The sequence below is a fragment of the Amaranthus tricolor genome, chromosome 2 (assembly GCF_026212465.1).
Source record: "Amaranthus tricolor cultivar Red isolate AtriRed21 chromosome 2, ASM2621246v1, whole genome shotgun sequence".
NCBI classification, from domain to species: Eukaryota; Viridiplantae; Streptophyta; class Magnoliopsida; order Caryophyllales; family Amaranthaceae; genus Amaranthus; species Amaranthus tricolor.
Genome location: NC_080048.1, coordinates 27,027,139 through 27,098,984, shown reverse-complemented (window position 1 = coordinate 27,098,984; position 71,846 = coordinate 27,027,139). Strand labels below are relative to the sequence as shown.

The following is a 71,846-nucleotide window of genomic DNA, read 5'->3' as shown; positions in this document are numbered from 1 at the left end:
AATTTTTCCGCGGCCACAACAAACTCTGGCAATCCTGGTGTAGGATAATATACAGCCTCAAAACTCTGTTAAAATAATCTTGAAAAATCTAGGATTTTAATTAAATATAAAAATATCTAAATTAAAGAATTAAAAAATAAAAATATCTAAGATAATATAATGGAAGATCCTAGAAAAGTAATTAAAAAAAATAAAAATATCTAAGATATTTTAGTAAACTTGTAACCAAACTCAACACTATAAATACCCATTGATGTAATCAATTTTTTTGCAATGAAGAACAATATCCATTCTACATATTCACTTATCTTCCTCTCCAAATAAATCCATTCACGATTTTACCATCTAAATTTTCCTACATTTGGTATCAAGAGCTAATTAAAACCAAGACCTCCAAACAACCTAAACACATTAACCAACATACTCCACAATAAAATAAACCTCTAACCACAAAATAAAAAATGACCTTAACCACTAATTACCCCCAAGTTAGTTAGGTTCCCACATTTAAGGGAGAAAAATATGAACAATGGGCTATGCAAATGAGGTCAATATTTATCTCCCAAGATTTATGGGAATTAGTACAAGAAGGTTACGAACAACCACCCAAAGATAACACTAAAGAGTCATCTTGGGATGAAACAAAAATAAAACAATATAAACAAAATAGGATAAGGGATAACTATGCCCTATCCCTATTATATTGTGGAGTCGACGAGGCAATACTTACAACGATCATACTTACAAAAACAGCTACGGAGGCTTGGAGGATCCTGGAGACAAAACACAGAGGTTCCGAAGAGGTAATTCTTTTTAAACTCCAATCACTATGGAGAAAATTTGATAATTTATTAATGGCAGAAAATGAAACAATACATTCATTTTTTGACCAATTCACTAATATAGTTTATAAATAAGATCAAATGGTGGTAAAATAGAAGATGAAAATGTGATTCGAAAAATATTAAGGAGTCTATCACAAAAATATAACATTATTGCGACAACAATAGAAGAATTTAACTGAAAAATTTATCTTAATTAAGTATACCCGAACTAATAGGATCACTACTTGCACATGAAGATAGATTAAAAAGATTTAACGAAGAACCACTAGAACAAACTTTTCAAGCTAAATTAAAATATTCTAATGGTGAAAATAAAAATAGTCATTGTAAAAATTATGATAAAGGACAAACATCAACTAATTGTAGCAAGGGGAGAGGAAATTTTAAAAATCAAAGGAGTCGATTAAATAATCAAACTGACCTTTATTGTAAATTATGTAAGAAAACTAACTACAATACTAATGATTGTCGGTACAAATATAAGAGGTGTAAAAAACACACTCACCTAGGAAAAGATTGTTGGTATCGACAAAAATAAGAAGCAAACTATTTCGAAAACAATAATTCCGGAGAGCAAATATTTTACACTGGATTAAATGCACAAGAAAAAGTAAGTGACATATGGTATATTGATAGTGGTTGTTCAAATCACATGACTGACAATAAAAATTATTTTGTCACTCTTGACGAAAATGTTAAAACCCACATCACACTTGGCGACGGTAAAAAAGAAGATGTCGCCGGAAAAGGAACAATCGCCGTTAAAACAAAAAATGGCTCATCAAAATTAATTCATGAAGTTTTTTATGTTCCCGGACTTGCACAAAATTTATTAAGCGTAGGCCAATTAATTAAAAAAGGATATATGGTTAAATTTGAGAATAACAAATGTCAAATCTATGATAAAATTAAAGGTCAGATAATAACAACTGTTGAAATGACTCCTAACAGAATATTCCCATTAAAATCGCCATTTGAAGAAAAATTGGCTTTAAGCTCAATAAATGATGAATCCACCTTATCGCATTTGTGATTCGGACATCTAAATTTTAACAGCCTAAAACTATTAAAACAAAAAGAAATGGTAATTGGACTACCATCAATAAAAAATGAAAGAAAAATTTGCGAAGGCTGTATATATGGCAAGATGCAGAGATTGCCATTTCCTACACCTTGGAGGGCACCAGTTGTCTGCATGGAGACAATCAGAACAGTCCTGGCATTAGCAGCACAACATCAGCTACCAGTCTTTCAGCTCGATGTCAAATCAACATTTCTAAATGGAGAACTCGAAGAAGAAGTGTACGTCGAGCAACCGCAGGGATATGTCATCAAAGGCCAAGAAGACAAAGTATACCGCCTTCGAAAAGCTCTGTACGGACTCAAATAAGCACCCCGAGCGTGGAACAGCAACATCGACAATTATCTTCTCCAGCATGGTTTCATCAAGAGTCCGAGTGAACCTTCACTATATATCAAGACACAAGGTAACAACATTCTCATTTTATGCCTGTACATGGATGATCTAATCTATACAGGCACACACCCAACAATGATCGAAGAATTTAAAAAGGCTATGATGAAGGAGTACGAGATGACAGACCTTGATACAATGAAATACTTCCTTGGCATACAAATCAAACAAAGCCCAAAAAGAATATTTCTATCACAAGAGAAATATGCAGAAGACCTTCTCAAGAAATTCAGCATGGGTGAATGTAAACCGCTGGCTACACCAATGGCAATCAATGAGAAATTATCAAAGTACGATGGCAAACCAAAAGTCGACGGAGCAATGTATCGAAGCTTGGTCGGCTCTCTTATCTATCTCACACATGCAAGACCAGATATAGTCAACGCTGTCAGCATCATATCCAGGTTCATGAGTGAACCGAGCAAGGATCATCTAACAACAGCAAATAGGATTCTCAGATACATTAAGGGAACAAAAAGCTATGGAATCATGAATGAAACTGAAAAAGATTTTAAGCTCACAGGATACACCGTTAGCGACTGGGCTGGAAGCGTGGATGATAGAAAAAGTACAAGCGGGTACGTATTTCAACTTGGAAACAAGGTGGTCTCATGGTCATCAAAAAAACAGGCGACAATAGCTTTATCATCAGCAGAAGCAGAGTACATTGCAGCAACAAGTGCAGCACGTGAAGCAGTCTGGCTCAGAAGGATATTAATCAATCTACAACATAAACAAGAGACACCAACTACAATGTTCCGCGACAACATGTCAACAATAGCAATGACGAAGAATCCAGTGTTTCATAGCAGATCAAAACACATCGAGATACGACATCACTACATTCGTGAGTTAGTAGATAAGAAAGAGATCGAACTACAATTCTACAAGACGGGGGAGCAGCTCGCAGACATTTTCGCAAAACCCATATCAACTAATAGATTTATTGAGTTTAGAAGACAACTTAGAGTTCAAGATTTTTCAGATTAGGGAGAATGTTAAAATAATCTAGAAAAATCTAGGATTTTAATTAAATATAAAAATATCTAAACTAAAGAATTAAAAAATAAAAATATCTAAGATAATATAATGGAAGATTCTAGAAAAGTAATTAAAAAAATAAAAATATCTAAGATATTTTAGTGAACTTGTAACCAAAATCAACACTATAAATACCCATTGATGTAATCAATTTTTTTTCTACGAAGAACAATATCCATTCTACATATTCACTCATCTTTCCTTCCAAATAAATCCATTCATTATTTTACCATCTAAATTTTCCTACAAACTCTCCTTATTCGCTTCTTTCTCAATCGCAATTTCTACTTCATTAGCCGAATTCCTCCCTGCTTTAGTACTCCAATTTACATCCCTACGAATTCCAATAAAATGCTCATTGGTTGATTCTTTCAGCTTCAAAACAATAGTATCTCCTGCTTTTAACTTCTTTATTCTAACAAATTCAGGCCAATTAGTAGTAAACATCATGCTCTAACGCACTCCCGGAACTAGCATGAATTCCCAATTTTCACCATGAATATCAGTCATCCGGATCTTTTGACCAAAATCTATCCGTGGAAAAATGCGATTCGCACAATCATTGATAATAGTATAAAAATTAAGTGCCGTATATGGAGGTTTAAAAACATTGCTAAACGAAAGAACATTCTCGATACTCTTCTGATCGATTTTAATTAGGTTTGAACCAGAATTACTCATTTTACTATTATTCCAAGGTTCAAGAAGAAACTTAGCATAGGCTTGATCAGTATCAGGATCAGCGAGTAGCCAACACGACAAAGCACAGAACGAATTGAAGAAGATGAACAGTAACGATTGAAGAAGCATGTTCAATATGTCCTTGCGGAAAGTAGTAAACCAAATAATCCACTTTTGGTATCTCGATCAAAATTCCTGCACAAGCTTGCCATATTTCTGGATCTATTACACGTTGATTTATCGACGACGCCATTAAAAGATATTACTCGAGATCCTGATTTGAGCCGTGGAGACGATGGTTCTATGTAGGGAAAGAAAGAGAAAACAAAAAATAAAGCGGGAAAAAGATTTATATGGCTTGTCATGGTGAACTTTTGAGAAAATTTAATTTAATAAAATTATCAATTTATGTGGCCTTGTGATTAAAATACGCAAATCATATAGAAAAAAAAGCTGCGACTAACATTTTCGACTCTAGAAAACATGTAAATACAAATAAAGACAAAATAGGATAAGACAATGTATGAAGTAAAATGTCTTTAATAAAATGATTTTTTTAAAATTAAGTACACATTCAAGAATTCAAATTTTATAAATGAAAAGAATACTTCTAGTATCTCACACAAATTATATTTGTTTCCCTCAGGAAGAAAGTAAGGAGGATGCAATCAAGAAATCTCAGGCTGATACCTGCCCTTAGTAGGAGTCGAACCCTAAACTTCTGTTCAACATGCAGATACATTGAGCGATAAACGGTTTTGGTAGAATTCAAATTTTATAAGGTTAAAAATTTAAAAATTAATTTGCTTATTATTTTAGTATATATAATGCAATAATGAAGAGAGACATATATTACTATGTATACTTTTGACGCATTATATTTCTTACATTTTTCTCAAAATTTATATTAACAATACTAAATCAAACAATCAAAATGTATTGCGTTTTTGTAGTGGGCTATGTTTACTGAATATTAGCACTTCGGTAATCATGATTGTTTCGGTAATGAAACGAGGAAGTGGGAAATACTTGAAATACCATTAGTAGAAGCGTTATCAAGAGCGGTGATTCGTGGAAGGAAGCGACTTGAATTCCTGCAAAACAACACGTTAGCCTTGTCCGGGGGGTGATCTCCTGGAAAACCCCTCCGACACTCAAGTTAGAACGTTGATATAAGATTATTGAGTAGATGATTATAAACTGAATGCAAGAAGATGTTGGGGTTGATATTACTGGTATTTCGGTAGGCTAATGAAGTGGAGTATGAGTAAGGATACTTAAGAGGATTATTTTTAGATGCTCCTTCCCTTCTGATGGTGGCCTCTATTTATGGTGGTAAAGAAGGAGGTTATTTCTGAGAAGAAGTGGATTTTCATGGGAGTAATGGGCAGTTACCAGCCTTGGAAGAAGGATAACCAAGCAATGAGGGAGAGTGGGAAGTTGGGTCAAACAGGAGGTTATTTTGCTGGAGGGAGGTTAGGGTATTTGGAGGTAACTAGCCTATGGGCCTCTTAAGGAAGATGGGGAATTTAGAAAAAGGCCCATTAACCGAAAGTCAAAGTCAACACAAAAGGTTAAAGGGTATTTAGGTAATATGTCGTTACTAATTTAAATAAATAAATAAGTTAGTTAGATGATACCATGACATTTAGCCCCACGCACGAAGGATGATATGAGAAAGGCAACCCTGATGACTCGAAGTATCTTTCTTTGTGCGGAAACAAAAAGCGTCATTTGGCAGATCTTTTGGCGGATCCCGAAAATTGGGTTCGTAAGCTTTAAATCGACTGTTCACATGCCGAATTCCGAGTTGTAATGAAAAAGTTATGGCCTTTTCAAAATAACCGTAAGAGATGCTTTGAGAAAAATGAATAACGTCAGTCAAGCCGCGGCTTCAAGCATGCCGCGGAAAATCCCTGTCCGCCTATATTATTTAGCAGCGGGAATATAGACTCGGAGGCTGGATCCTGGTTCATGCTTTATTGATGCCGCAGAAGTCCCAATACTTAGAATATTCTGGAACAAGATAGCCCCCAAGGGGGGTCCGACTTGTCGACCATACGGGTCTTCAGGGACTTAAACATTTTTAAACGAGATCGCCATCAAAGCGGGTCCGACTTATAGACCTCACGGACAAGATATCGATTTTGTTGATCTGTCTTCCTTCATGGCGTGTTATAAGCCGTGGAATCAGGGGAAGGTATCATACCGCAACATGAATGAGTTGACTCGCCAGACAACTAAGTCAAGTGTGTTGAAGACGCGGCATAAATTTATACTTAGATTTATTATTCTTCACTGAGGGACTTAGGGGAGTCCGACTTATCAATGTTGCGGAAAGACGAAAGTACTTGGAACCATTTTTCTCCTGACATGCCCCTTGTTCTTCTAGGACGCGGAATGATCACATAGGTCCGTGTCTTCGATTATACGGAAAATGGGAAAATTTTCCCACACTTAGAATTTCTACACCAAAACTGGGGTCATCAGGGAGTCCGACTTATCGACCATACGGACATCCCACATACTTGGAATAATTTTTATTTGTCCTGGGGTGTAATTCAGGGTCCGACTTATCGACCCTACGGCTTCAATAGAAAATTTAATAACTTAGAGAATTTATTGACATTTTCTCCCATCTTGGGGGTCCGACTTATCGACTCCCCAGTCACAATCAAGGTCTGGTACTTAAAATTTTTTTCAATATTTCCCCTTCATTGAGGGTCCGACTAGTCGACTTCACGGACATAGATAAGAACACTTAGACAAATCTTCGACGTTTGCCCCCTCATTGGGGGTCCGACTTATCGACCCCCCGGTTTAAGTTTGGGATTCCACTTTTCGTTCAAGGGATGTTTAGGTTCGATGTCTGAGCCTTTATTGCTGCAATAAATAGGGTTGTTGGAACAATTCCCTCTCACCTAACTCTCATTAATTCCCTCAATTCTTCAAATTGCTAGAAAGAGAAAGTAGAGAGAGACGCTCTGACAACCTTCAACCCTTCCTCAAATTTCTGACAAACTTCTCGAAGATCTTCAAGGATTCTGACAAAACTTCATCAAATTTCTGACAAATCTTCAAAATCTCTTCAAGGTATTCAAATCTTTTTCCCAATTCTTGAATTTCTTCAAATTGTTCTTCAAACTGTTCTTCAGATTGTTCTTCGTGTTCTTGAATGTTTAAAGTTGAATTAGTTTTATGAAATTAGTCATTTTCCTTTACAATTTTCGCCTACTATTTTATGACAATCATAAATATGGATGTCGCGGCTACTCATGAGACAATAGCTAACTTCGACATTAACTCGGCTAACCCGACGGAAATTCCTTTGGTAGCTTGTAGACGCTTTAATAAAGAGGGGTTGCTAATGAATGATTCGGACAATAGTAGTTCGGTGAGAATCACCCCTCATTATGAACCAATAAAGGCCGGGGATGAGTCATCTGTGTCCCCTGTATACCCTCCGGAGATAATGAAAACTGCTCCTTGGGAAATGAGCGTTGCTTTCTTCTCCAATTACTTGCCGCGAATAAATCCTGACCTAGAATTGTATGTAGATATGGAAAACATCGAAGGATCAACTGAGTCCTCTGGAAGGGAGAGCGCAGCGCCGGTTCCTCCTCCATTTTACATTCCAAGCGGCGGTCCCCTTAACTACTTCATAGATTTACAAACAAAGAGAGACTTAGACAAGCGTCGGGAAGCCATCTCTCAAAAATGGGGTTTGAAAGATGACATCAATATTATTACCCCGGGGAATTATGACGCCGTTAGGTTTCCTCCCCCACACTGTATAGCTGTATATTTTCCTTCTTTTGAGCTAGGACTTAGGTTTCCCCTTCATCCCTTTTTTAGGGAAGTATTATATTTTTTGAACGTCTCAGTGCCTGAGTTATACCCTAACAAATGGGGTTGTATGGTGGCATTTTTGATCCCGTGCAAAGTTTTGGCCGTGCCACCAATACTTACCGCATTTAGGTATATATTTAGAGCCCGCCTATGTAATTCTCAATCATACGGCTGTGGCTGGAAAACCTTTACACATCGTCGTGGGCTGAAGATAGTCCACGACCTCCCTGACAACCAAAAGGGATATAGGACCAAGTTCGTCTATTTATACAACTCAGGAGGTTGGAATATTAAGACCTCCTTCGACATCAAACCCAACCTTTTGGGTTTTAACAACGGGATCCCGCAATGTTCTTTTAGTGATGCGGTGATCATAGAGTATGCGAAGATGGACGTTCAATTGGGGAGGAAACCCATGAACGTCCAACTCAACTGGATACCAGGTCGTCCTGAGTTGGAGAATGAGAACCTCCTCTCAGCATTCGGCATCAGCTTGGCTATCGATCGGAGTAAGAGTCATCGAATTTCTTCCTTCCCTTTTCTATGGTATGTTTACTTGTTTCTAGCTCATGATTTTGCAGGGATAGCCAAAGAAAACTTACGAGCAAAAAATCCGGAACTCATGAAGAAGTTCAGTGTCATGCGATTTGCTCAAGGGGCCATCCAATGGCCCGTGGAAAAACCTCTACCTCTTCCTCCAAAGGTATAAATTCATACATATTTTCCGAACTATGAGGGATTTCTTCGATTTTTTCTAACTTTTTCTCTTGTAGGACTCGGCAACGGTGGAGAAGGGGTTAGATGAAGTGCCCTGCGAAGAGGAGGCTCTCAGTCTCCTCGAGGAGAGGAAGAGAGTCCATATTCCCGATGACTCTCAGAGGGTAATTCCCTCTAAGAAGAAGGAATCGAGGAAGAAGAAGAGTGGGAAGGAGAGAAAAAGAAAAAGAGACTCTCCTTCCCACGGGGAGAGCGCGGCAAAGAGGGCCTCCCCGGATACCATACACACCGCCGTACCTCTACAAGCGAGGTCGGCGGAAGGGGAGACGTCGATTCCCCCAACCGAGGCTCCCATCTCCATTAAAGGCAAGGAGAAGGTCGGGGAATCGTCCGCGGCCCCAGAGCCGCGAATAGAGGAGGTGTATCGCCGCAGGGGGGTCTTACCCTTCCAGCACGATACCCTCTTCAATGAATTGGGTCATAAGGGCATGATCACCCGCTTTAACAGGGCGACATGCCATCTGATCAGCAGGAAGGACGTCGATCATCTGGAGTCCCTGCCTCCTATCGATAGAGTTCGCCAACTCTAGGCCTCGGCGGCTGAGGTACGATGTTACATTTTTCATATTCTGTTGAGTAAGACGGCCAGATAATCTATTGACTTGATTTGTTCTTGGGCAGACATACTTGAGGTTATCGTTCGAGTTAAGTCTCAGCCATCAGAGCGCCGCGGATAGGGAAACCCTGGTGGCCCTCACTTCTCACTGCAACAAACAGGAGGAGGAGCTGAAGAAGCTGAGGGAGGATCTTGAGGAGCTTCCGGTCTTAAGAGAAAAGCTGGCTAAGTGTGTCGAACTAAAAGAGCGCTTAGTCAGCACAGAACAATGGCGAGAGAAGGCCAGGAAGCAGCTGGAGGGGACCGTGGGTAATTTAGACGCGGCTTCAAACATGTCGGCCACCCTTAGCCACGAAATCGGGCACCTGATGGATATTCATGCTAGGCTGGTTCGACAAAATCAGTCACTTCTGCGTCAGGTGTCTAATGATTTGGATAAATTCCAATCCCTTTTATCTGCGGCGAGAATATACAAGCTTTGCTTGGGTAGGAAGTCGCGGATAGCAAGGGATTGGTTGACCTCGGATGAGCCAGAGGCGTCGAGTTTCTTGGGGGCGCTAACCGCGGAGACGGTGGGCACCGGTACCATGATAAGTGACGAAAAATTCCGTCTGGCTGTCGCGGAGTTAGGTGTCAACTTTGATTCTCTCCTTTAGAAGGCAAATCAAAAGGGGACAAAGCTTTGGCTAACCTAGCTCCGATTTTGGAGCGGGAGTCAGCGGTGCTGGTGGACCCCTATTGGGACGTGGAAGAGGCAAGAGAGTGGACCTTGCGGCTGAAAAGGAGGCATTATGCCTTGATTTGGACAAACTCTCTCTCTCTCTCTCCTCCCTCAACCTCGGACGTCCCCGAGAACTTGACGCTCTCTAAGCTGGAGAGTTTGTGTCTAGATTTGTCCAACCTGCTGATTGATGAGGGCAAAAACCTCCAAGGCTTATCCAGGGAGTTATCCGAGATCGGAGTGGAGCCATTCGATATTGAAGAATTTATAAGCTTCACTCCGAGCCTTGGCGTGGGAGCGGCCGGGTCCCCTCAACCATCGCCTCAAGATCCGGAGGGAGATGTAGACGCTTTCTTGGATGATATCTGATTTTGTAATATAAACTTGACATTTGTAATCAATCTTTTATAATTTTGAATAGAATCATATTTTTGTGCCGAATTATTCGTGTGATTAATGATTATTCCTGATCTCAATGTATTGCGCTGTGTTTGGAGTATTTCCAGTTCTATTTCATAGGCCGCGACTCCTTTCGACCAACAAGCTGGGATTAATTTGGTCACCTTTTACTTGGAACAATTACGATCTTGGGACCCCATTCTATGGGTCCGGCTTATCGATGTCACGGCCGGGTGACTTTGAAGATTTACTTAGACTAATTCTGAACTTAGGACCCCATTCTAAGGGTCCGACTTATCGACGTCACGAACAGGAGACACCAAGCAAAATTTTTACTTAGAATAATTTTGATTTTGGGACCCTATTCTATGGGTCCGACTTATTGAGGTTACTAATACTTATCTGAATACCAGAGAACATTGTTTTTAACTTTAATTAATTCTGTTTTTTGGACCCTCGTTTAGGGGTCCGACTTATCGATGTTACTTGAATGCCAGAGATTTTTACTTGGAATAACTTTTGATATGACCCTTATTTTTGGGTCTGACTTGTGGATGTCACTGATTCGTGGTGACTTAGAATAAATTTGAATATGGGACCCCATTCTAGGGGTCCGCCTTATAGATATTACTGAATTTAATGAAATTTCCAATATTACTAGAGGGAGTAGAATATAACTGAATACTTGTTGGGGCCGGATAATTCTGAAAAAATGAAATCTCTGATATATTGAAAATTATAATGACAACGCGACTATGCCGCGGGATAAAGCTACTGATTCTGGTGAAATTAACGATCATTGACTAGCCTCTTGCGAATCTCATTAAATGAAGTACTTCTTTAAGTGGTCTCCATTCCATGGGCGGGGTAGCTTCTTTCCTTTCATGTCTTCTAGTTCGAATGTTCCGGGTTTGATGACGCGGATGATTTTGAATGGGTCATCCCAGTTGGCCCCAAGTTTCTCTTTGTCTACGATCTTTCCCGTGGCCTCAACTTTTCGTAGGACGAAGTCACCAACTTGAATGTGTTTAGTTTTGACGAGTCAGTTGAAGCTGCGAATCATCTTCTGTTTTTGGGACATAGATCTTAACAATGCGTTCCCCCGTGTTTCTGGAAGCAGATCCAAGTTCTCCTTTTTTCCTTGTTCATTCTCGTCGTGTGAGTAGTAGGTAACCCTTGTAGAGGGTATGCCTATTTCTACTGGAAGCACGGCTTCGGACCCGTATACCAAGGAGAATGGAGTATGTCCTGTTGCTTCTTTGACGGTTGTTCGGCTTGCCCATAGGATGCCGGGTAGTTCTTCGTCCCAAGTACCTTTAACCCCCTCTATTTTCTTTTTGATACCGTTCAGATCTCCTTGTTTGCTGATTCAACTTGCCCATTTGTTTGTGGCCGAGATACGGAACTGAATCGGATTTGAATGCCAAATCTGTCACAGTATTGTATCGTGTTCTTACTGACAAATTGTCTCCCATTGTCGGTAATGATCACACGAGGAATGCCGTATCTCGTGATGATATTTCGCCATATGAATTGACAGACTTGTTTGTCCGTGATGGAGCCGAGGGGCTCTGCTTCCACATACTTGGTGAAATAATCAATTGCCACTATAATGAATTTGCGTTGCCCCTTTGCGGGAGGGAAGGGGCCAAGGAGATCCATACCCCATTTATCGAACGGTAAGACGGCTTGCATGACGGACAGGTAGTTAGAGGGTTTCCTTCCTATCTTTGAGTGGTATTGGCATTCGGGACATCGTTTGACCAAGGTTTCCGTATCTTTCCTGAGAGAGGGCCAATAATATTCGCTTCTGAGGACTTTGCTAATGACAGTTCCTACTCCTTGATGTATACCGCATCCGCCTTCATGTATTTCGCGAAGGATGTAGTTTCCTTTTTCAGCAGAAACACATTTTAAAAGGGGATGGGTATATAATTTTTTATAGAGCATGTCTTCGTGGAGCTCGAACCATCTGGCCTTCTTTTGAAGCATTTTGGCCTGATTCTCGTCATGGGGGAGCGTCTGATTTTGCAAAAATTTGATGTATGGCTCCATCCACATTTCTGATCTATCAATGGTGTTAACCATGAGGTTGATACTGGGGTTTGGAAGAACTTCCCAGATAATATCGCGAGCCGCGGGTGTTTCAGCTGAGCTGACGAGTTTTGCCAGGGAATCGGCTTGTGCGTTTTGAGATCTTGGGATGTGGACCAATGTGAATTTGTCGAATTTCTTGACAAATTCTCTTACTTGTTGCAAGTACATCTTCATGCCGTCATCTTTGGCCTCGAATTCTCCATTTACTTGTCCGACTATTAGCTGGGAGTCAGAAAAAGTGGATAATACTTTCGCCCCTGCTTCATGGCAGATTTTGAGCCCCATGAGTAATGCTTCGTATTCTGCCTCATTGTTAGAGGCCGCGAACTCGAATCTGACCGCTCTTTCCATACGGACCCCGGCAGAAGACATGATCAGCAGCCCAGCTCCGCTTGCTGATTATGTATAGGATCCATCCACATACAACTTCCATTCTTGATTAGGTTCAGGATGTTGGGGGATAGTGCTTTCGGCGATGAAGTCAGCCAAGGCTTGTGCTTTGATCGCTGTTCGTGGTTCGTATTCGATGCCGAAATCTGCAAGTTGATTAGCCTAATCAGTGACGCGGCTTGATTTGTTTTTTCCTTCCAGAATCTTTTTCACAGGTTGGCTGGATCTGACGATGATCTGGTGGGATTGGAAGTATGGTTTCAGTTTCCTGCTCGCCATCACGATTGCGAATAAGACCTTTTCTACTTCGCTGTAGTTTCCCTCAAATCCTCGAAAGGCGTGACTCACATAGTATACGGGGAATTGCTTCTTTTCTCTCTCGGCGATCAGTACTCCTGACAGGGAGTATTCGGAGACCGAGACGTATAAGACCAGCTTTTCCCCGTTGAATGGCGAAACCAGTTTCCGCAAAGATGACAAGTGCTCTTTCAACTGCTGGAAGGATTCCTCGGCTTCTCTTGTCCACTCGAACTTGCTTTGCTTGAGGGTTTTGAAGAAGGGCGAATATCTGTCCGCGGACTTTGATAGATCCTTCCCAAGGCAGTTATGCATCCCGTTAGCTTTTGAACTTCTTTTACGGACCCAGGGGACTTCATGTCCTGGATTGCCTGTATCTTGTAAGGGTTGGCTTCTATTCCTCTTTCGTCAACAAGGAAACCAAGGTATTTCCCACCGGTGACTCCGAACACGCACTTTTCGGGGTTGAGTCTCATTTGATGTTTTCGGAGGGTGTTGAATGTCTCGCGTAAGTCCGCGGCATGTTGGGACGCCTGCTTACTTTTTGTGATCATATCATCCACGTATACCTCCAAGTTTTGGCCTATCTGAGATTGGAAGACCTTATTGACCATTCTCTGGTAAGTAGCTCCAGCATTCTTTAGCCCGAAGGGCATAACCTTGTAGCAGTATACTCCGGCATTCGTAATGAAGGCCGTATGTGTAACACCCCGATATTTTCCGATATATTAAATGATTTGCTAGTAATATTATTATTATTATTCTTTTTAGAAGAATATATTTTCTTTTTATTATTTATTTTGTTAGTGGGTTAGATCATGAGATTTCAACTTTTAAGGCAATTAAAACCATTTTAAGCCCAAACCTTTTCCTAATCTATCTTTAATTTCAAAAAAAAAAAATTAAAAGAGGATTTGAATCAATTTGGCCGGCCATATGGGGAAGTTGGGGGATTTGTAACCTCTTGAAGAATATTGAAAGATTAAGAATAATTGCCTTCCATAATTATTGCCTTAATTTCCTTAATTCCTTTATTTCCTTAATCTCCTAATTAACTTACATCTTTTCATTTCAAACCATTTGCAAGTAAGAAAACACTCCCAAAACACTCTATTCCTCACGCCTAAATCACCTTGGTTCATCAATTTTGGTGTTTTGTTCTTGTGCAATTGTGAGTAATTCTTAATCTAGTTTTTATTTTTAAGTTTTAATTTAAATTTCTATGATTTATATGTGTGTTATTTCATAGTTTATGATTTGTTCATGATTTAAAAATTCATGTGTGAAAGTATGATGTATTTTTCTATCTAGATTAATGTATGATTTTTAGGGTTTTAGATATGTTTACATATGTGTGAGAATTTGTTTGATGGATGATTGAAATATATATATATATATATATATATATATATATATATATATATATATATATATATATATATATAGATATATATATATATATATATATATATATATATATATATATATATATATATATATATATATATATATATATATATATATATATATATATATATATATATATAATGGATGCTCATAGAAAAAATGTATGTGGTGTTAGAAATTTATTTATTTTTGATTAATACAAGGAATTTATAATGTTGGTAGAAAAAAAAAAGAAATATACATGTAAATATGTGATGTATATGTGTGCATACAATTGTGTAAAAAGAATTATATTGAGGAAAAAAAAATTAGTTTATTAAAATTTATTTTTTTTTGATAATCATGAAAATTATGTAAAATTTGTTGTTTAGATTTAATAGGAAATAAAGCATTGAAATTTATATTTTTGTGATAAAAAAAATGGAATGACAAAATCCCGTAGGTTTTGAAAATGGTGAAAAAAATGTGTTTTTGGAACATTTTTGGTACCCGGGGGTTTTGACGCCTTCCGGACGCAACGGTGAAGTCGAATTTTCAGTTTGATAGTTTTAAGTTGAGTTTCTGGACAGATTGTATAGGCTGTCCTGTTTTGTGTATTTACCATGTTATAGTATGTGATGGATGTTCATGTTGTGTGTAGTATTCTAGGTATGGATGTAATTGTATGTGTATGTTATGGATGATTTGAGGAAATGTGTATGTGTGCTTATTTCCCGAATACGATTGAACCTTGTAGGAAGTCGATTCGTGACCGGGAATTGATTAAGACGCTTGTGAGTTGGTTATCTTGCTTAAGGTATGTACACGCAGCGTGGTTCGCATTAGTCCGATGTATCATATAGTAATGGTATACAAAAGTAAATCATGGATATATAGTACGAATAATGTTATCCTTCGAGTAAATAATTTTTATACATTGTTTTGATAAGCAGAGGTAGTATGACCTCACTAACCTTAAAGTGGACGTAGTATGACTTCAATTGGTGGAAATGAATTACTCGCGGTATATGGGGGCATTATGAGCCACCGCGGGGGTATGCATACTTAACCATAGGCACCGAAGTAAGGCGAGTGTCTATGGTAGAGACTTGCTGAGGGGTTAGCTCCCCCTAATGTATTGTCTCACTTATGGAGATTGGAGTGTACCGGCAGTATGGCTGAATAGTACAGCAGTATGGCTGACTAATCTTTACATGAAAATAATTATTCTTAATTAGCATGATCGAAGCGTACGGTTCTGTGAATTGTCAGCTATTAAATTAAAACTTACTCTTGTGTTATTATTTATTTGGTATGCGACGATTGCTGACGTGTACTTTTGGTCTTAACGACCCTGCGATGATGTTGTTTCCTATCTGGGCAATGACTAGCAGTAAGTTAAGTTGCAGGTCTGGGGAGTGAGGATTGACCCTTGAAGAAATAAATTATTAGGATAGAGAAGTCTTGATAAGAACTTCAAATTTAAGTTTAAAGAACATTTGGTCTTATGAGGCGAACATTGTTCTCAAGTTGTAATAAGTAGATTTAACTTTTCGTTTTTGTCCACTGCTAAGAATTTCTTATATCTAGTAGTTCATAATAACACAAATAGAACTCGATCCGCACGTTTTCCTTAACTTCAAACCCGTTTTAAACTGTTTTCTAACATCCCGGTTTGACTCGGATTATAGTTGTCTCGTTTTTAAAAGGTCATCTTCTCTTTTCGTACGACCCGAGTTATTCCGAGATGTTACAGTATGTGGCTGGTCTTCTGTGGCCAAGGGAATCTGATGGTAGCCGGCATTAGCATCCATGAAACTCAGTAGAGCGTGGTGTTGATTCAATTAGGAACGGGAACAGCAACAAGAGGGGGGGTGAATTGTTGTTGTTGCAAGTTTAAGCGATTGTGCCCTGTTTTTGCGGAATTATTCAAAATAAATAAAGCTTAAACTAAGAGCAAAATAATAAGAGAGACACACGATTTTACGTGGAAACCTTTTGGGCCTAAACAAAAGGAAAAACCACGACCACTTGGGATTTCTAACAACTTCACTATGTTTAAGGCAATTAGTTACAATTACAATAAACACCTTACTTCACTCGAAGCGAAACAACTAGGCCAACTCTTCACTCTCTAATTGCTTTACTCAAAGCAACAAACTTAGCTTTACAATAAGCTAATCCTCTCTAGCTTCACTAAAAGCTATCTAACTTCCCCCTTAGACTCACTCGAGTCTAATTACATAAACTCTCAAAATCCCTTACAAAAATGATAGAAATTCTCTAAAATAAATCAAAGAGTTGCACAAGTAAATATTATGAATTAATTGGCAATTTAAAAACACAAAATATTCCTTGTAGAATTTCAAAATCAAACGCAAAAATTATTTTTCTCTCAAAGCATGCGTTTTTTTTTTTTTTTTTTTGAAAAACCGAGCTAGTTAGCTTATTTATAATAAAATAAATTTCTAAAAATAGAAAAATATTCCAACCCATTATCCTTAGTCATGGATCAATGAATGATGCTGAATGAATCACAAAACGGTTAATACTTCAGCCTTTGAATAAATCAAACAAACGGTTAAGGCAATCAGTAACCGCTATACCCTGATAACCACTGTTCCTTAATAACCGCTGTTCCCTAAAGTAGCAGTTTCTTCAGTAGTAATTCCTGTTCCCCAAATTAATGGCTGGAACTTCATGCTATATTTAGAAAACGGTTTTGGTAAAACGGTTATCTTTTGACTAATTCTAAAAACGGTTATCTTTTGACTAATTCTTAGAAAATGGTTATTTTTACTATTTTTAGGAAAAGATTATTTTTATTATATTTCAGAAAATCCAAAAATAATTAAGACCTAACTGCTGTTCCTACTTTTTAGTAGATCCAAGTTTATCTCCTAAAAATAAGGAATTAATCTTGAAACCCACACGTGAGGAATTTTAGAAATTCTTTTTGCCAATTAACTTTAATAAACTAATGCAACCAATTAATTTAAATACATTAACTAAAAAAAAAAATAAAAGATAGAATTTATTAGCTAACGTAAATTGACTTCAGTTTGGGAACACTGCGCTGTCTCCAAATTCCAACTTGCTAGAACATCAAACCTGGGAACAGTAGACTTCCTGTCTCCATTTTACATCCCACGTGATATACTCTTCTAACATCTCTTGAAACCTTTTGACATGTATATTCCCATGAACTAAGCCATAGGTACTATCAACAATCACAATTAATCGGATATCGACCTGCACAAAATCTCTAAACACATATTTGCTAAAGTGTAGTCATCATCAAAACTCAAGAGGTCCAACACGTGGCCTGCTGTGGAATCTACCAAACGATCTATCTTAGGAAGAGGATAATCGTCCTTTGGGCAGGCTTTGTTCAGATCCGTGAAGTCAACGCACATCCTCCACTTGTCGTTTGATTTTTTCACGAGGACGACGTTTGAGAGCCAATCGGAGTATTTGCATTCTTTGATGAATCCAGCTCTCAGCAATTTCTCCACTTTTTCTTGGGCGGCCTCTATCCACTCCCTTCCTTGATGTCGCAGCTTTTGCTTCACGGGTTTGTAGCCTGGTTTTATATCTAGTTTATGGCACATGATGTTTATAGGGATGCTAGGCATTTCTTCCGTGGAAAAAGCAAAGACGTCGCGGAACTCAGTAAGGGTGGCCATGATATCTTGCCTAACCGGGCCAGGGAGGTTTTTCCCTATTTTGAGGCATTTTCCTTTGAATATGTCCACCTCCTCATATCGTTCTACAGGGCGAGGCCTTTCGTGCGGGTTGAGATTCTCCAGATACACGCTCATGACAGTAGAGGACTCTTCTTCCCTTTCCCTTTTGGAGGGGGTGATGGAAGCTCCTCGTTTTAAGGTGTTGATGAGGCATTGGCGTGCCGTCACCTGATCCCCTTTGAGGATACCCACTTGTCCATCATCCCGCTCGAATTGTAGCAAGAGTTGATGAGGGAAGATCGCGGCTTTGATTTTGTTGATGAGCAGAAGCCCCATGATAGCGTTGTAGGGAAAGGTGAGATCCACCACCGTGAATCGTATGGGCATGGTTTTGCGTTCATTTCTTTCCCCCACCCGCACGGGGAGAATGATCGTGCCTAGTGGAATGACTTGACTTCCCCCAAACTCAATCAGCGGTTTGTCAAGGGGTTGTAAGTGCTCCCGGTATCTACGAGTACCCTCTTGACTTTCATTTGCCTAATTTTGAGGGTGACCACCAGAGGGTCAGTATGGGATTGTTGCAGCGTTTGGGAGGTCGTGGCATCAAACCTCATGATTGGTCCACTTGATGAGGCTTTCGGGGGCCCTTTTAGCAGAGTGTGGACACTATTTCTGGCAGCGCGGATGGTGGGATATTCTTCAGTGTATCCTCCGAAAATCATGTTGATAGTTCCTTGAGTGTTGGAACTTTTGCGCCTGGCCTCATCCCTTTTGGGGGATCTGCGTCTTTGATTCCATGGCCTCCTTTCTGCTTCTCTTCCAGCATCGTAGTCTTTCCGGTTGATGAACCTGGACAATTTTCCCTCATTGGCCAATTGATGTAGGATACGTTTGAGTTCGCGGCATTGGGCCAAAGTGTGGCAGTGCTCTTTGTGGTAATCACACCACAGATTATAGTTGTGTCTATCAGAGGGGGTGGCAGTAGGATGTGGAGTTGGCAATTGATCCCTGATGGCGAAGAATATGTCCTTCCTGTTCCGATTGAACAGCGGATCGTTGCCGCCATCTAATAAATTCCGCGTCCTGGGCTCCCCTTCAGCGACATATACGTGTCTGGGTCTTGGAGGTCCCATACCTGACGGAGGTTCTGGACGGCGCGACAAGAAATTTTTTTCCCTCCTTGATGACTGTTCCTCTCTGCTCCTAGAGGAATGATTGGCCGTGAGATCCTTCTTATCTGACCTCCGTTTCTTGGGATCATGTGCCTGACATATTTCGGAGGCCATAACATAACTTTGGCATTGCTTTATGGCCTCCGCGTATGTCTTCACTTGGCTCTCGACAAACTGGAACTTCAGCCTCTGAGCTTTCATTCCGTTGATCAGGGCGTTTAATGCAACCGATTCTTCCAAATCAGTTACTTCTAGTACCGCCTCATGAAACTTTTTTAAATAGGATGATATGGACTCTCCTTCCAATTGCGTGATGCTGAGCAGATGGAAGTTTGATTTTTCCTGTCTTCTTGATGCTACAAAATGACCCAGTAACTTGCCTTCCAATTGGGCAAAGTTGTGGATACTTCCTCCTGGAAGGGAGGTATACCACGTCAGAGCTACTCCCGTAAGAGTAGTTGGGAAGAACTTGCACCACAATAACGGGTCAGTGGTATACAGCAGCATCAGGTTCTTGTAGGCCATCAGGTGTTCCTCTGGGCAGGATGTCCCATCGAAGGCCGCCATGTTTGGGATCTTTATTTTCCCGGTGTTGGGAATATTCAGTATCTCCGGAGCCAGTGGAGAGATTATTGGCATGAGATTTTCAGGAAGGCTACTTTTGCCGGCCTCATTCCAAGGCATAGTAATGTGGCGGCTAGATCCCGCGACTTGTGCCTTCTTTCTTTCTTCCTTCCTTTTATCCACCAGCGATTGGACGCTTTCAGACGCCCTTTGTTTCTTGCTTTCTAGGAAGGTACGGGCGTCTTGAGAGGCGGTTTTAGATTCGTCATCTTGTGGATCCGTCTTGTGGAGGCTTGTGAGGATCCTGGATCTCTCTCGCCTCCTCTTATTGCGTCTACTAGAGTGGGAAGTCCTTGAGTTCCCATTTTGAGATTCATGAGACTTTGATATCTCTTGATGGGGTTCGATTCGTTCCTGCAAGTTTTTTATTTGGTCCGCCATGTCTTCTAACACTCGTTGTTGAGTAGGAGTATTATTTATGACGGCGCGGAGTTGTTCAGAGAAAGCGGCAGTGAGGTTTCGTGCTAGCATGTCCAGATCACGACAAGTCACGGCTTGATTATTAGCGTGACCTGCGGAAGTGTCTGTATCTGTGCTGTGCACGGTGGCGGTTTGAGTCGGATTTTTCTTAGGAGCCATGACTTCTTATTCTCTCCCCACAGACGGCGCCAAACTATTTCGGTAATGAAACGAGGAAGTGGGAAATACTTGAAATACCGTTAGTAGAAGAGTTATCAAGAGCGGTGATTCGTGGAAGGAAGCGACTTGAATTCTTGCAAAACAACACGTTAGCCTTGTCCGGGGTTGATCTCCCGGAAAACCCCTCCGACGCTCAAGTTAGAACGTTGATATAAGATTATTGAGTAGATGATTATAAACTGAATGCAAGAAGATGTCGGGGTTGATATTACTGGAAGTTCGGTAGGCTAATGAAGTGGAGTATGAGTAAGGATACTTAAGAGGATTATTTTTAGATGCTCCTTTCCTTCTGATGGTGGCCTCTATTTATGGTGGTAAAGAAGGAGGTTATTTCTAAGAAGAAGTGGATTGTCATGGGAGTAATGGGCAGTTACCAGCCTTGAAAGAAGGATAACCAAGCAATGAGGGAGTGTGGGAGGTTGGGTCAAACAGGAGGTTATTTTGCTGGAGGGAGGTTAGGGTATTTGGAGGTAACTAGCCTATGGGCCTCTTAAGGAAGATGGGGAATTCAGAAAAAGACCCATTGACCGAAAGTCAAAGTCAACACAAAAGGTCAAAGGGTATTTAGGTAATATATCGTTACTAATTTAAATAAATAAATAAGTTAGGTAGGTGATACCATGACAATGATTGTTTATTTTTGTGGTAGAATATTTACTTTTATTGATGTATCTTCACATATAAAGCAATGTAATGGGGCAAATTATAGATGATTTTCATTACACGGGAAAGTAGAGAGTATATGTCGTAAGAGTATGTTGCAAGAGTACTCACGTTTGTCGTAATTTTAGTTGAAATGCTACTTAATAAAAAAATTTAGTATTGAAGAAAGTGGTGTTTTTAAGTAGAAAATTCTAAACAATAACAGTTATTTGCAGATAACCAAAAAAACAAAATATATACTATTAAAATAAACAAAATAAGAAAAAAGATAAAATAAATTCTCAAAACCCCTCCTACAAAATTAAGACACATAAGTGTGATTTACTACTTTCATAAATAATCGTTATTTACCTATACATCTTTCGTTTTAAGTAGTTTTCAAAAAAAAAAATTGGCGTATTAAGTAGTATTTAGTACTTTGATAGTTGTTTACAAAACGTTGATAATTCAGTACTATGGTATTAGTAGAAAACAAAATTGCATTTATAAAAATAAATATGGAAGATTCAAAAATTAAACAAATAAACCATAATTTGACTAACAAGTAACAACAAACAAATTTTTTTTTCAGTCAAATCTACGAGAGAGAAAAGTAATTCATTGCTGCCTTTTTTAGGTTTGTGGTAACTTTCATTTTCACTTGGAATTCATTGTATTACTTTTTAATTTAAATGCTCATTTTCATTTCCTTTACTGGTTATATTAGAAAAAAATTCTATGTAATATGTTATTTTTCAAAAATATTTAAATTAATATTTTACAATAGACTGATATTTTGATTTAGAATTTAATCACTGTCATTTCTATTCAATTTTTCTGATTGATCTTCAATTTATTTTTGTCATATTACTATTGAAGTTTAATTAATAAATTAAATCAAATAATCATAAACTTAATAAACAAAAAGTTATGTATTTAAAATTATTCAAAATAACAAATTGTATTCTCACAACTAACTGTAAGTATGACTATGACGATGATAAAGGTGTGCAAAACAGACCCAATGACCCAATATTTACCTGACTTTATAATCGAACTCGATTTGACCTGACTTAAAAATAAATTTATGGTTATATAAAAATCAATGTGGACACAAAATCTGATTTTTAACCGATCCGAAACACCTGATTCGAAATGGACCTGATGACTCGAATGAACATCTCTAATGACGATTCTGAATATGACTAGGACTATTTTTTGTCAAACAGTAATATTATAGGTTGCAAGTTAGACAGCAAATGGCCAAGTGCAGACTATTAATATTTACTATTTTGTCCTCTTTGATTTGCATTAAAGAAAAATTGGTTTATATTTAAGAAAGTGATAATAAATAAAGAAAGAGAATAAATTGTGTTGATGAAATTAAAAGAGAGTTAAAATATTGGGATGAAATCAAAAGAAAGTGGTAGGTCATTATCCAAAAATAAAAATAATGCAAATTAAGTGGGACGAACTAAAATTAAAAATGATGCAATTTCAATGAAAAGGATTTGCACTCTCAAAATTTTTTCATTTTTTAACTCTAAATCTAAATTGTAGCAAGATACTCTTTAAGTTTTTCATTTGTTGGCTCCAAATTTACATTTTAATTAAGGTAATTGTAGGAATAGTTTCAAATTTAATTAATTTGAAATTTTATATTGAATAGATTTGATACGTTGGAAATCTTAGTGAGATATGATTAATATAAAATTTAGTGCATTGTAGAGTAAATTTTAATTGGATTGAAATTCCTCAATTAATTTTTGTAGTTTATCTAATAACAAATTATGATCAAAATGTGAAAGAAAAGTTTTTTTGGTTTGTTCTAACGAATATTCCAAATCAAAATCCAAACCTAACCTATAAAAGCAACAAAATATCATGAGTTACTCTAATGAGAGATCGTCTCTCGATGAGACAACCTCAAAACAAGCAACATACATGCTAGTATTAGTAAGCAATAAAATTAATAAAATATCATTTGTAGCAATAAATTAGGACAGAGAGTACAAGTCTTTGAAAGAGATGATATGGTTCCTTCCAAGTTCCGACTCATTAGTTTAGTTAATTTCACTGCATAATTTTGACTTGCTGTTCTACAGTCAGTACAATTTCAACTTGGTGTTCTGCAATTAGCAAAACTGGACATTCAAAGAATAAGATTCTGGAATGAATAGGTTTCTTCTATATGGTAGTTGAAACGGTAAAGTCTCGGCCAGGCAAATTACAAGAACAATACACTGCTTGCCAATTGTAATCGACAAAAAAATGCCTAACGATTGGCACTGCATTTTTACCTCAAAATGCATCTGATCTTTCCATGAAGATTTTATGATCTCTTCGCGTGGCAATAGAGAGTACAGTCCTTGAGCAACAAAAAAGTCTTATTATTCTTCTACTTTGGAACTTGACTCTAAATTGTTATGATCTTCTTTATTGTTCTGCATCTCCAACAGTTTTTGTTCTTCCTCTTGGCTTTCATGTGGCTCTGTGGCTTTCACGGGCTTTGGTTTGCTTGAAGACTGCTGATACATAACACCACCCGACATACAGATAAGAAGACCAACTGTTCCGACAAGAGTTGAATGTTTATCCCAGATTATAAGGTTGATAACAACGGTTAATAACTTGTTAACTATTCCAAGAACTGTAAAGCCTGTGGCGGAGATAGCTTGTCGGCAAGAGAAGCCAAAGAAAGAGATCGAAAGTCCAAACAAGCATGACAAAGCCACGGGCAGGATGACGCCAAATGAATACCAATCAGACTCCTCAGCTATCTCATGTTTTATTTTCTTCAGCTCGCCCATTATAAACAGCTCTAGTGGAAAGAGTAGAAGAGCTTCAAGATTGTTGTACAAGACTAAGCCCCATGTGTTCAAACCAATGGTCATAACCACATGTTTTATGTAAACAAAATCAATAGACATGCTAACTAGGTAAGCTAAAGCCCAGCTGTAAGCCATCACTGTGAACTGATAATCGATGATCACATATAGGACACTCCCACCAAAGATAGTGGCAAGTGAGGCCCAAGTTTTGACCGATGGCCATGGCTGATGCAGAAAGAAGGTCTCTCCAATGGCAACAAAGATGGGGACTACCGAGCAGAAAACAATGAATGTGTCTACATTCGCATGGAGGAGGAGCTCACTATTGGTGAAAAGAGAGAGATAGAAGATAATTGCAGCAGGAAGGAACCGCCACATGGTCATAAGGTCAAGGCGGTCATGTTCTACCCACTTTAGCCAGCCACAAACTAAAACGCCTGCAGCACTGGTGAAATACTGCAGTGCAGTTAGTGCACCAGGATACGGGAATGAAATGTGTGCCAATATCGTTATGATGCTAAGAACAAACAACAACGAACAAAACAAAGTTTGACAATGTAACTAAAAAGGACACAAAGATTTAAGGAGGTTCACCCAATGATGGCTACGTCCTCCGTGGTGTGTAGTTTCTGTTTATATTATATCAAAAGAATACAAACAGCACTTCTTAATGAAGAATTATAATTGAGAAAGAGATAACAAACAAAAGGCTATGTGTTTGGCTTAGGGGTTGTGTTTTATTGTGTTTGATGTGTGAGTATGAGAGCTCTATTTATAGTACTAGGTACATGAATATGAATAGCTCACTTGAATACATAGTTAATGTTGAGTAATGAATACTATGAAATAACTCTAAGGATTTGAAAGGTCGAATACAAGCATCCCATGCATATCAGAGACTGCGCTCGACCGGATCAGAGAGTTCGCTCGGTCGAGCGAGCATCAGCTACATTCTGGAGCATTCTGTCTGACCGCTCGACCTACCAAAATGACTCGCTCGGTCGAGCGACCATACTGCTTCCTCTGTCAGAATTTTGATCGAGCATACAATAAATCAAACCCTTTCATTTTCTTCATTATTCTTCATTAACACCTATAATTCTTCATGAATACTCTCCACATAATTACACCCACTTAGTTTCCATCAACCAAGAGTCACACACATGAATTCATCCTTTAATGTGCACTCAAGTCACACATGCTTATTCATAACAGGGAATTTCATTACAGCCCATTTGTTGATGATTGAGAGCAAAGATGCCGACAGGCAATAGCCAGCAGCTACTCCATATACTGATGCCTGTTGCATCAAGAAACCATACCATGTCACTCGTACTTCAGTTCCAGAGGAACCAGTTGCATCTACATTTTTATTCACTTCAGTGGACTTTGGATTCTCGAGGTCGCCGGACATCTGAAAAGAAGTACGTAAAGTTCAAAATGGTTCATTATAAGAATCAACCAACATTCTGCACAACATATCCCATATTCATGATAGTTCCCCATCAAATAGTAACAGTTTGTTCATGGCACTCAAGTGATCAGCAACATTTGATAACCTCTAAAGTGTCAGATGTATACAATCAAGCCTTGTGACAGAAATGAGGTCATTTCCGATTGACAAAAGTAGTCAACAAATTCCTTTAAAGGATTAAAGCAAAGATGTGATGGAAAACAGAGTTTACAATTTTCATTTACTATAATCCAATCAAAGACCAAGTCAAACCCTGTAAATAGCCCCCGAAAACGATTCATAAGAGAATTAAAGTAGGCAATTATATTCAAGGGAATTCGGGGATATTTGATTGAATAAAGAGCTTGAGGATTCTTGGATAAAAGGGAAGTAAGTCATGCAATAAAAGATATGAACTTCAATAGGAATTTAGTACTACTCTTGACGCAAGAGCTAAGCTTGATTATCTAAACACATAGTAAGAATAAATCATAATCTATATGAAGGACCAAAGGAAGGTCACGCAGAATCTCATTTTTCTTGTTAATCATCAAACATGTGTCATTACAACAACCTAAGGAAGTTTCTCATATAAGGAGGCATCATCACATAAGAAGTAGAACGTAAATCAATACAACATGAAGGGTAAAATTTATTACAACTAAAATATTTATTCTAAATCCACCAATGATTTTGAAGGCATCATTCAATATTTTAAATGCGACATAAAGTAGAAAAAAATTTTCAAATAAGTCAATTCACGCCCAAAGATAAACACCAACAAAAAACAAAGTAGATATCCTACAATAGACTATGTGGTAAAATCCAACCATCATAAGTCATAACAAATTGGATGAAAGATGCCAATTCACTAGAAACAATTGAGTCTTATGCTACCAAGTGACACCAAAAATTCAAAAATTATCTCCCAAATCAAACACCAAAACTATAAATGCCAAAAGTGGAAAAAACATAGAAGCAACAAAAAACATCACACAAGTGATAAAAAATTCATCAGCTCCAATCTTACACTTAATTTTCCTATTGAATAGAACAAACAAGACCAAAAAGGACAAGAAATGAGTGCTAACACTTAAGATATACATCATTAGCTTCATGAGTCAACTTTCTACAGCAAGCATAATCAACATCCTAAGAAAAGCCAAATATAGACATGCATTTGTATCTCTTTGGTCGCACTTATCCAAATATAACTATACACCCAATTGTAGGAGTACCTAACTGACAGAACAGAAAACTGAAATGTAAGAGTACTAACAGATATAGTATAAGGCACAGGAATTATAAAAGAAACTTATGTTTTTCACTACAACATAATACATCTAATTACCAAAATAAATAAACTAACAAAGCCAGAAATTAGGCTACTAACACAACCTATCAAATGCCATAACTAGGAATTAGGATCATTAACTGACCAATATGCACTACTCTGAAAAATAACATAACTGTCTTAGACTAAATCAAACACACTGACTAAATCAGAATTAATGACTAATTGTCAACAATCAGGACCGAAAACCAGTACAAACATCAACTGATTCACAGGAAGTGCAAATGATATCGGAAGGTTGGTAGTGTGCAAGAAAGATAGCTCTCAGAGATGTCAAGACTCTTCTGATCGTTTGACTGCTGAAGAGCTCAAAACAGTGAAGTTGTGTTTCAAGAAATCATCCATTAGCTCATGAAATATTTTGAAGTAAAGGGAAGGTGAAGTAGTGATCTCGGTAGCTTCTCGCTAAGTGGGTACCTTTTCCAAAATCACTCTCCCATGCAAAACTATATTCACCTTCCATGACCACCCATACCTCCTATTAATTATACAATCCAATATAATTAAAAAAAGTTGCAAAAACTAATTGTTTTTTAACATATTGAGAATTTGATCGAGTTTAATCAAGTGAATTCCAACTTCCAAGTCTACAAGCAAAATCATTAGCATAGATTTAAAAAGAAAAAAAAAAATCAAAGATCGGTTAGTTTTATAATTTTCAAGTAAAAGAGTTCAATATTTGATACACCATTATATATTAGGGTCCACAAAAGCATATGTAAGGTTATCTCAATAGAATAAAAAAGGATAATGCTAAAGTTTTTGCCGAGAAAGTTATTGAAGAATTAGAATAGGAGATGACTTCGGATGCAAAGGATACTTGGATAAAGACGAGAAATTCTATCATTCTAACAGCTAAAGAGATTTTAGGAGAATCACGTTGTGGTTCCAGGGTAAAGAAGGATATAACGTGGTGAAATGAGGAGGTCAAGAAAGTTATCAAAGAAAAAAAATGTTATCTTACATTAGGAAGATGAAGGAATGAGAAAAACTTAGCTACGTATACGGAAATCAATACCAAGACAAAAGTAGCTATCCGATAGAAAAAAATGCTATCTTGCATTATGAAAATGAAGGATTTTAAGAGGTATTTAACATATTAGATAATATATATATATATATATATATATATATATATATATATATATATATATATATATATATATATATATATAGAGAGAGAGAGAGAGAGAGAGAGAGAGAGAGAGAGAGGCAAGTAAAAACTAATGACATAGGTATAGTGAAGTGTATAAAGGATAAGGATAAGAAAACTTTAGTTCAGGATGAGAACATCAATAATCGATGGAGGAAGTATTTTGATGAGTTATATAATGGAGAACAATGAAATTTTGTAGGAGACACAACAATCACTCTCTTATATAAAAAAGAAATTTATGCGAAAAATACAAAAAATAAAGGTGGAAGGGGACTTGAAGAAAATAAAGTTAAGGAAAGCAGTTGGGCCAGATGGTATACCTATTGGTATGGAGATGCCTAAGGACAACTTGAGTGACTTTCCTAACTAATCTATTCAACAAGATTTAGAGGACAAATAAAATACTTTACAAGAACATAGAAGATATCCAAGATTGCTCAAACTACTGAGGAATAAAACTCATGAGTCATACTATAAAGTTATGAGAAAGAGTGATAGAGATACGTATGAAGAGATGTACCTCCATAAAGAACCAATTTGAATTTATGCCAAAATGAAATCAATTCATCTTATGAGAAAAATAATGGAGTACTATGGGACTAGACAAAGATACTTACGTACGGTTTTTATTGAATTGGAAAAAGCATACGACAAGGTACCAAGAGAAGTACTTTTAGTGGGCGATGACAAAGAAGGGCATTCCCAAGAAATACATCAATATAGTGCAAGATATGTATCAAAAAGTAAACACATGTTAGAACATGTGGAGGGGCAACGGAGGATTTTCCAATCACAATTAGCCTTCATCAAGGCTCAATACTAAGCCCCTTTCTTTGCATAGCAGTTCTATATGAGTCGATTAGTACAAGAACGTTTGCCTGGGTGAATGTTGTTTGCGGATGACATTGTTTTGGTTGATGAGAACAGGGAGGAAATAAATGCAAAGTTAGAACGATGGAGATAAGAGCTGGAGTCACGAGGTTTCAAATTAAGTCAGAGTAAGACAAAGTACATGGAGTGTAACTTTAGCACAGATGGGACAACAAGAGGCACTATAAAGCTAGAAGAGAAAGAAATCACTTCAAGTGGATGCTTTAAATACCATTGGCTTATATTTTAGAGTAATGGTAAGTGGGGATTTCCAACAAGATGTAACCCATAGAATTAAGTGTGGATGACAAAATTGGAGCGGGGATATTATGTGTTCGAGGTGTTCCCTTAAAGTTAAAGGGCAAGTTTTATCGAACTACCATTAGATCGGCGCTACTATATGGATCAAAAGGTTGGGCTAGTAGAAACAGGGAAGTTGTGGAAATGCAAATACTTATATGGATGAGTGGACATACCTTATAGAATTCAAAACGAAGATATACGTAAGGGTTTTTGAGTTGCAATTGAGAAAAAGATGAAAGAGAATCATAAAAAAATGGTTTGGGCATGTGCAAAAACGATGTATTAGCAAACCAAAAAGAAAGATAGAAAGTTGAAGCTCTGCTCGAGAGACTCAAAAAGACGGCAAGAAAGACCAAAGAAAACTTAAAGGACAGGAGTGGAAAGGATATGAGGAATCTAGACTTACAAATAGAGATGGTAGAAAATCAAAATGAATTAAGAAGAAAAATCCATGTGGACAACCATTGGAGCTGATAAATTGGTTCATATAGTCAACCTCTATCTTTTGGGATTAAGGCTTTAGCATTGTTGTTGACATTAGAAAGCATATGTGAGGCAAGGAAAGAGAATGCGAAGCGGGTAAGTTCTCAACTTCATCACCAACACACTACCAACAACTAATCATACAAGTTTTGACATCATTCACCTATTATCCACACTGACCAGATTGAGATGTGTTAGCTACATTTTATCTTTATTTTTACCATTATAAGTGGCTTGTTTAGCGTGAGGAAACTACATGTTATTGCATTGGTTTATTGGATTTTACGCTTGTTTTGTTGCTTTGGTGTTTTTTTTCATCTCAAGATCTAATCATCAATACCGAGCACAAACTAGCCCCTTTGGTTGCATACATTGCTCACCTAAACACCAAGGGCTCAAAGAAGTGAAACGTCATGAACCAAGCCAGAAGAACAAGCCAAAAAGAAGCCTCCACTTGACCAGAATAGGCTTGAGCCAAGGTAGCTCGAGCAGCACAGGAGCATTGCTCGAGTCAAAAGCTGAGTATTACATATCTGAAGTTCGCTCGACCGGTCGAACAAGTTGGCTCGGGTCGAGCGAAGTACATTCAAACTTTCAGAGCTTCTGATCATAAGTAGGATTCAATTTAGGAGTACAGGACATCCGCTTGAATGATCGAGCAAGATGGCTCGGGTCAAGTGGAGCCAAATTTCACATTCTGTCCAATTTTTGAAGTTTTAGATGTTGGAGCTGATGGTGGCTCGACTGGTCGAGCAGCATCCGCTCGGGTCGAGCGAAATGGGCGGCAATAGCTTTTGCGATCTTTTTAAGTATCATTCGAGGTCCAATTACATTTTATTGCTTCTAATTGCTGCTGCCAAGACTGCCAACCACCCTACCCTATCCATTAGGAGTGACACCCCCCCTTCTACAACTTAGGGGTAGTGGAGCAATCATGAAACCACCACCCCCACTTGTTTTTGAAGCCTATAAATAGAGAAGAGGAAGATGGAGCTATCATCTCAGTTTTCACCTTTCATTTTTGAGTAATTTCTATGTATTCTTCATAGCTTTGCTTTCATTTCAATTAAGAATTAGTGTTAGCATAATTTCCCTTTCAATTCAATTAAGTACTTTCACTTTCCAAATACAATCTTAACTTCATCCTTTATTGTAATATTTTGCAACTTGGAATTCTTTTACCATTGATGTACTATTATTGAGGCTTTTGGAAGGTATTACTTTGAATCATCGAATCATCTTGTGTATCCTTAGATTGAACTTAAAAGAGTGACTTCTATCCTTACTTATATTGTTTTCAATTCATATCACTTAGTTATCTTTGATTGTTTGCCTTTAGTTTCATATATTCATGCTTATAGTTCTTCAACTTATATTACACCCATCTCTTTAGGATACTTTAGTTTAATTTATTCATCTATATTTCTTGGCTTGTTTGCAATCTACAATTTCAATGAGTATGAGTGAGTAGTTTATTTTGGCTTAGGCTAGGCATCATCACCTTGTATGTAGTTTGAATTGCTTTCTTTACCTTTGGCTTGGTTGTATCGTTTATGATTTAAGATGGATTTTGCTATCATGTTGTAGTGTCATTGAATAGGGGGCGAGAGTCGATTTTTAACGATAACCTATGCTTAAAAGTTAAGACATCTCCATGAGAATAGGTAGATGCTTTGATTGGAAATTTTGAATGTGTGCTTCATGTCTTAAATTATGCTTAGCTCCATGAGAATAGGTAGTTGAGTATGCTTAGGAAACTTTTGTTGCTCGAGAGAGAACATTAGTACTTATGATACGTTCTTCCGCATAACAAAATATCCATGACCTTAGGTAAATGTTTAGTAAACACTACTTTGGTGAGAGAGCTTAGCCTATGCCTCTTTAAGATTATTGATCATTTTATCCTTGCTTTTAGTTTATTGTATCCTTATTTACTTTTATGTTTTATTTTCATTAAGTACTTTTAATTGCTTGTTTTGATTAAATCTATCTCCAAACATCATATTATACGTTTTCGAACACACTAATCGATAAAGAAACTTAACCCCCACTCCTTGTGGATTCGACCCGTACTTGCCAACGTACTACGCTACGCCGTGCACTTGCGGTATTACTATTGAAGGACGTAAAGTCCCGATCAGGATGGTTGCAATGCAGACCTCACAACATTAAAAGCATATGTCATCCTACATGCACATTGTTCTTCTCATCATAAATGGGGATGAAGAGGGTAGGAAAGATAATCCGCTTTCCCATCAAAGATCGAACAACAAACAATAAGCTCATTTGCTCTGGATAATACCACATCCTAATCAACATCTTAGTATAATTTAATCAAGATTCAAAACAATGTCACTTTCGCCAATAACGACCGAATTCACAAGTCACCAATAGTTTAATTGTCCTATGTATTCCAAATAGGCAACTACCACTATTCACAAGAACTTCTATACCCAACTCACAACCCAAAGTAACAATAATATGCACTACCAAGAAACTTACAAGCCACCAATACTATAAATAACCCACATATCTCAAATTCCACCAAATTCACAACTTATTAACAATCAATTACCAGCAATTCACCTAATTCAATGCTCATGTTTGATTCCAAATAACAATTGCAAATTAAATACCATAGTTAGCATAAACTTAAACACAAATTAAATATCAATAAAACAAAAATAAACACGTTTGCTACTGCTATATTAATTTTTTAAGTTTTGAAGGTTTTCTCAATTTATATGCAGGACTGCAGTGAAAACAATACTAAAAGGCTAAGAGCGAATACACTAGCTGTTAACCACTCCTAGTCTCAATAGCAAGATACACCAGCAAAACATGGATAATAAATTTCAGACAAGATATTGATGGATTAATCCTCATTCAAAAGACATAGAAAATTCAGAAAAATATACCTAGAAAAAGAAATCATGCATAACTATTCAAATCTAAAGAGATTTGAAATAGGAGTACAAGTTTACAAAGAAAATGCGAGTTGAATATAGAATATGGCGAGTGTACTGTGTGCCGGTGCTCCGCGCTATTTTCCAGCTTGCATCAAGCGTCAAATCAGACTATTAGAAATCAGAATCATTGCAATTTGCAAACATGAAAGAGTGATACTATGAATACCATTCACATTAATTGTTGAAATCAAAGTAAAAGTATTACATATTGATAGAGAGGAAGGTGACCAGACGCAAACGATTGTAGAACAGAGCAGTAGGAGTAGCAAAACAGGAATGCAGAATAGGAGAATTTTTTTAGGTAGGAATTAGGAATTCAGGATGTTTATTGTTTAAGACTTGGGATTTAATCCTTTTCCAGTTTCTACCGACTAGCCAGTAGTGAAAATTTGAAAGCTTTTTTTTTCTCTAGAAATGATTCCAAAATAACTTATTTTCCAAAATTAAGTGACTCCTAATCCGATACTAAGTTTTGGTTGTATTTCCTGTTACTATCAGTGGTCAAGAATGACACCAATGACCCAGTGATTATTGCTGTGAGACGCTTTCCTCATTTCCACACTTGGTCTCCTCCTCCCTCTGGCTTGGTAAAGGTTAATATGGATGCTAATGTGGCTGCTATAACTTATCGGGGTCTGGGGGCTATGATTTGGGATGATAAGGGTGCTGTTTTGGTGGCGGGTTGATGCAGGATCACCTACATTTAGTTCTCATGATCTAACCAGATCAATACCATGATTCATCATATGGAAGATGTTCAAATTCAATGTCCAAATGTCTAGTCTTTTAATTTTGTAGTCATGAACTAAATCTTCTTTAATTTGAGTCTTCTTTAACTTGAGTCTTTATTTTGCATTGTCATTTGTGTAATGAAACAAAGTCTTAGAAATGATTAAGCCAGGTTTAGGATTAAGCTTAATCATGTCTCATGTTTAGTTAATCGAGTTGTAATTTTTATTTTATTGAGTCTAGTATTTATTTTTACTCATAGGACGTCCATTACACAATTAAAATGTATGGATCAAAGCCAACTAATCAGATTCTACAAATTAAGCCGTTGCATTCCTCAAAACCAACTAATTTAGAACAGCTATACATTCAGAAGATTGAGTGGATTTTTGTGATAATATCTTCTTCAAATCAGCCACAACTAATCCCAAGAAGATAGAAGACATAATTTGTAAATCCAAATGGAGCTAGCTATTGGAGACAAAAAAATCAACAAAAATCTCCTTGTGCTTTTACTAGCTGTTGCATTTTATTGCCATTTTGGTTGTACTTTCACTTTCAAAATTTGTACTCTCATGCTTTCTCATTGTTGAATACTTTAGTATAAATACGTTGTTTGCTCCCTTGTAAGGCACAATGATTTTAACATTCTCAATACAAAACAACCTTTGAGCAAATTCCTTTGTTCTCTCTTTGCAATTTACTTTAACTTGGATTGGTTTTAGTAAGTTGAAGTTCCTATGCTTTTCATTCTTTTGGCTTAAAGTTTGAATGTGTTCTTAGGAGCTCTTGGATTTAATTTGTGGTGAATCTGTATCAAATTAAGCCTTGGATCAGCCATTTTCAAGTTGTTCATTCAGCATATCTTTTCTTAATTTTTCTTATTACAAAACCCATAAAATCACAAAAAAAAAAAAAACATTTTACAGTATAACTTTAACTTTCAGGCTTAATTGCTGAATTTCAAAACCTCAAAACATACGTGTGCATATAGTTTGGTCCATGTTCAAAGCATAGCCAACCTATATCATCTTGGTATTAGAACCAAGGCTACGCTCCTAGCCTTAATTTCATTCATTCACAAAGCAAAACACCATGTCTCAAAGTGGTGAAGGAGAAACAAGTGATTTGAGCAGAGTTATTGAAGAGCAAAATGCCACCATTAGATATCTACAAGCCCAACTTAAAGAGTTTCTACACCTAAAACGCACCCTAAGGGAAGGTGGGGATGATGAGTCTGAAAGTCCTAAAATTAATAGGCAAACAAGCCGTGGAGATGATCTTAAAGTCGACATTCCAGTATTTGAAGGAAGATTAGATGGAGATGAGTTCCTTGAATGGCTAAGAACCGTTGAAAGGGTATTTGATTACAAGAATACGGAAGAAGAAAAGAAGGTAAAGACAGTAGCATTAAAATTGCGCAAATATTCCGGATCGGGTTTTTCAAATCGGATATTTTTGAACACCCCTAATACTGCCCATGTCTCGAACGTGTAAAAGTACATTATAAGCTGGTTTAAAGAATATCTCATGATTTTGGCCGTATATTTGGTGGCACGACCACCGCATTACTATTGCATTTTTACGCTATGTGGATAAACAAGAGTTTCAATATCTTTGAGGCTAAAAATATCACTAACTATGTCTCGATAAATTTTCTACAATTGCCTATTATAGATGTCCTAGTGAATTTTCTATGTTTTTAGGTTAGGGCGTGGGGCTTGACAATTTTTAGTTTATACTAGGTAGGCTAAGGTAAGGAAAGGGCTAGGTGAGAATTGAACCCATGACTTTGCCTTGGAAAAGTGATATTTAGTCCAACTGAGACAATACCCAATTCTTTGGGCTCGACACTTATATGAGAGGAAAAGTGAAATATTGGTGAGGTCTTTACCCATGTAATGCAAAATTTTAAAGTGAGGAATAAGTAATATAGCAAAGTCTTCATGATGGAAGAAGTAGTAACAAGTTATTTCTCTTTCCATGGTTTATTTCCTCTCGCGTAATTATACATTAAGTTTTTTTTGTTTTCATTTGAGGATTTTTCATTGTTACACATGCTCATCGCTTTTATAATTTACAAGGTTACTTGTAATCTTGAGTTTAGATGTTAAATAATTGCTCTTTTGACATTTGAGGACCTATATGAAGATGCTAATTTATTTGGTACCCGGTGCTTTTTCTTACTGCAAGAACATTTTTTGTGGTTTTCAGAACATGAGCCTTCTCAGTAAAGGATGGAAGCAAGCAGAGGACATAATGGAATTCAACTTTTGTTGGCTGCGGAGCAAAAAGCACAACACATTGTTAATGCAGCCAAAAATGGTATGTATGTATTTCACATATATGTATTGTTCCTTTGCATATGTCTTTGCTGTTTAACCCTGGATCTCTAATTTCTTTAACATAAACCAACTTAAATAACTATTGTTGTCATCACCAATAATTTGTAATTGACTTGGGTTGATTGTGTGAAGCACACTTATCCATGCACAGAACTAGAGGTTTATGTTTCTGGGAGTTGGGATTCCCTTTTTTTCCTAGCATTGTTCATGTAAAATTTTGTGGTCTTATGTAATTCATTGTTGTTGGGAGTTGGGATTCATGAATGAGGGTGTGCTCTTATTAGTTTGCTTGATATGATGAAGAGATTAGTAATGGTAGGGTAATTATTTAACCACAGAAAAAAGACATGTGAAATCCCATTATTGTCAGTTTTTTTTGTTTGTTTGTTTTGTTTGTTTGTTTTTTTTATAGCTGTGACTCTTGTCATTTTTTCTCAGTTGAAGATGACATTATTAGTTTATTACCTTGAATTATATTAATTAGTGGCTGTGAGATGGGCATTATAGCCTCTTAATCAATTCAGTACCCTTCTTATTATCGTTTAATAGGTTTGGTTTTGACACCAATGTTTTGCCTTCTGGTCCTCTTTTATAGCCAAGATGGCTAAACTGAGACAAGCAAAAGAAGAGGTTGAGCGGGAGATTTCTGAGTTTCGTGCGCAAATGGAAGCCGAATTCCAGAGGAAACTTGCAGAGGTGAGTTGATATGAAACACCTTAGATAAAGTTTTGTAAAGAATTAACTTCATTGTGTTGGGTCTATGAATGTTCTCAGTTTTGTAAAGAATTAACTTCATTGTGTTGGGTCTATAATTTGAGATGGTAGAAAATCAGAATGAATTGAGAAGAAGAATCCATGTGGACAACCATTGGAGCTGATAAATTGGTTCATATAGTCAACCTCTATCTTTTAGGATTAGTGCTCTAGCATTGTTGTCGTTAAAAGCAGATGTGAGGTAGGTGAGATGTCTTACAAAGGGGAATTAGAAAAGGAGTGAAGACTAGATGGTTGTGAAGAACCCACGCGGCTGGATCGTGGCTGTTGGTGGCGGCAGCCTTCACGGCAGAAGGGGAGGAAAAGCGCAGCCTTGCTGCTGCTTGCGAGGAGAGGAAGACGCAGCCTTGCTGCTGCTTGCGAGGAGAGGAAGACGCGAATGCTTGCTGGTGAGGAAAGTGAGGAGGTGGCGCAGAGGAGAAGAGAGAAAGAAGGAGAAGGAGGAGAATGAGAGGAGAGTAACGGCTCGCTTGAGCGTTTAGGGTTTTCACGGGTTTTATACTTGTTATTGCTATTATTATTATTATTATTATTATTATTATTATTATTATTATTATTATTATTATTATGTTTATTTATTTATTTATTTATTTTTATCTCGATTCATTTTCTTGCGAGACCCAACTAAAAGACTCACATTCGTGGGTTCACACATTTTAATAAAATAACCATTTTAATTCGAACCTATTTATTTGAGAAATCGTAACTATATATATATATATATATATATATATATATATATATATATATATATATATATATATATATATATATATATATATAAACTTCAACACAAATTAAACACAAACTTAAACATTATAGCCTCTTAATCAATTCAGTACCCTTCCTATCATCGTTTAATAGGTTTGGTTTTGACTCCATTGTTTTGCCTTCTGGTTCCTATTTTATAGCCAAGATGGCTAAACTGAGACAAGCAAAAGAAGAGGCTGAGCGGGAGATTTCTGAGTTTCGTGCGCAAATGGAAGCCGAATTCGAGAGGAAACTTGCAGAGGTGAGTTGATATGAAACACATTAGATAAAGTTTTGTAAAGAATTAACTTCATTGTGTTGGGTCTATGAATGTTCTCATTTTTTCCTATTTTTTTCCTTATCCTATTCTTTTTAGAGATTCATTTGAGATTAAGAGAGAAACGAGGATGAGCTAGAAGGCACTTTTTACTCCTCTGTTTATTTATCCTCTGTTTGTTTGTCCACTTTGTACTTGAAGTCTCATATGTTTTTATTTGCATATGTTAGTTTTAACAGCTTGTTTGGACATTCTTTAGGAAAGTAGGGGAGAGGATGGAATGAAATTAAAGGATAGGAACAAGGGGAGGGAATGACAGTGAAGGGGAGCAATTTTTTTGCGAGGCAAGTATTAGATCGAATACAGAAAAAAAGAAGGATTCATATTTCATTGCTTGAAAGCAATGATGTTTGTCTGGAGAAAGTTAGAGGTGGATAGAAAGGTTTTAAATTTCCTTCATTGCTTGAAAGTCATTATTATCGGAAAGAATTGGAAGTGTCACAAAGAAAGAACAGATTATATATGATCTTACCACCAAAGAGTATAAAGCTTCTTTATATTGAAGTTAATTTAAGATTCCTGCATCAGTGCTCCTGATTGCTTGCTTTTCCATTCCTTGCAATCTATTTCAAAGCTAGGAATTGTCAATTGTTTTCACTGCTTGTACTTGTTTGATTAAGACCATGGATAGTGGAATATTAGATAAAATTGTAGTACAAAAATGGTCAATTTGAAATAATTTGTTGGTCTATAGTCTTTCTGATTTGTTTAATGGCTCATATTTTTCCTGGGGTATTTTCATGGGCCCATAACAGGGTTATGGTTATTAAGTTTTTTTTAAACTTCACCATAGCTTGACGTTCTAATGGCCTGTGTTAATGTCTCCAATAGCAAGCCTATAGTCTTTTTAGCTTTTCTACATACTCATGTGTAACTTTGCATCGAGTAGCAATGAAATAGAATATGCAAAAACAAAGTTCTGTTGGAGATGGCACTATTCATCCATGTGAAATGTTCACTGTCTTTTCTAGGAATGGCTTCTGGCATCATGTAATTAGTAATTGTGTTGGATACCATTATTTTCTTATGTTTGGAAAGATTTATCGTGTGCCTTAAAAGAAATCCTCTTTCTGTTTTCATTTTTCCAATGCCCTTATTTGGCTACCACCTAAGTTGAATTTGGGTGATCAGTTATACAATACATTACCCTTATAATGACAGATTGGTTGTTTCCGATTGAACCATCATTGCAAATGTCATGTTCAACTTTAGTAACAACACGATTTAATGTCGTTTTTTTTTTAGTTCATGATAGTCCAAAGCCAAAAATTGTAAATTTGTGTCAAATGAAGTATGCTCTTGATATCATTGTTGAATCGGGTTTTCTTTGCTCGAAACCCATTCTTTTTCCTATGGAGAAAAATCATAAGCTGGCAATATCAACTAGTCCTCTTCTTAAAAATGGTGAGCAGTATCGCAGGTTAGTTGGTCGACTTATTTATCTGTCTTTTACCAAGACCTGATTTGGCTTATTCTGTACATATACTTTCTCAATTTCTTGGTGCACCACGTCGTGATCATTGGGATGCTGCTATTCGAGTGATTCAATATCTTAAAGGATGTCTTGGTCAAGGCATTCTTCTTCGTTCGAATTATGATCTATCTTTAAGGGGGTGGTGTGATTCAGATTGGGCTAGTTGTCCTCTTACTCATCAGTCATTATCGAGTTGGCTAGTTTTCCTTAGACATTCTCCTGTTTCATGGAAAACCAAAAACCAAGTTACAGTCTCTATATCGTCAGCTGAAGCAGAGTATAGGTCTATGGCTGCTGTGACTTGTGAACTTAAGTGGCTTAAAGGTTTGCTTAGTAGTTTGGGGGTGCATCACCAAAAAGCAATGTCTTTGTTTTTTGATTGTCAATCTACTCTCTACATTGCTCAAAAATCGGTGTCATGAACGCACCAAACATATTGAAATTGATTGTCACTTTGTGCAAGATGCCATTCAAGATGGTACCATTATTCCTTACTTGCTGATATTTTCGCACAAAAAGTGCGACTAAACCTAGGTCCAGTCGCACTTTTTATGCAACTCCTCCTAGGTTCAATCGCACTTTTTGTGCGACTCGTAATTTTTTTTTATTTTTTGAATTTTGAAATTCATTTTGTTTATTTAGTTTATTTTTAAGTTATTATTATTTAATAAATGTTGTAATAAATTTTTTTATTTTAATATATTATTATATTATGATAATATTATTATAATAATTAGTTTTGAATTTAAATAATTTATTTAAATGTTTAATTATTTTTTAATATATTAATTAAAATTTAGTTGTTAATTATTTATTAATATAATAATTGTTAATAAAATTCTATTTTAGATGTTAATTAAATTTAGTTGTTTAATTATTTATTAATATAATAATTGTTTATTTGTTTATATGTGTAAATTATTTTAGTTGTTAATAATTTATATGATTGTAAGTGTTTATTAAATTTAATTAAATGTTTATTAAATAAATATTGTAAGTGTAATTAAAATGAATATAACTTAATGTATTTTTTATGTTTTTAATTTTTTATTAATAGTTTATTAAATTATGAAAATTGTAGTAAATGGCTAGAAATCAGGGAAAAAGAAAAGGCTTTTTTAGAGGGTTATTGAGCAGCAATAGTTCTACGCCAAGTTTACTGAGAGGGGATCCCCATGAAAGGGGGGTTACGGGTTCTGCAAGGCGAGCCAGGCAGGAACAGGCGGCTAGACATAGTCAGGCCCAACGTTCGAGTACCCTAGACCATGTGCGTAGTCGCTTTGAGTGCCAGACTAGCCTGCGTAGTAATACGGTCGGCTCATGTTATGATGATACTGATTACGATGAGTTTGTTTTTCGGGAAGAGTCTGTCGATCAGGATGAGTCTGTTGGTCATCCTGTTGATTGGACGCTCGTAAGTGGGCATGCCGGTCAGTTTAGGATATAGAGGGCATAGCACCGTTGGCACTTCTGATCACGTAGGAGTCAGCCAGGTTGAGGATGCAGCTCTATGGGGAAAGAGGGGCTCACAGTCCGCGGACATGGACTGGTTGATCACATCACCCCAGCCCGGGGACCCTGTTGACACCAGTTTAATACCCAGCTACGGTGGGCACATAGCAAAGGTTATATTTGAGGGATCGGAGCGCACGCATCCGATTTCGGATTGTCGCGCTAGGAAGAGGACGTTGGAGGCGATCATCAAACTGTAGGACATGTTTGATGAGCTGTACGGGGTGTTACCTACCACTTCTCTAGGTCGTCTGCCGTACATAATGCACCAGCACATTGATAGTGCTCTTATTACGGCCTTTATGGAGAGGTGGCAGCCTGATACCAACACCTTCCACATGCCATGGGGGGAGATGACCATAATGTTGCACGACGTACAACGTATTTTAGGAGTTGGCATTGACGGTTCACTTCCCGCTGAACCTACTGATGGTGAGTGGAAGCTTGGCCTGGCCGGTCTGTTTGGGGAGCCAGTGTCGGAGCTGCGTAAGAAGGGGTACTTCACCAGCGGGAGCATTAACATTGGTGAAATGTTGCAGCTATGCCACCGTTCTCAGTCTCTGGAGACTCGGACTACTATGTATTACATGGCTATAGTGGGTTCCACGCTACTGGTGGATAAGACTAGAGTCGGGATGTGGCCTCACCTTATGCTTACTGTGACTGCTGATTAGGATAAGATTGGTTGGGGTGCAGTGATGCTGGCTAACATGTATCGCCAACTGGGTATGCCCACAAGGGCTGGGTGCAAAACTATTGCTGGTTGTTTGACACTGTTGTAGACATGGATTTACGAGTACTTCCCATCCTGCCGCCCAAGACCTCGTCAAGTTGATATGCCTAACAAGACTAGGGTGGAGATGTGGTCCCCGCAGAAGCCAATTCGTGAGCTGAGCAGACTGAGAGACTGTAGGATTATACTAGACTCCATGATAGAGACACAGGTTTTGTACATGACCTCACACATCGTTATACTAATTATTTTAATTTTATATTATGTTGTTTATGTTAATTTTCTTTGTAAGCAGGTGGAATGGACTCCGTACATGACTTCTTCTAGGGCTTTATTGAACGAGCACCCACGCACCGCCTATATCGAAGGTATCACCTGTTTTGATATCGTGGAGGTGTATTTGCCTAAGAGGACAGTCAGACAGCTTGGTTTTGTACAAGCTATTCATAGACAGGCTGTTGATGTGTATTTGGATGAACTTAGAGATTTTTTTGCCGAATGGCAAGAGTTTAGAGGGCACAGCCCTTCATAGACATTTATGTTTGTATTGATGAAGAATTTGTTGATGTTGTGTTGTATTTCTACACGGCAGTAACTAGTTTTAGTATTATGCGTTGCGTTTGATTCACTAACATATTTATTCACGAACTTAATTATGGAATGAATACTATAAATACAATTACTATAATGAATACAATTAATAAAATGAAAATACTAAGTACAATCAGTACAATAAATACAATCAACACAATAACTACACAACATTGTACTATGGAGTATCTAAATTGACTGCATCTTCGGCGATGTTATTATGTTGTGGTCGTTGTACATTGCACAGTCTATTCCAAAGTGATATCCTATTGCGATGCTGTCTCTCTAAATCTCTACATGAATTGTTAGCTGCTGCTCTCCAATTTTGCTGGACTGGCAGCAATGGAGATAAATCATCGTTCATTAAAAGCTGAACATTATGATTTCAGTTCACCTAAAGAATATGTACAACTTTATTAACACCATGCATTCCCCCTGTTCTCCTTACCGAAAGCACTAAACAATTATACATTGGATTACCATCTGCAGAGCCATAATACGCAATTGCAATGTTGAGAAACATTGCTGCAGAATACAATACCGTCATTTTCATCCAATGAATGTACGGGGTAGGTCCTTTGCTATGGGCACCAATTCTGCATATAACATTCTCCACCAACTCTGCTGATAGATACACGCGTTCATATTGATCTCTATGCGTTTGCATTTCTAAACTCATTGCACGTTGTAAAAGAGGCCATGCCTCCTCGCCCCCTAACTCTGTGACGGCAATAGCTCTAAATCCACAGTTTCTGTCACCTATAACATCAATCCAATCAAACAGGTACAACGGAAAAATATACGAGATATGATTTGTTCACGAAAAATTTAAAAATCACGACCTGCTGAACCATCTGAAAAATAACAGTTTATTAATATCATTCAATTGAACTAAAACATATATGATTATAGGAAAGGAAATACGGGTACCAGATAAGTTGAAACTGAAGTTAACTCCAACTGACGATTGGTTTGATCGGTTGCTAGATCTACCACTAGTACTCCCACGTGATGAAGATCTGGATCCACGACCCCTTGAGGATGATCTACTGTACTCGAACGCACTTTTGTTTCTCCTGAGGGTTCTGCTTGTCGTTGGTCTTCCCTTCCTCTGTAGACTTGCTTGTGGCTCAGGTATATCGGTATTATCAGGGTGTAGTTCATGTTCAAGTACCTGAGACATGCGTCGTACAACTGCGGGATCGGCTTTTAAAACTTCATCCACCAACGATTGAAAGTACTCCTTATCATTAGCGTTTGCGTGCCATACTTCTTCGTTGGCGTCTTATTCAGCCTCTAAGTACTTTAACATTTTCCAAAATGGATATATATCGTCCAAGTACAACGAACCATGAGACCTGATTGACAAGTAACAGTAACACGCGCAGGGTAATCCGTGGATTCTTTGAAGTACACAACCGCATTTGTCAGAAACATAATCCCCCAAGTTTAACATCCGGTTTTGTTCCATCATCAATTGTTCCAAGGAAAATATGGAAACATGACGATACAGAGGTCTCAAAAAATTAAGTCGCGACGTCCTTGAAATCGAATTCATAGATTCCTGCAGAGCTTGTCTTATCCTCGATTGCTGATTCGTTATCTGTGCGTGTGCCCTTTTAAAGAGGGTATCAAATGAGCTATTACCGCTACCCAGGTAGTACTTGAAGGACGAGTGTCGGCTTTCAACTCTTGTGGTAGTCTGGTTACCCAAGTGCAAATAGTCATTCGTCCACGCACGCACAAATTTCTCTTTGTGAGAAATCCATGTTCCAACCAAATATCGAACGACCCTCCTGTTCTTAGTCGATCAAGTAGACACAATCCCTTCCCACCTGTTTTCAAATTCAGGGATCGTCAGACTGTTAACTAAGGGGTTCCATTTTGTTTGCCTGAATATCTGCCCCTGTTGATTTCTCTTGCCGCCGCACAATTTGTCGACCTTGTTCTCCACGTCATTGCAAATATGCCATACACATATTAAATGTCATACATCTGCATTAAACAGAAATTTAAAATTAATTGAGATATATATATATATATATATATATATATATATATATATATATATATATATATATATATATATATATATATATATATATATATATATATATATATATATATATATATATATATATATATATATATAGTATATAGATCGACAATAATTAATCATTAAAACTTGTTTACCTGGAAAGACAACACGAATAGCTGCAGACAAACCCTCTTCTCGATCCGTTATGATTACGTTAGGCATCTGAACTCTGCCGTAAATATCCATCAACCTCTCCAACATCCAAGAATAAGACACAGCCGCCTCATCTCGCAACAAACAGAAAGCAACCAAGAAGTTGTGATTGGTTGGCGTCATTCCAATTATTTCCAAAGGGGCCACTTTTGTTTATTAGTTTTGTACGTTATGTCTATCAACACAATTATGGGGCCACGAACGTATCATCTGCATAGATGTAATCAATAATCTACTCAACTGCCCCTCACTATCCAAGTCTATCCAAACTACATAATTATGCTCCGTGGCAATATAAAGACAGTGTTGAAGAGAAGTCCTACCATCCATCTCTTTGCTCCTTATTGACTGTCTTACATTATAAATTTGATTCATACTAGCAAAAAAAAGGAAAATTCCTTTTAATTGAAGTCTTTATAAACGCTGGTTGCATGCTAGCTACACTAAGATCTCGTATGTGCTGCCTAATATCTACAGTCGTCCTATTTACTCTTATTTCACCATCTTTGGACACCAAGAACGGGTGGTTATGTCTTTCTTTTCACCAGGAAACACTCTTACCGTCCAAGGTCTTTCCCCTGGTTTACAACTACTTCCTAAAATCATAAATTTACACCCACAAGCCCTACTTTTAGAACCAGGTCGGGCAGCATTGTCTAAGTTATGCAAATCACCCATTATATTACCATAGCAGTAACATCTTAAGTACAAACTCACTCTAGAACGTCCTTCCTTTTGTTTATATGAAGCACGTGTAAATTGAAAACCAATTCTTAGTGCTATCTAATCAGCCCAAGCATATAAATCATCTACAGAATCAAATTTCCTATCGATAAAAAATCTATCAGAGTAATCTACATTATCTCCTAAGTTTTCAAAGTCCTGCAAATATAAATTTATTCTTAATAATTAAAAAATTAAACTATTTAATATATTAACAATATCAATTAGTTTAATAACTCAAATTTCAATATATTAACAATATCAATACAAAAATATAAAATAAAAAATTTTACTAAATAAAATACATATATAAAATAAAATAACATAAATAAATAATTTAAGTAAACACAAAAATATATATAAATATATAATAAAATAAAATAATTTACTATAATATTTAATAAATAATAATAACTTAAAAAATAATTATAATAAATAAAAAGATTAATTTTTCAAAAAAAATAAAAAAAAAAATTCAGAACCCCCAGTCGCACAAAAAGTGCGACTTGACCTAGGAGGAGTCGCACAAAAAGTGCGACTGGATCTAGGTCGAGTCGCACTTTTTGTGCGACTCCGCCTAGGTCCAGTCGCACTTTTTGTACGACTCTCTCTAGGTCTGGTTGCACATTTTGTGCAACTGGAGGGGGTTCTGGAAATTTTTTTTTTGAAAAATTTTGAATCGATTAATTACTTATCGAATCGTTATCATGCTCGTTTTGGTTCGCCATTGTTATTCGATGTACACTTTTAGCTTGTTTAAATTAACATAGTGTTTTTAGAGAGTTTTAGAGAGATATTACAGTTTTTGAGTTCGAAAATTATGCAGGGATAATCTTGAAAATTCATTATTTATAGGATGATGATAAAATGAAAAAGACGGCGATATTTAGTAATACCCAAATTTATATTATACATACTAGTCCAACTGACAAGAACAAGATGTGAGATTCGCAATATTGTACCAAATCCAACTGTCACAAGCTAGGTTGCACTAAAACGGACACGGACACGGACACGGACACGACACGGATACGGGAAAACGCCAACTTAAAAATAGCGGACACGGGGACACGTAAATGGTAATATAATAAATATATCAAATTGAAGATAATTTTACAATCTTTCATTTGATATATGTAAATAAACACTTTAAAAACATAAAACTCACAAAAAATGCAAATAAGTACCAAATAAACAACATGAGTGTTTAAAATAGTCATACAAACCAAATCAAAGAAAACCAAATAAATAGGTAAATTTAACTTTGATCATCACACATCATCCATATATAAGGTAACGGAACGCTCAATAAGACAAATGAAAACTTTTTAAGGACAAAGATAATATATTTAAACTCTCTTTTTAAGTGTAACACGCTGAGATTTTACAAAGTTATTATTTAATCTTTTAAATAACTTTTGGAGATTTTATAATTATATATTAAATTATTTAAATTAGTTTTAATAAATTTCTTTCATATAGGAATATAAATATTAACACTTTTATATTAAAAATAAATTGCAATTACTCAAATAAAGAGGTTAGAATTATATGATTATAATCGTATTAAAAAAAATGTATGAACAAAGCAAATGTGAGTTGTTGTGAGAGAGTTAATCAAGAAAATAGATAAATAAAATAACAAATGAGTTAGGGTTTTTTATGGGAGACCAAAACCCTTCCCTAGCATCAGCACACGCCTCCTCTCCCTGTTCTTCTTTCTCTCTTCCTCTTCTCCCTGTGAAGCCACCCCTCCTCTCCCTGTTCTTCTTTCTCTCTTCCTCTTCTCCCTGTGAAGCCACCCCTCCTTCACTCTAGCAGGCAGCAGCCACGGTCGAGCCCCCACGAGCAGCCTGCATCCGCCAGCTACACCTCCTCCCCCACAGTCGGCAGCAGCCACCAACAGCAGGCAATGGCGGATCTACAATATAACCTTAGGTAGCAAATGCTACCCATGAATTTTGGAACACGGGGACCTTTGAGTAACTGAGGAGTTTATTTTCAGCTTTTTCAATTTTTTTTTTAAATAACACACGTGTCCCTTGCCGTGTCCGTCGCGTGTCCTTGCCGTGTCCACGTGTCCGGAAAAATATTAAAAAATTGGACACTTCATTTGGCGTGTCGGACACGGATTTTCGCATGTCCGTGTCTGACACATGTCGGACACGCGACACGTCAGTTGACTGCCGTGTCCGTGTTTCGCAGGTCACAAGTCACAACCTAGAGTTAAAAGAGAAGAGTAACCCATTTTTCTACACAAGATTAAAAAAATATATGAAAACAAGACTCCCAACACTTTGCTATATACAATAAGAGTATTTCTTTCTCCAATTCCAACTCCATAAACTTGATGTTCACTTTCCAGTTTCCATGCAGCTATTTTTGACGCCCAAAAATAAAACGAATGAGTGGCAAAATTGCTAAATAGTGTCGATATCAAACATTATCCGGCCAAAACTCTCTGAAGAATGCTTGTCGAAATTCATTCTCTTGCAGCCGCTTTTCCTGTTCAAGCATTTTTCTCATTCTTTTTGAGAGTGCTTTTTCCTTTTTCGTTTTCTTCTCCTGAGACAAATTAAATAATCCCGACATTAGCAGTATAGAAATTTTTATTAGAATTTCTTCAAAAATGAGCAATAAAAACCATCTCCATTATGGAAACAATCTGAATCAACTCTTAAATTTTTGCAAGTTTAACGATAGCCCCATCATTGATTGAGAAGTGTAAAATATGCAGCACAAACTTACATTTTTCTCTGCAGCAGAGATAGTTGTTGTAGATGATTGCAAGGCCTTCTTTTTCGTCTTTTCTGCTCCCAAACCTCTTTTGTTTTTTTTCAAATAGGCTTCTACAGGCTCCAACCTACCCTGTTAACATCACATATCATTGAGAATGAATTAATATAATTTTTGACAACCACTACAAGAAAAACGAAAACATATGGACGACACAAAATAAGTTGTGCGCGACATAGAGGTTTAGCGTCCTTAATTATTCGTGTCACTTAAATGAGAATATGGGCTACCAAAAATTAAAAAGAAAATCTTGTATATGTTTATGTGCGACACATTTTAAAAACTTTGACCCCAAGCATTCCACCAAGGATAGGGAACTTTTGTTGAATTTTCGTTTGACCCAAAGTAAAGATGTCAGAAGAGGAGATTATTGTTAAAGATAAGAGTAGATGAAATGCCTAATGTAAGATGGATGCGTGGGCATACCTTAAAAGGATATAATTTAAAATAAAGATATAAAAAAAGATTCTAAAGTGGCACATAATGAAGACAAAATGAAAGAAAATCATATTCAATGGTTTGACCATGTGCAAATAAAACTGAAAAGTGCAGCAGTTGCAAACGTGAATGGTTTAAACTTTGCAACCTTAAAATAGGAAGAGATTGGGAGAAAAAGATAAGGATCATAGGAGGAAAAATGCGATAAAAATTTGAGATTTAACGAATGAATAATTTGCAAATTACTGTCTTAAAAGTTTAGACCTTTTGCGAATTACAACGTCTAATTTTTTTTGCGAATAACAACCACCAAAATATCGATGTCAACGATGTTCAGGCCAAATCATAGAATTCCGCACTTAACCTAAAGTTGATTTGGCCTGAACGATGTAAGCATTGATACTCTAGTGGCTATAATTCGCAAAAAAAAAAAAATAAGATAATAGTTTGCAAAATTCCTAAACTAAGGCTATCATTTGCAAATAATTTGCAAATACGACAATAGATAAGTAAAGGATTGTAACATAGGTAGATTATCATTTAGATTTGTTAGGGCAAGTACCCAGAGGGGTCTTTGAGGGTGTGCGAGGTGATCGACCGCACAAGGCCCTCTCTTTATCTCGTATATGAAAAAGTTAATCAATAAAAGAAGTATGTTAAGTTTATTAATAAAATAAATATTTTACAAGACGAACACATAAGGCGCAGAATAAAAATTTTGCACAAGGCCCCAAATTTTTCAAGACGACTTGAAGTGCCAACTCTTATTGCTCATTAGTCATTCCATAGCTTGCACATTGGAGGAGGAAATTGAGTGTGCAAGAAAGTATGGGAGTTAAGGTTTGGTTCACCACATGAAGTGATCAAAGAGATGATTAAAGGGTGCCTTGAACCAAGCAAGAAGACGCACAAGATGTACAATTGGCTATGCCTTGAACGAGGCATGATGGGGTTGACAAAACAGTAATGACAACAGAACTGGTGCTCGTTCGAGCACCTTGAAACCGTGGCAAATTCGAGTTTTCTAATTTGCACGATACTTTGAGCTAGTTGCCTGTTTGTCATAGGGTGTATTCCTCTGATTTAGGGACTTAGATATGGAACTAAATCATCATTGGTATTGGTGTGTGGAGGCTAATACATAGAGAGAAACAAGGATTTGAGTGCCAAAGCTTTCTTTCTTGTTATTAGAGTGTGTTTTTATTAAAGCTGGAAACTTTGGGCTTGGGTGTGTGAGTTCAAACTAGGGGGGTTGGGGGTTGTGTCATTGATATATTGTTAAATCATTGATGAAACAAAATCTTATTTGAGGGGGAGGTGTCTAAGACATCTATTAAACATCTTTGTGTTCTTTATTTTGTGTTTTCTTTGACCGTTGACTCATTGATTGTTTTCCTCTTGATTTTACTTCTTGTTCTTGAACCATATTGGGATGGTTCAATGATGACTCACATAAGCAACATGGATGAAGAACTAAATCAAGAATCAAATACAAGCAAGGAGGCTGATTACTCAACAGAAGAAGAAGAAACAGGGCTCCAAACAGAAGCACAGCAGGGCAAAGCAACAACTGACGAACAGCTGACCTTGCACGCCTTGCACAGTCCAAGCAAGAGGGATTCAGAGGCCATGGAAGATGAAAATGGAATCTTGGTACATGGAACTTCATGCCTTGGCCCAAGGACATTGCTATACATCATGGACAACCCATTGAAACCAGCTATGAAGGTCAGCCAGTCAACAGGTTGCTCAGAACAGAACAGAACAGCTCAGCAAGCTTGTTCTGACCAGAGGACCTAGCACGCCTTGGCCAAGTCTTGTTTCATGGTATCTTGAGCCACCAAAGGTAGAAATGGAATCTCCACACTAGGAACTTGCTACCAAGACTCTTAGTGACCATTATAAACGTTGGGAAGAGCACAAGAAAGCAGCTGGAAGGTCGCCTGGTCAGCAACTTTCTGTCGGAAATCAGAATGCTTTGTTTAGTTTGTTTTTCATTCTTTTAAATGATCACATGTGGTGCACGTGTTCCTTTATGACCGTTATTATTAGTTAGACGTGTCATTAGCCTTCTCATTGTATTTCCCTCGTCCCATATGTCTATAAATAGATGGCATTAGCCTTGTAATAAACAAGTTTTAAGTTTGAAAATTTCAGAAATCAGAATTCATTTGATTTTGATCCTTTGTTTTCTCCTTGAATGTGTATGAACATTCAACGATCTTGAGTAGTGCAAGATCATCACCTTTTGCAACTGAGAGTAGTCCTTGGTTGTATTAAGGGGATTGTTGGCCTTGGAGGATTAAAACTCCTAGTCTTTCAATCCAAGAACTATCCGGTTACGTTTATCCTGTTTGTGTGAAGATAAGTCACTGTTTGTTTGTGTTTACGGATTGTTTGGTTGTTACATCGCGTGGATTTGAAGGCTGATTTGCATCTTCACATTACATTGAAGAATTCCAACCCAAACACGCATCAGTTCTTCACCATTGTGAGGTCTTTAAACCCTTCACTTCAATTAGTATAAGAGCTTGGTGTGTTTTCTTGGATATTTGCGTGAGTGAAAGTAAAGAGTTTGGTGAAGAAACAAGATGAGTAAGGGAACAAGGTTCCATATTCTGTTGTTTGATGAAAAGATAAACTTTTTGATGTGGAAACATTTTATTGAGGACTTGTTGATTTAGAAGGTATTGATCATGCTTTTGAGCAAACAAAGCCTAAAACTTTTGAGGTTGAAAAATAGGTATCCATGAAGTCGGTGAGCACTATTAAATTTGTCATTGCACCCGAAATCAAGTACAACACGGATCCCGGTGTGTTGTTGGAGAATTTTCAAGCGCTTTACACTTCAAGCGTTGTATGCTTTGAAGTCTCTTACCAACAAGCTTTACTCCGTGTGGCTTCTCTTCCTAAGCGCTATAAAAACATAGTTCAAAGATTGCTCATTGGTAGGGAGTCTAGTATTTTTGATCAATCATTGGTAGTGTTGAGAGAGTATGATAGGTTCAAGGTGAGATGTGAAGGAGAAGAGAAGATGAGTAGTGGGAAAGGTCAGGTTGGTGAGTATAGGGAGAATTAAAGAGAACGTTACCAAGGGAGAGGAAAATCCAAAGGGAGAAATGACTATAGTAACAAGGAGTGTTACTATTGTAAGAGTAATGTACACATTCAAATGATGTGCCAATAAAAGAAGGAAAACCTCAAGAGAATGAAGAGCTTAAGGATGGTGGAAGAAATGATATTGAGAATGACGGAGATGCGGCCCTAGGTTTTGTTGAAGAAGAAGATTATAGAGCACTTCTTGCGGATGAAGGAATGTCGTATGAGAAGGAATGAGAGATTAACTTCGGTTGCTGATCCATATTTGTTGCGAGAAAGAGATGTTCACTAAGCTCAGTGTGTGTGATAGAGACCTTGTCACTTAACCAAATATAGAGAGGGTGAAGGTGCAAGGTGCAAGCAACTTGCGAGGTTGTTGTGGTGACACATGAGGTGAGAACCCTGGGCAAATAAATTTGCACGATACTTGGGGAAAAGTTGTCTATTTTTTATAGGGTTTATTCCTCTAATTTAGGAGCCTATGTATGGACCTATATACTCATTGGAATTGATGTGTGGAAGTTAATACTTAGAGAGCAACTAGGATTTGAATGTGTTGCCATAAGAGAAATAACTATAGTAACAAGGAATGACACTATTGTAAGAAGGTGCACTTTCAAATGCTCTACAGAAGACTTTAAGAGCTTGAAGGATGGTGGAAAAAATGATGTTGAGAATAGTAAAGATGTCGCTCTAGGTTTTTTTTAATAAGAAGATTATGGAGAAGGGGTGAATTCAAGTTTTTTTTATTTGCACGATACTTGGGGGGCAAGTTATCTGGTTGTCCTTGGGTTTATTCCTCTTATTTCGAGGCCTATATATGGACCTAAATCACCATTGTGACTAGTGTGTAGAGGCTAATACATAGAGAGAAACTAGGGTGTGAGTGCCAAAAGAGTTCTTTCTTTGTGTTAGAGTGTGTTTCCAGTAAAGGTGGGAACTTTGGGGTTGAGCATGCAAGTTCAAGCTAGGTGAAGATTTTGTCATTGATGCATTGTTGAATCATTAATGAAATACAATCTTAATTGAGGGGGAGGTTTCTAAGACACCTATTAAACAACCTTCTGTTCATCCTTTGTGTTTGCTTTGTCAATTGATTCATTGACTGTATTTCTCTTGATTTTACTTCTTGTCTTCACCATTCTGATGTCACTAACCCTTTCACTTCAATTGGTATTAGAGCTTGGAAGTGTTTTTCGAGTATTTTGGTGAGTGAAAGCAAGGAGTTTGGGGAAGAAACACGGTGAGTGAGGGAAAAAGGTTCCATAATCTATTATTTGATGGAAAAATGAACTTGTAAGTGTGGAAAAATTCTATTAAAGACTTGTTGGTTCAACAAGGTATTGATGATGCTCTTGAAAAACAAAGCCTACATCTTTAGAGGTTAAGAATGGGTATCTATGATGAAGGTAGTGAGTACTATTAGGCTTTCCATTACACTCGTAATCAAGTATAACTACTTGAAGGATACAATCCCGATGTGTTGTTAGAGAAGCTTCAAGCGGTGTATGCTTCGAAGTCTCTTAATAAGAAACATTGATTGAGAGAGAAGTTGTATCAATTCATAAAGAAGGAGATACAAGTATGCAAGATCACATTAACACATTCAAACAACTTGTGTGTTAATTGTCGGATGAGGAGCAAGCTTTACTTCTTTTGACTTCTCTTCCTAAGAACTATAGAAATATAGTTTAAACATTATTTATTGGAAGTAAGTCTATTACTCCTAATCTAGCATTGGCGGTATTGAGAAATAATAATAGATTCATGGTGAAATATGGAGGGGAAGACAAGAAGTGTTGTGGATAATGCTAGTTTGATGAAGGTTCTAGAGGAGAAAATAATAAGGAGACAGGTTACCACAAGAGACAAAAGTCCTAAGGAAGATATGACTATCGTAACAAGGAGTGTTAATATTGAAAGAAGAAGGGGTACATTCAAATAATGTGCAAAGAAATGAAGGAAGACCTCAAGAGCATAAAGAGCTTAAAGGATGGTGGAAGAAATGATGTTGAGAATAGCATAGATGCCGCTCTAGTTTTATTTTATTTTATTTTTTTTATTTTATTTATTTTTTTTAGGAAGAAGATTATGCAGCTGGGGAAAATACGAGTTTTTTGATTTGCATTGTTTATTTGTCCTAGGGTTTATTCTTATGATTTAGGAGGCCTATATATGGACCTAAACCATCATTGGGATGAGTGTGTAAAGAATAATACAAAGAGAGCAACTAGGATTTGAGTGTCAAAAGAGTTCTTTCGTTATATTAGAGTGCCTTTCCATTAAAGTAGGGAGCTTTGGATTGGAGTGGGTAACTTCAAGCCAAGGGAGGGTACTATCATTTATGTATTATTGAATCATTAATAAAATACAATCTTATTAGAGGAGGTGTCTAAGACACCTATCAAACTTCTTTGTGTTTGCTTTGTCCATTGATTCATGCCCAATTTTTCTCTTGATTTTACTTCTTATCCTTTACCATTATGAGGTCCTTAAGCCTTTCACTTCATAATTAAATTTGTTAATATTCGATTGATACTAGTTTATTAGATAGTGCCAAATAGTTTATAATCTTTCTTGGCGACACTTTCTTAAATTAATATGGTTAATGTAGTCGACTCCTTATTGTTACAGTTAAGGTTTATGCATTGTTGTCGTACAATCCTAGAAATTTACCAACATTTAATGAGATATTAAGACCATATATGCAAGAGTTGTTCAAACTAAGAAAACCACCCTATTACTATGATAGCAAAGTTCTGGATAAAAGGCCTCAATAAGTGTCAACCACCTTATTGCTTGTGAAAAAGGGCTATTGGCCATAGTGTTTGCAGTACAAAGGTGGCAAGGTGGAGACTAATCAATAGACTAAAAAAAATTTATATACCATTCGATCAAGAAAGGACTCTCTCTAAGCGACTTGAAATTGATTATAATAGACTATATAAAAAGGGGACTAAAAATGGAATTATTGGTGCCCTTTCTAGAAAAACTAGTGCAGAGATCTTATGAATGGTAAACAAAGTATCATCCATTGTTTGAAGATTTTCAAAGGGTATATGTGAAATACTATGAGTAGAGTGTCTTGCTTAAGCCCTTTTATGATGCACTTCAACAAGTTTATGATTGGTTAGGGAAGCCATCAGGCTCGAAGCGTCAACAAAAACATTATTTTGTCTCAAGAGTGAATAATTGTAGTCATCTCCTCATTTTGGACAAGAAAATACCCTGAGTGAATAATTAGCGAAATTTGAAGGCGACGAGATGGTCCTTTTGTATGTGTAACCCATCGATGGAATACACCAAGGCTTGGTTGCTTCATGACGGCCTTCTCGAGATAGTCTTTTGCCTTCTAGCATGTTAGTAGCCTTGTTTCCTTCTCTTTTTAACTTCTTTTAAGTACTTTACCCATTATTATTTCAATTTTTCTTTTAAATTTATTTTAAAAATATTTAAATTAGTCAATCGTTTTGGAGTCACTCTTGATAAGTTCTCCATGTTCCCATTTTATATGAATTACATTCTAGGTAACAATGATCGTGGCCTGATTAGGTTATAATGATGTTCAAGATTGCTCAGAACTTCTTGAGCAACATGTCTATGAGCCCAGTTCGCGTAGCCGACTCCAATAGTGTGTTTAGGGCCATCTGAACCCTGTAACTAGTTCTTGTATATACTTGATGAATCTAAAAACCTCCAGGTACTGATTTTCTAAAAAGGAGTTCTAGATTAATCCCCAAAAAGTATCTTCGTAATATCCTAAAATTCTACATTAAGGGCAAGTGGTATTTTGTGAGCCACTATGGAACTTAGGAGGGCTAGACTAAGAAGCCTTAAATGCTCAATTGGGGTCATTGTCAGAAAAACCCTGAAAAGCATTCATAAAGTACAATACATTGAAGCTTTCCTACATTCTAAGTTTTCTCTTTTCTATCACTTTTCCTTTACTTAGCCCACAAAAGCTTCTTTACTTGGTCAACTTTAGCTACCAAGACTCGGGAAAGGCTTGACTTGTCTTACGACATGAATATAAGCAAGTAGCTTGTGATCCATTTAGCACGAGCTTGGTGGTCTTGTGAATTCTAGAGGAGAGTCAAATCTCTCAAAAATATGGGTGTGTCTAGATTAATCTAGAGGGGAGTATACTTTAGAAAAGTCTTGTACATACTAGATTGGTATCAGTGTTATAGATGGGACCAGAAAACACCCTTGTATGTTCTTGTATATACTAGAGTTGTGTCTAGAGAATGCTAGGGTGAATGACTCTTGAATAATGTACATAGTTCTAAGCCGGTACAAATGTAGAATTTAGGAAAGAAAGCTTGCCTAAAGCCAAGGTCATTAATGCAAACGTGCTTGAGTGAGTTGAAGAACTTCCTGATAAATTCTCTTATGCCTCTCTTTTCTTACTCTTTAAAATGTCCTTCATAGCCCCAAGCTAATCATAAATCTTATTTTCGTCCTAAACTTTACCACTGATAATATGATGTCGTTGAGTTTGATCCATATGGTTTTTCTGTGCATGATTTAGGCACGGGGAGATAAATTATAACATGTGAGAGCAAGGGTGATCTCTATTATTTCCCCTCAACTACTAGAGCCAATTAATCATCCATTAATTTTAATTTTTCATTACTTTGTTCTAGTATTTTGCACTCTCGTTAGGTTATCCAGGAGATGTCATTTTATAGTCTTGACGCATAGTTCTATCTATTTTAATAAAGCTCCAAATAATTTTTTTCATTCTTGTCCTTTGGGAAAACAAAAGAAACTTCCTTTCTATGCTTCTTCATCTCGAACTATTAACCTATTTGATATAATCTACACGGATTAGTGGACTTTTTTTTTGTTACTAGTCCCTCTAAATACAAATATGTTCTTCTTCTAGATAATTATAGTAATTTTGGGGGACTTTTCCTCTTATTCAAAAATCTAGCATATACAGTCTCTTAGTATCTTTACGAACAAATATTAGGACTCAATTTGAAAGTGAAATTAAAACCTTTCAATGTAAAAACGGGGTGAATTCGATAATAAACTATTTCATAAATTTTGTATCGATCATGGCATAAGTTTTCTCTTTTCCTGAACCCAAACTTCTCCTCAAACTGGCAAATTTAAGCGAAAGATTGAAATTGTAATAATAAGAGTTGCATAGTGCTTTGTCATGCCTATATGCCTCTTTCCTTCTAATTTCATGCCTTACAAGCTACTACATACCTCCTCAACAATATTCCTTCTAAATCTTTTGGGAACTATACTAAACTCATATTCTCTATCACAAAGTGCCTTTCATTTCTCACTTACGGATTTTTGGGTGTTTATGCTTTCCTGTTTTTCTGTTATCCACATATTCATAAAGGTACAAATGCTATGACATCTCAAATCGGAAAATACTAATTTCTCGCCATGTGTGTTTTGATGAATCTACTTCTCTTTTTTCTTAAACTTATTCTTCATCACCTACTTCATATGATATCTTAGATTTTGATGTCCATCCATATAAAGTACATCTTCACAATTTATCCAATGATAACTCTCGAACAATTTCATCTTCCACTCCTATTCAGGTTAGACGTGGGACCTTGTTCCTTAAATTAAATTATAGAATCAAAATTCCACCGAGTCATCTCGAAACGGTCATTTTGTACAGTATTTATTTTTACCGTTCCGATTTCTCACGTATTAGAACGAAGTTTCAAAAAATGGCGAGCTAGAACGAAAGTCAACCGTATCAACCATTACAAGCCACCGAACCACGGAGATTACAAGTGAGTTCTCAAAATTGCAGACAACGGTTGAGGTTTTAAAAGGACGAAGAAGTCTTGGTTAATTATCTGAAGTGGAGTCTTGGTTGATGTTCAGGAAGAAGTGAAACATGTATGTGGAAGGACAGAAGAGAAGAAGTGAAGCCTAGTTGATGCTTTGGTTACTGAAAGAACGAAGGATGAGAACGGAGGACGGAGGACGAAGGAGAAGTGAAACATTTATAATTTTTTAAAGAATAATAATATACGAGGGAACATCTTTGCAATTATTATAGTACAACGGTACAAGCATATATTACAAGCCTAAAATGTTAACTAAGTATATCTTCTCGAGGAAGCTATTGATCTTCACAGCTTTGCAATTATTATAGTACAATTGTAAAAGCAATTATTACACTACAACTGTACAAGCAATTATTATAGTAAGCCTAAAATGTAAGAGTATTAATTATACAAGTGGGATTGGTTAAAAAGAATATGATATTTTACTTTATACTTTAGGAAATATAATACTTTACAAGTACTCTTGGCATTTTAGAGTTTTAATGCATTTATGAAAACATTAAGGTGTTAATATAAATATATAATTTTTAATTCTAAATTCTTTCAGTTTATATATGAAATTTATATTTCAAAAATATTATAATATCGCGATCCGTTCCGCAAATCACAATCGCGACCCTGTTCACGACCGCAACCATGTTTTTTCACTATGAATTAAATATAAGACTCAGGATCTTGTTTCTTGTTCTAATGTTGATAATGTTAATATCAAACGCTCTTTATGGATATTACGACATAAAACTCATTTTGGTGGTACTTTTGAGAGGTACAAAGCTCGTATTGTAGGTGATGGTAAAACGCACCAAGAAGGTATTGATTTCCTTATCTAGGACTTTTCTATACGTCAGTGAGATGCTCGAATGAATTCTTATATGGAAATGTGAACAAAAGAATTTACATGCATCAACTAATGAGTTTTCGGGACAAAGATAAACCAAATCATGTTTGTTTGCCGAGGAAATCACCCTATGGTCTAAACAGGCACCTCGTTGGTTTATTTGAATAATAAAAAGCAAGTGCTAATGCAAGTGCTCCTTATGAGGATCCTACTCTCTATCGTTTTTTAGCTGCGCTCTTCAGTTTTTGACTTTTACTATGCTTAACATTTCCTATGTTGTCCAATTTTTTTTTTAATTTATGCATGATCTAAACGTTGAACATATGGTTGCCTTAAATCAAATTCTTCAATATATTAAGGGAACGATTGATTTTGGTCTACACCTATATAAATCTTCTCTTACTTCTTTGTTATCTTATATTGATGTGGACATTGGGGAGGATGTCCGGACACCTACTTTAACTAACTCCAATATTGATGCAGAATACAAAGATGTAGCTAATGTTGTTTTTGAATCATGTTGGATCCACAATTGCTACTTGAGTCAGGTTGACCTATCCCTAAAGCAACCATTATCTATTGTGATAATTTCAATGCTATATACTAGTCAGGTATTCTTGTCAGCATTAGTGCGCTAAATATATTGTTCTTGATATTCACTTTGTTCATGACAAAGTTAAACGTGGCAAAGTTTTTGTTCTTCGTGTTCCTTCAAGATTCCAAAGTGTAAATATTTTTACTAAAGGACTGCCTTGCGTTTTCTTTGATGATTTTAGGGACAGTCTCAATGTTTGCAAGCTACCCGATTGACTTCGAGGGTGTGATAGAATATTTATTATTATAAACTTGTTTATATATTTAATAGCCAAGTGAGCCCTTTGGTCCAGCCTACGTATTATTGTATCTATTTGGAAACATTATGAGAAAAAGCACAAAAAAAATTCTATCAAGTGAAAAACCCAAGGACTTAGGGTGTGCTGATGTGGATGCATAGCAAGCTAACAAGACCACCTTGGTTCATCCTCGCTGTCTACGTCAATGGATATAAAAAATCTCCAACTTACGTCTGCAGACGTGAATCGTGGGACTAACATATGGGTGTGCTACGTTCAAGCATTAGGTCATTTAGCACTTGGGTCATTGAAGAAACTTGATCATCCAGCACTAGTTAAAGCATTGGATAAGCTTGACTCAGCCAAGCAGCGAGACTAGTCGAGTGGCACACGAAGGCATGACTACTATTTTAGAGTGAGCCAAAACGTCTACAAATGACAAAAGAAATAGCTGAATGCTTTATGTCACTCCACCTATAAAAGCTTGTGATTTTGGTTCATTCAGTGGTGCTCACTTATAATCTAAAGCTAGATGATAGAGTCCGACAACATTATATGCCCTAAGGAGAAACCCTTAACTTCCTCATTCAAGAATTGCATCCAATACTTTTTCTATTCGACACTTTGGGAAAATTCATGTAAACACATCAAAGTCTTCTCTTTAGCCCTAACTCACTTACAATAACCATCAAAAAGTCAAGGAATTTTTTTCTAATAGAAGAAATCAACACAACATAGGTGTCAAAGGCGCAAATACAATGTATCAACTTCAGCAAGTTTACTTCAACCTCCTCTTATTCTAATTTGATAAGGAAGATTGCACTTTATGGAAGCTTTACTGAATGTGATAAGAAAGACATTATAACGGTGCCATGGCGTTTATTGCAAGATTGATAAAATGCACTCTCTTCCTTGTCAGCTTGCCCTTATTCATCCCTTCACAAATTATGCCAGCTCAATCCTTCTAGGCTAAGATTACTAAGTTGCATGGTTTCCCAAACATTATCATTTATGATTACATTTTTGGAAAAAGTTAAAGCTCGAAGTGGTAGAACATTTAATCTCTGTCTCATACCATTTTGAAATTAATAAGAAATAGGTTATTAGGTATGTCGAAAGTTACTTGCGGTGCATGTGACATTAAATGAATATTGGTTCTTTGATTTCCAAAATGCCAGTTAAACTATACGTTATACATGATACGATCAAACGAATGGTAACAAGAGTATAGCAATTTATTTTATTTCTAGTTTTTACAATGTATGGGTAAGGTTTATTTTACAGTTGAACGTAAAATACGAGATAATTATATGTTGATTGACTATCCTAGTTATTTATTTTAGGTAAGAATTTTAATTAAGTGTGTCATTTTAACTTAATTATATGTTTATTAGTTAGTCAAGAAATTCAAGATGATATAAAGGCCTTATTGCGATTTTATCATGAAGATTTTGAGTTTATGAAATTAAAAAAGCCTCTTTGTGTGTTTGTTAACAATAAGAGTGAGATACAATACACACGAACGAGATTGTGGATTAATGTTCCAAAAACTACTTTAATCAAAATTCAGTGTCACATAATTCACTAATCTTCTTGCAAATTGCAAATGAAAAAATAATTGAATTATGGTTGGGTTTTGGGTTATTTTTGAGCCAATTTGAGCAAATCAAAAATTCATAAAGCAAATTAGTTGGCGAAATATGTTACACTAGATAAAATCCTTGTACCACGAGTATATGGAATACCATCCTTTAATTTCTTGGATTATAATCACAAAAACATTGATAAAAAAACATTATTAATATTTACTTTAGTCTTGGCCCTAATAGAAATTGAAGAAGTTTGGCAGTCCCCAAGATTAGTTAAAGGAGCGTCAAAACTTGAAAAAGACATTGATAAAGGAAATCTCTAGGCAACTTTCAACTTCTCCCATTGCACAAATGAGGACTAGTGTGAAGCAGAGAGAATCAATATCTCAAGCATAAATATCTAAGACACAGTTTGCAAGGGGATTAGGTGTGGTGTATGTGTGTGTTTGAAGTTATAATCCTATAGACAAAGGTCGTTCAAAGGCCAAATGAAAAATTAGCGTCTAAATAGTTTTGAACCTACTCCTTTCTTAAGAAGATAGGACTTGTGACCTATACCTTAGAATTACTCCCATCAGCTAAAATCATCCTACTTTCCATATCTCCTTCCAAAATATTATTAGTTAATGGCCCTACTAGCAGCCCCACCCCCCATCCTCCCAGCAAAAGCTCTAGCCCTTACCAAAAGATATGGAGATATACCTTCAAAACTCCTATGGAAAAATCTTCTCGCTACAATAATTGAAAGAGGATTAGAAAGAAGTATTTTATGGAGTCAATTGAGTGGACGGGACGTGCCCGGGCTGCCAAAGAGAATGCGATTCAAACGGATAAAAAACTCCCAAATTTCGATACTTGGGGTCAAGGATTAAAGGAGAGAGTATTGATGTAAAGTCTAAGTACACTAAAGGCAGAAAACGCTGAAAATTACTAAGGTACTCATTTCAGTGACGTGTAAGTAAGGACTATATAGCAGGAGCACTGTATTTTGAAAGGCATCTCCCCCATTTTTACTATTTTAATGGCAGAAAATGCTAAACTCAAGGCTTCCCTTCTTTGTCATTGGAATACCAGGCCAGAAATCCATCATTTTAATTTCATTGCCAAAACAAATTTGTAATGACAAATTAAACAGAAAACAAAGTGTAAAAATCTATTGATTGATTACCAAATTGGAAGCTTTCACCCCTTAATCCTATCATGAAACTACAGTTTTGCAAGGAAGATTCGAACAAACATACCCTTAAATCATATTCCTATTTAGATAATCATGGAAACGATTTATCAAGGTAAAAATTGGTTATAAGAAAGAAAAAAGAAGAAGAACCTGTTGAGAAGCACCAAGACCGGTTCCTTCCTTCCAACCATGCTTCTTCAAAAGCTAAAATTATAAATTAAAAAAAAAATTCGGTTTACACTTTAACATCAAAACAAAAACTTAAAAATAAAGGAAAATTCAAAAAAGAAAGAAACAAACCTGAAAGCCAATGTTCGATGAATCAAGAGCAGGTATTGAGGAAGAAAGTGAAGCCTCGTGAAGGTCATCTCCCATCCTTTTTGGAAATTAGTCGCGCAGCCAAGTTCGAGATCAAGACCCAAGAGGGCGACGGAACATTATAATTAAGAGTTGGATTCAAATAATGCTTAAATTGCTGTCGATAGTTTTAGATAAACCGGCAATATAACAACTTTTGCGAAAGTTTTCCAAGAATATTGCTAAAAAAAATAATTCTCACCTTACATAATGTGGGAAAGTATTTTCCACAATACCGTTCACCTGAAAATTTGTTTTTTTTTTTTAACTTTTTCAGCCAAAATCGCCACTTGAGATGGCGGTTTGCCTTAATTAATAAACCGCCACATGAAGTAGCGGTTTGGTCAAGGCAAACCGCCATTTCATGTGGCGGTTTGGTCCCTGGTAAACCGCCACTTCATGTGGCGGTTTGCTTGTGACCTGCAACTTTTTTTTTCTTTCATTTCCCCTAAATAGTTAGCGCAACCTGCATTAAACTAGTTCAATACCATCTATTCCATAATAATCAATTATGAACCAGCTTGATTTGAAAAAATTAATTATGAAAATAATGCGAAGATATATTACAATCATGGAAAGTCATACAAGAAGTTCAAATCAAATAAGAATATACAAAGTTTGTTAAACTACAATCTCCGGCCTTTTTTGTTTTAGCGCAACGATGGATGATGATGGTGTGAACTCGTCAACCTCCACAATGACATTAAGAGCAGGAGCTCGTCGTTGACTAGCACGCTGATATGTGATGATCCTTTGCGGAGGCGATGGATGTGGAGGAGGAGTGGTGATAGAAGCTGGAGGAATGAATGGCGACATAGTACCGGAGGTCGATGACGATCTGGAAGACCGACCTCGAGTAGATGAACGCTGGCGACCTCTTGTGGACCGAGAACTGGATCCTCCGGAAGAGCTACCTCGGTGGGTTGAACTCCGTGGAGAAGGAGTGTGGAATGTGTCATATACCTCGCCAATGATGGGTGGAGTCGGTATGAGGTACTCATAACCCGCCTGACTCAATGCATCGGTCAATGACGCGTTAATGGAGCCTAGGGTCTGAGAACATAGCCGATACCCCACATCAACTGGCGATGTAGCGGCCCCTTGAATCGTGTCATTGCATTGTATGAGCACCGATCGGATGCGCTCAGCCTGTATGTTATCATTATATTGTTAAAATAGTCACATAAAAGTATTACTATATGTTATGAGTGTTGAAAGAAGACGTACCAGTAACGTAGATGTCGGATGGTAATGTGATCCTGGCTGCGCAAATGTGGTATTCGTTAGGCGTAATATGGAGATACGCCTGTACCAACTCATGTATACCAGAGCTATGACCTGTGAAGTTATCTCCTCGAACCAATGTAGATGCTCGGTCATTCCACGCATCTACATGCGATCTATGTCGTACGACGTAGTTCTTGTCCCCAGTCCTCCGATCGATCGCATGTAGTTGACGTTGGGTGTCACAGGCATCCGGAATAACTTGCTCCAAACCGAATTGACGCATGACACAATCCCGGAGATGTAGCTCGACGATGTCAAAGCAAATAAGTGGACAACGCGATCTCCAAATCTCGTGGCCCGATGTACATATGTGTGGCAGAGCATCCATCTTAGCCGTTGTGTAAGGCTGCCATGTCATCTGTAATAGAAATCAATATGCTCAGTAATATATACAATTTATTCATAACTAATACAAATAGTAAATGTTAATAACATGCTCGTCCCGTTGTCGATCAAGTACGTCTCTGTAGTAGACGAGAGTATGTGGGGACTGGGACCTCGAAAGATATACGCGAAGCCAGCTGCAAACAAATGAACATTGTTTAACATTTTCATGTATCATAAAATAGTAAAATTATGAATTTGAATAGTGAATTGAGTGTTGCTATCTTACTGCTAAAGGATCCATCCCGCAACGATGCTGTGAACCTAACACCGGTTCAAAATCCTCTGCGTCATCTTCCTGATCATGTTGCCCATCGAGTCGAATCGTCCGAATTATGGGTCTCCCTATATGAATATGCTCCCATGACATCTTTTCATTTCTAAAGTTTCCAAGGACAAAAAAAAACATATCCTCTCAAAATTCCTCCTAATCCACATTCCTAACTCCATTACCCTTCATCATTTGGTGTTTTTTCTTTACAATTGTAAGTGTAATTCTTAATCTATGTTGATTCTTAAGTTTTAATTTAAAATTCTATGATTATTATATGTTTTATCTTATAATTCATGTTTCATTTATGAATTTAAAATTTCTTGTATGATATTGGGATGTATTTTTCTATCTAAATTGATGAAGGATGTTTCTTTTTAGAGTTTTTAGATATGCATATATGTGAAGAATAGGATTGGTTTGTGTGATGGGTGATTTTGAAATTTATATATAAAAATGAATGTTCATGTAAAAAAATGTGTGTATTTTTTTATATTTAGTGGAAAAGTTATTTATTTTATTGGTTAATATGAGAAATTTGTAATTTTGCTAGAGAAAAAAAATATACAAACATGTATAAAGAAATTATTGTTGAACAATGAATTTAATCTCAAAGATGGTTCATAAGAATTATATAAATTTCGTCATTGATGTTCAATAGGCAATATACCATTTGGAATTCATTTGTTGATGAATTTTGGTAAATCCCTTAGGGTTAGGAAAATGGTAAAAAAATCTGTTTTTGGAGCACTTTTTGGCTTGAAAATAGGTTAAAAATACTTAGAGTACATTATGAATTATAAAAATTGGTACTCAGGGGTTTTGACGCCTTTCGGACGCAACGGTGAAGTCGGAATTTCAGTTTGATAGTGTTAACATACTGTTCTGGACAGAATACTAAATCTGAATTCTATTTGATGTTATGTTGTGATGAAGTATGTTGTGTGATCATGATTTGTTTGCAAGTGTGGCTTGATGTTAGATGTGTGTATGTGTGTGTGTGTGTGTGCGCCTTGATTGTGGTTTGAGAAAGTGTGAATATAAGCTTATTACCGTATGTACGATTGAATCGTGTAGGAAGTCGATTCGTGTCGGGAAGTTGATAGGTTCATTTAAGATTTGCTTTTGCTTTCTTAAGGTACGTACACGCAGTAAAACTTTGTATATCGTGGATTGGTTTTTATAAAGGAATAATAATAATAATAATAATAATAATAATAATAATAATAATAATAATAATAATAATAATAATAATAATAATAATAATAATAATAATAATATATTGAATAAAGTGTGAAGGTGATGTTATGCTTTCTTATTTAAGAGATGATTTCAATAACATGATGACCAGAGGTAGTATGACCTCACTAACTTTATAGTAGACGTAGTATGACGTCGATTGGTGGAAAGATTTTACTCGCGGTTTGTGGGGGCATTATGAGCCACCGCGGGGGTATGCATACTTAACCATAGGCACCGAAGTAAGGCGTGTTGCCTATGGTAGAGACTTGCTTAGGGGTTAGCTCCCCCTAATGTATTGTCTTACTCCTGAAGTTTGGGGTTTGGTACGGCTGTATGGCCGGAAAAGTACAATAGTATGGCTGACTGACTCAATGAATCATTTGAAATTTATTAAAAAGTAAATATTGAACTGTAGCCGATGTATGGTAAGTTGCCATTGTGTTTTATGCTATAAGGTTAATGTTATAAGAGATGTTTTTGCTGACGTGTACCTTTGATCTTAACGATCCTGCGATGTTGTTTTTCCTTTCGGGGTTAATAACTAGCAGTGATTTAAGTTGCAGGCTGGGGAGTGAGGATTACATCTGAAGAATAAAAGAGATAGAGTACGGAAGGATTTTAATTTTGAACTTTATTAGCTTTTTAGGAATGGATTTATTTAAGAGGCGACTTCGCTCTCAAGTTGTACTTCTTGGACTTTTTGTTTCATATCTTTTATCCGCTACAAAGACTACGATATCACTAATTAATCTACAATAACTCTAGTAGAACTCGATCCGCAAGTTTTAACTTTAAAAATTTCGTTTTCTTGTGCCTTTATGACATCATGGTAAAAATCGGGTCCTGCTTCGTTTTCTTTTAAAATATAAAAATCTCTCTTTTAACGATTCAAGTTTTTCTGGGATGTTACAACTGGTATTAGAGCGGGAGTTCTATTCTAGCGTTATACGCATAAGTCAATAGGCTATAAAAAAAATAAATAAATAAAGTAAATAAACAAATAAATAAATACATATAAAAGTTGTGAGATTAATGGGTAGATATTAAGGGGTATTTATGACCTGGTTTTAACACCTTAAGCTAAGTTTTAGAGACAAGTTTTAATAGTGTTGTGTGCTTGTTAGATATTTTGTTGATAAATTATGATATTATCTGAGCTTGGAAATTGATTGTTCCTTTGCTCTTTCTTTCATTTGTGAGTCAGGGATTACAAACATTTTTTTATCTGTCATGGATAAAGGAAAAAGAGCTGCCGAAGGGGAAAGTAGTACCCTAGAAGAACCATGGAGACCCTTAGTTAATGTACCAGTCTGGGCAAAGATAGAAGCATTAAAATTTGGGACAAGAAAGAAGGAGAGAGTGAGCTAGATTATAAGTGCAGGATGGAGATGATCTATAAAAAGTCTCAACAAGTTTATGAGGGAATAATAGTTGAGGAAATTGTTGAGTTGAATGAGAGAATTGCTCAATTGGAGCGAGAGTTTGACAGATGGGATAGAGGAATGGATGTTGTAGACAATGAGAGAAGTAAAAATGTTGAGGCTAGTGGGGTAAGGGCTGAGATTGTTGAGGAGGATGTTCCAGTGGTCGACCCTAACTCAGTTCTGCAGATAGATTTTGATGAGGAGGATCTAGGAGAAGATCCCGAGGAAGTCCCCGAAGAAGGTCTAAAGGAAAATACTGGGGGAAATTCCGAGGAGGAGGCTGAAGAGTTTTATGAGGATAGTGCGGAAGGGGGATATAATGCTGATATGGAGGTAGAAGCAGCTGATAGAGAAGATATTATGAGCGAGAGTGATAGTGATATTGCGATGTGGGGAGGAGAGCCGCCAGAACAAGAAGACAGTATGAGTGAGCACGATAGTGAAATTACAATGTGGGAAGAAATATTACCCGAACCAAAAATTGTTGAGCTTTCAGATTCTGAGGAACAACTAGATACGAGTGACTCTTTACCTGTAGAGACACCTACTGTTTCTGATAGCACATCCAGTGACGACTCCAGGTGTAACACCCCGTAATTTATCGGGTTTAAAATTAAATAAAATATAATAAAATAAAGTATAACAAAATAAAATAAATAAGTAATATTGAAATATATTATTTTACATGGTTAATTATAAGAAACGAAGTAAGTTTAATTTAACGGTAACGCGTTTTATCGCATACGTTGTTATCGCATAATATTTCTTTTCTGTTTTTAACAAAAAAAAAAGACAATAATATAATTAATAATTAATTAAAAAAAATAAAAGACTAGGGGAGGGGAAGGGTGGCCGGTTGTGTGGAGGAATGGGAGGAGTCTTGTAACTCCTCTCACAAGTGTGTATTATGGCACATTAAGCTAATTCCTTAATTGCCTATTAATCCTTGTGAACACCATTTAAATTCTTCACCCTTCTAAGCTCCTAAGTGAACAAAGAAAATCAGAAAAATTCTCTCCTTTGTGCTTTTTGGTTCGGCATTTTCAAAAAAAAAAAATTGTTCTCTTGTTTTTCCATTCAACCTTTTGATTAAAGGGGTAAGTTTAATTGAATTGCTAGTTATAGATTTTATATACAAGGTTTTTTAAGATGAATTACATTTTATGTATGATGATATCCTATGACTTTGAGGAGGATTGAGAATATTTTTATGTAATTTTCTTTAACAATCCTTTAATAAACCTTAATTTTGTTAAAATGATTAAGTTATGTTCTTGATTTATATTCTTTAACAAAGTTTAAATTTGTTATAAGAATTGAGTTTATGTTGATATTTAAATAAATTTCTTTTAGGGTTTAAATTTCTCTAACTAAATTTCAATTGTTAGAAGAAATTAAGTTGGTATGGATTAAGTTATGTAGTCATCCAAGGGTTTAATAATCCTTTAGCAAAATTTGATTTGTTTGAAGGATTGTGTTATATTTATATATACGTGTCTTGATTTAAAAGGGTGATTTGGTTTTGTAATTCTCTTCAAAATTTAATTTGTTAAGATAATTAAGTATTTAATTTATTTATCATAATTTATGAAATTTCAAGTCTCTTGAAGGATTTTGTGAATGTGACCTTGCTAGAATTATTTTGGTCATGAGATTTAAAAGAAAAAGGGGTTGATAATGTATATATAAAATAATAATAATGATGAGTTTGAAAAATATATATATATATATATGTATATGTATTCGGGCAGCAGCTGATCTGCCTCGTTAAAGGTGCCGACCCGGAAACGTTAGTTGTTTTCCGTTGTTTTATGCACCGTTGCGTTAAAAACTCGTTAAACGCTTAAAATAATTAAAAAGAGTAAATGGATGTTAGAAATTACGAAATTTGGTACCCAAGGTAATTGACGTGTTCCGAACGCAATGGCGAAGTCGGATTTTTCATTTGAATTTTCTAATATGTCCGAAATGACCCTTAAAGTTTCTGCTCAGAACTTGAAATTTGGAACCTTTGGGAATTGGATGTAAACAATTAAAAATTATCAAGTCTTAATGATATTTTAGCGTATGGAGTGGATTAAATGTGTAAACACGTCCTAATACGTGATCGTTTTGTGTGTGTGTTATTTAGGACCTCGATTCATAAGAGGGTGAAATTTCTGTCGTGCTTGAACATTGTTTTTGCAGCGCTTAAAGGTACACGCTTAGACCATACTGTTTACGTGGTTGTACAAGTAGAGTTGTTTCATTTCTATCGAGGCATGGTAATTCACATAAGGATTAGACATCTCAAATAATTTGAAAGAAATTAATTGGAAATTGAGAATTTATGTATTATGTTACCCAAAGGGGTTAACATTTTGGTTTGGATTACTATAATTATTTGTTCCCATGGCAGTTTTGGATCATTACGGTCACCATGGGGGTATGCATACTTTAGCCTTTGACGACCCAAACAGGACGGGCAACGTCTTAGGTCGGTCGTTGCCTTGGGATTAGCTCTCCCAAGTGTATTCCTCCAAAAGGATTGGTTTATACTTGAACGACCCGAACAGGACGGACAACGTTACAATTTGGGATTAATTAATAATGAATGTATTAGAGCCTATGCATGCTAGGATGAACATTTTGCTTGTATTCAACCTGATTGATATTTGTATGAAGTCTTTGACGTGTATTGGTTTATTTCTTTGGAACCTACTGTGTGTTGTCTTACGTCGACTAGTAGGTTGATTGCAGGTGGGGTCTGGAGTGAGATCTCGACTTAGAACCCGTAATCATCAAGACTATGTTATTATCTTTTGTATTAGATTATGAGTAGAAAGAAACTCTGTATTTTAGTAACAAGAGATAGTGTAGTTTTCTTTTCGCTTCCGCTATTTCAATTAGTTTGTTTAGAGGCCTTTAGGCTCTCGAGTTGTACGTTAGAGGTTTCGCTGACTTATTTTCTTTCACGTTGGTACTGTTTTCTGTTTTATCTATATTTCTTTATCGACGGAACGTTGACGGTCCTAGAGAAAAGTCTTCTCTGGAGTCCAAAGAGTGAACCGGAATTTATATTTTTATATGGATTTCCGGGTCACTTAAACCGGACCGTTACACCGAGGATGCTGATTTTGACCCTGACTTATATAAGGAAGATTGGGACCGTATGGATGCATCGCCTTTTACTATGTGATCGCGCTTTTGATTGTAGTATTTATGTTTATTATTTCATGTGACTTTTTCCACGCAGTAATGATGTATGAATATTTTGTCGAGAAGTTTCTTCTGTTTTGTTTTGACAATATGGTTACGAAGAACGATGATTATTTGGGATTTTGTACCCAAGTATTTTGGAATTTAATAATATGTTATGTCAGAGTATGCGGGTTGAATTAGAATATCATCTTGATTTTTTTTTGTTTAATTATTTATAACCTTTTCTCATTAGCTGAATTTGTGAAGTTTGATATATTATGAATTTTGAAATGTTGTGAATATTGAGCATTAGTATAATTAATTAAAATAATTGTTTTTATTTGGTGGAAGCTTAGGAGTTGATTAACAAGCCCAACTTTTTAATTTTACCAACTATTAGGATAGACCTCTTTATCTCTAAGAAGTTATATTAGCCTAAGTTTTGTTTAACTTCGATGATGGAAATAGAATATTTATATATATACCTTGTTTATTAAAATGCAGTATACCTTCCATCATGCCTCCATTCTTGAGAAAGAACGGAAATAGAGGTGACTTTAACCATGTACTTCGGAACCTAGTGAAAGCCCTAGCTGGTGCGAGAAACCCCAGACAAAAATCCATAGAAGAGAGCGCTTCATCGATTAGTAAGAGGATAGCCCAGAGTAAGCCCTCTACTTATGATGGGAAAGGACAATCTTCTACGCTGGAAAACTGGCTTCGAAAGTTTGACAAACTTTTTAGTGTAGTTCGATGTCCCGCGGAATTTACGGTCGACCAGGCTGCATTTTATCTGGTTGAAGATGCTGACTACTGGTGGACACATAGTAAGGCGAGGCTGATAGAGGAGAATGATGGTGAATTAAGCTGGGAACGTTTTAAGGGAGCGTTAAGGGATCAATTCTACCCACCTCACGTGAGGAAGGATAAGTCAAACGAGTTTGCTAGGTTTGAAATGGGGAAATTAACAGTGGAAGAGTATTATCAGAAATTTATGGAATTTCTGAAGTTTTTCCCTGAGGACGTCCCGACTGAAACAAAGAAAATGCAACGCTTTGAACTGGGTTTATCGTACGAGATTCAAAAACACATTGAGACCGATAGGTACGATACTTTAGACCAATTATATAAGAAGGTAGCCCATATAGGAAATGTTATTAGGAAGGAGCAGGAGAAGTTGGCCCATAGTGGGGGCAAGAGGAGGGAACCTATGTTCCAGAATGCAGAGAGCGGGAGTAATCATGCACAAAACCACTTTAAGAAACACAAAACCTATGGGGGTTATCAAGAAAAAGTGTACCAACCAGGACAGTTAAGTAAAGATGGGAGAGGTTCGACATCTAAGGCCAGGGTACAGGAACCACTTTATGACCGCAATGGAAAGGAAAGAATTTATAACTATAGGAGATGCCAGAAAAATCATCCAGGGAGAGATTGTCGGGGAGCATTAGTGGACTGTTCATACTGTGGTAAATCGGGTCATAGAATGTATGAGTGTTATGCTTGATTGGGACAACAAGAACCTCAAGGGGGGAATCACAGAGGTTTTCCACAAAAACGCTTCGGTAATGGTCGAAGTGGCAATGACACGGGAAGTGGAAATCAAAACGGTGGTGGTTATGGTAGAAACCCTGGGGGTGTCTCAAACCTTAGGTTTCAGAGAAATCATTCCAGAATTCAACAACCTTAAGGGAATGCTAGGAAAGTGAACTTTCCTGGACAACGAGGTAGTTAAGGAGGCGCTACCCCAGTCTTTCAAAATAATGGCAGACTATCAGCAGTTAACGCTTGAGATGCAGCACAAGTGTCCGATGTGGTCATAGGTACTTTTTGCATCAATTCAAAGTCTGTTAAAGTTCTTTTTGATTCTGGTGCATCGTACTTGTTTATTTCTAAGTCTAGAATTAAAGACTTAGAATTGGAAAATCCCGAGAAAACATCTTTCTCAATCGCTATTCCTTCCGGAGAGACCTTTCATTGTAGTATGTTATTTCGTGGGGTGTCAGTCAATATAGGAAAGACAAAATTCTCAAGTGATTTGTTTTCTTGGGAAATGGAAGGTCTAGATGTAATCCTTGGGATGGAATGGTTGGGTAGATATAAGGCAGTGATAGATTGTGAGGGACAATCTGTAACGCTAAGCGGAAAGTTAAATATAGGAAGTTTCCTAAGGGACCCAAGGTAAA

At 36.6% G+C, this 71,846-nt stretch overlaps 6 protein-coding genes across 9 annotated transcripts in view; 1 reads left to right on the top strand and 5 right to left on the bottom strand.

Annotated features, from left to right (window-relative positions):
- The window catches only part of LOC130805685 (uncharacterized), a 9,582-nt gene extending 9,558 nt beyond the window's left edge, over positions 1 to 24 (bottom strand). For all 3 annotated transcript variants that reach the window (XM_057670468.1, XM_057670467.1, XM_057670466.1), the window contains exon 1: positions 1 to 24. This exon is cut by the window's left edge and continues 162 nt beyond it. The gene's annotated coding sequence lies outside the window, so the exon portion shown is untranslated.
- Positions 25 to 3,547: 3,523 nt separating this feature from the next.
- LOC130805652 (auxin response factor 17-like) lies at positions 3,548 to 4,662 on the bottom strand. Its single transcript, XM_057670436.1, has 3 exons — positions 4,128 to 4,662; positions 3,949 to 4,045; positions 3,548 to 3,813 (listed from the first exon to the last, which is right to left on the bottom strand). Exons 1-3 carry the CDS (start codon positions 4,292 to 4,294, stop codon positions 3,604 to 3,606), a joined length of 474 nt encoding a protein of 157 aa, XP_057526419.1. The 5' UTR covers positions 4,295 to 4,662; the 3' UTR covers positions 3,548 to 3,603.
- Positions 4,663 to 18,669: 14,007 nt separating this feature from the next.
- On the bottom strand, positions 18,670 to 20,376 carry LOC130805651 (uncharacterized). Its single transcript, XM_057670435.1, has 2 exons — positions 19,145 to 20,376; positions 18,670 to 19,048 (listed from the first exon to the last, which is right to left on the bottom strand). The coding sequence occupies exons 1-2, from the start codon at positions 20,374 to 20,376 to the stop codon at positions 18,670 to 18,672; spliced, it is 1,611 nt and encodes a 536-aa protein (XP_057526418.1).
- A 2,892-nt stretch (positions 20,377 to 23,268) lies between these two features.
- On the bottom strand, positions 23,269 to 33,264 carry LOC130805684 (GDP-mannose transporter GONST3-like). Its single transcript, XM_057670464.1, has 3 exons — positions 32,711 to 33,264; positions 25,333 to 25,521; positions 23,269 to 24,602 (listed from the first exon to the last, which is right to left on the bottom strand). Exons 2-3 carry the CDS (start codon positions 25,519 to 25,521, stop codon positions 23,667 to 23,669), a joined length of 1,125 nt encoding a protein of 374 aa, XP_057526447.1. The 5' UTR covers positions 32,711 to 33,264; the 3' UTR covers positions 23,269 to 23,666.
- A 6,921-nt stretch (positions 33,265 to 40,185) lies between these two features.
- On the top strand, positions 40,186 to 41,981 carry LOC130805683 (uncharacterized). 2 transcript variants are annotated; one of them, XR_009040215.1, is made up of 2 exons: positions 40,186 to 41,560; positions 41,645 to 41,981. XR_009040215.1 is itself a non-coding variant. In XM_057670463.1 (2 exons), exons 1-2 carry the CDS (start codon positions 41,453 to 41,455, stop codon positions 41,879 to 41,881), a joined length of 345 nt encoding a protein of 114 aa, XP_057526446.1. In that variant the 5' UTR covers positions 41,428 to 41,452; the 3' UTR covers positions 41,882 to 41,981. The 2 variants fall into 2 exon arrangements, 1 of the variants encoding a protein (XP_057526446.1); XM_057670463.1 differs by having other exon boundaries at positions 41,428 to 41,560.
- Positions 41,982 to 47,135: 5,154 nt separating this feature from the next.
- LOC130805682 (uncharacterized) lies at positions 47,136 to 61,990 on the bottom strand. The gene is made up of 4 exons (XM_057670462.1): positions 61,816 to 61,990; positions 61,666 to 61,719; positions 47,663 to 47,782; positions 47,136 to 47,479 (listed from the first exon to the last, which is right to left on the bottom strand). The coding sequence occupies exons 1-4, from the start codon at positions 61,888 to 61,890 to the stop codon at positions 47,351 to 47,353; spliced, it is 378 nt and encodes a 125-aa protein (XP_057526445.1). The 5' UTR covers positions 61,891 to 61,990; the 3' UTR covers positions 47,136 to 47,350.
- Between the last annotated feature and the right edge of the window lie 9,856 nt (positions 61,991 to 71,846).

What these genes read in the sequence shown, in the direction of transcription:
- LOC130805652 (XM_057670436.1), bottom strand. Translation starts at nt 4,294, where the DNA reads ATGGCGTCGTCGATAAATCAACGTGTAATAGATCCAGAAATATGGCAA. An exon ending in CATCTTCTTCAATTCGTTCT is followed by an intron (nt 4,046 to 4,127) that starts GTGCTTTGTCGT and finishes TTGGAATAATAG; the next exon opens with TAAAATGAGTAATTCTGGTT. An exon ending in TTTTTAAACCTCCATATACG is followed by an intron (nt 3,814 to 3,948) that starts GCACTTAATTTT and finishes GGAGTGCGTTAG; the next exon opens with AGCATGATGTTTACTACTAA.
- LOC130805651 (XM_057670435.1), bottom strand. Translation starts at nt 20,376, where the DNA reads ATGGCGGACCAAATAAAAAACTTGCAGGAACGAATCGAACCCCATCAA. An exon ending in AGACACAACTATAATCTGTG is followed by an intron (nt 19,049 to 19,144) that starts GTGTGATTACCA and finishes AAAATTGTCCAG; the next exon opens with GTTCATCAACCGGAAAGACT.
- LOC130805684 (XM_057670464.1), bottom strand. Translation starts at nt 25,521, where the DNA reads ATGTCCGGCGACCTCGAGAATCCAAAGTCCACTGAAGTGAATAAAAAT. An exon ending in TCATCAACAAATGGGCTGTA is followed by an intron (nt 24,603 to 25,332) that starts ATGAAATTCCCT and finishes ATATTGGCACAC; the next exon opens with ATTTCATTCCCGTATCCTGG.
- LOC130805683 (XM_057670463.1), top strand. Translation starts at nt 41,453, where the DNA reads ATGCCTAACAAGACTAGGGTGGAGATGTGGTCCCCGCAGAAGCCAATT. An exon ending in ACTCCATGATAGAGACACAG is followed by an intron (nt 41,561 to 41,644) that starts GTTTTGTACATG and finishes CTTTGTAAGCAG; the next exon opens with GTGGAATGGACTCCGTACAT.
- LOC130805682 (XM_057670462.1), bottom strand. Translation starts at nt 61,890, where the DNA reads ATGGGAGATGACCTTCACGAGGCTTCACTTTCTTCCTCAATACCTGCT. An exon ending in CATCGAACATTGGCTTTCAG is followed by an intron (nt 61,720 to 61,815) that starts GTTTGTTTCTTT and finishes TTATAATTTTAG; the next exon opens with CTTTTGAAGAAGCATGGTTG. An exon ending in TCTCTGCTGCAGAGAAAAAT is followed by an intron (nt 47,480 to 47,662) that starts GTAAGTTTGTGC and finishes AATTTGTCTCAG; the next exon opens with GAGAAGAAAACGAAAAAGGA.